Here is a 72089-nt window from a genome sequence, read left to right as displayed (position 1 = left end):
CTTGGGAGTGCAGAGGCAATGGTGGGGCAGACATCACCCTAGGCTTCTGTGCAGGACGAATGAGTTTGTGAGCAGCTTGCAAGCACAGTGCTAGAGCAGAGCAAAACTGGCCCCACCTCACCAAAAATGTAGACAGGTACTGGAAGTATTGTAAGCAAGGTTGAGGAGCTTTTCTTTAAGTTGCTTGTTTTTGTTTGTTTTGTTTTTGCCATGAAGACTTACCCTCCCTCACTTCTAGGAAAGTCCTGAGTAACATAGTGAGATTAAATGTATGAAGTGGCCATTAGTCTCATTTGCAAAGCTGTAATGCAGCACTATGAATACACTGTGAGACCCTAAAAGGTAAACCATGTGTTCTTGCACCTTCTGTGTCTTCCGTTTCCAGGAAAGCATCAAGAACTTTTTGCTCAATAGTTGGAGAGAATAATTGAACTAAGGAGGAAGGGGGAGAGGATGCTATATCATCTCTATGGGTAAATTGACAGGAAAATGTCTGTTTTAAGGATCCATGCCCAGATGTTGAGATTGAACCCTCTCACAACTTTCATCCAACTGCTCGACGAATCCACACAATTAAATTCTGGTATAATTCTTCTTCTTCTACCTACACGATACAATTTCATTGGCTCCTGTGATACTTAACGTTTTTGTGCCAGCATGGCAAGGCTGTCATACCCAGTCATTTAGTTAAATACCAATCTAAGTATTGTGAAGGTATTTTTTAAATGAAATTAGCATTTAAAATATTAGACTTTGAGTAAAGCAGATTAATCTCTGTAATGTGAATAGACCTCATCGGATCAGTTAAAGGCCTCAAGAGAAAAAAAAGACTAAGGTTCCCCAAGGAACATAGAATTCTGCCTCCAGACTGCATTTGGACTTGAGCTACAACATCAATTCTGACTTGGGTCTCCAGTCTGCCAGCCTACCTTTCACACACACACACACACACACACACACACACACACATCATCATCATCATCATCATCATCATCATCATCATCATCATCCTGTTTCTCTGCAGAAACCTGAGTAATATAGCTGCTAACTGCTCTCCTACCTCCAGGCCTCCTTCCCCACTTCTCCTATCTATTCTATCATCCATACAACCCAGAGTTATTTCTAAAACCCAATCTGATAGCACTATTGCCCATAAAGTACCTGCCAGTGGTCCTCTATCACCTCCACAGGTACACTAAACATCATTCCTTTTTCTGAAGCCCCTAAACAGGCCCTACATGAATCAAGTTCAACACTCATCACCTGAGATTGTAATATTGTTTACTTGAGTGCCCCTCTCCTTGGCACATGTCCATGTGGTATGAATGATCTCTGCCAACTGAGCCTTACAAGAATAACTGAGTGGGTTGACTTAAATATGTGCTAAGATTGTTCTTTAGCCAACGAGTACAGCACAAATGCCACGAGTGTTTGACAATATTAGATTGTTATCCTTAAGAAGAAAAAAGAAAATTAAGCTGAGACTAAAGTAATATTGGAGAAAATCCTGTAGTGTTAAATTTTAAAAAGATCCTGCTAAGATTCATTTTAATCAAGACTTAGCAAAAATGTGTTCAAGCTTGTGTATTTGTCCTATTTGTCAGTACTGATAAGTTTAGAATCTATTAGCTAGTAAATTAGCCTGGAAGCTCTGAGAAGCTCATCAAGACCCTGAGACTTGATGCTGTCTTGGCATTTATAGACAAAGTCCACGCCACAGTCATACTTCAAGCAGAGACAGGTTCACTCTGGTTCACTGTCTGGGAATGGATACACTCAAAGGGTGGAGACCCAACACACAGCCTTCCACTGGAGCCAGGCAGGGCTCAGCAGACAGAGCAGGACCCGAATGGCCCCAATTGGGGATAAAGAGAAAACAGAAAAGGTTAGGAATCAGCCAGCACAATATTGTCACTCCTCTCCAATACAATAAAACTCAAAATCTCTAGAGGCTTCTTACCCTAATCCTTTCTATAATTGTCACAGAGAAACTGCCTATTGTGACAAGCTAGTTATCTACTCATATACCTTTAACCTGTTATTGCTAAAGCTTCATAGTTCTCAGTCTGATTTTCAAGACTGTGCACTTTCTCTTCTCACCAGATTTTATCTCCTTATCCCAGAGCATATCTCTTCTTCAAGATCTACCACTTTTCCATGAAGCTCTTCCAACATTCCAGCCAGTGCTATTTTATCTTATTTTTGAAAATGTCACATTCATTTTACAATAGGCACATAATTACATACTGTGAAGCAATGTGGAAGAGATTAGTGTGTGCATGCAGATCTTAAATAACATCTAAATCATAAACTCTTTGAGGGTAAAGGCCTCAACTGAAAAGAAGACCCCTTTACGAACCAACCTAGCCCATTTCTGTCACTTACAGTGCTGTACCCTTAGGCAATTTACTTACCTGCTCTGAAACCTATTTTAGGTTTCATATTTCAATATCATGCATATCTCAACATCCCTGAGTTACTGACGATCAGTTTAGTTTTTAAAATATGCTAAAGTACTTTACTAATAAAAAAATACCATGTATTTCCTTGAGATACTGGTATTAACAGTACATACATGCATATATGTGTATATACACTTACATATGGATATATACTTACATACAATATATTAGTATTACTGTACAGCAAACTACCAAAAAGCTAATGTTATAACTAGTCACATGCTGTAATATTTTTTCAGCTTCATAGCATGAGAACGTTACCGTTAAAGTTAAGTCTCCGAAGATCAGAAGTGCATATTTTACCTGACAGAGATGATTCCTGATAAATGTTTGGTGAATAAAGGAATCCAAATGTAGAAGAACTTAGTTTATTACACTGCTCTGCAATGTTCTGAAGCCATAAACGCTATAGCCAAACTGGTAAATTCTAAACCAGCTTGAAAACCCTGTGAATAGCCGGGGCCTAATTATCTAAGAAACTAACATCATGTACCATTTAGCACAAAAGAAACCCAATATCACTGTTAGAAATAGAGAATTGAAATTGCTACTGCTCCCACTTCCTTGAGAAAACAATGACAGATTATGTGTTACATCAAAGAAAATTGTATCAATAGGCCAGGATGTCCTTTGGGAGGAAGGCTGACAAAGCATAGTGTCAACATGGCTTCATCTCCATACTCAGATTAAAGGTCAATCACATAGAAATTGTGTTCAATGTGGTTTATGGCAGTGGAACTGGATGCTGCCACAAATGACACATATAGCTTCTTCAACAATCTCATCACAATTCCCCCTTGTGCCATAATCCACATCAAGTATAAAGTTGAAAATGGCAGCAACATCGCCCTAGAGTCAACACAATCTGATCTCATTTAAGTCACTGCAACTAGAAATAAGACCCATTGCCCTAGACATATGCAGAAAGATGAATGAGCACAAGACAACCTCAAACAGTCCTGGAGAGCAAGCTGAGAGAAGGCAGAAGTCCTAATGTCTCCCAATAAAAAATGCAAGTTAAGTAAATATATGTTCAGTGCTGTTTGAAGAACATATACCAGTGCATTTTACTCCTCCGATCTCCACTCCTATCCTATGGGTTGCTTTAATGTTAGTATTCTCTTTGCTGTTAGTATTCTGCCTACAGGGTTGACTTGCAGTCTCCAAGCCCTACAGGGGTCAGGCAGATGTCCTGTTCCTTCAGGGGTTGAAACTAATGCCACATGATCCAAAGCCCTCATCATAAGTCACATATCACACTGTTAGACTATCTGGTGGCCAAAGGCCCTGGACCAACAAAGACACTCCTGTCAGGCAGAGCATTTCAGCAGCCTAGAGATCAATCTCCATAGCTGAAGGCAAAGGCCAGACCTCTTTGTGTAAGATAAAGTCTCTCCACACCTTGCCGTTCTGAAATGATCATGGAGACAGACCTGGCAAGCATGATGCCCAGACTGGAGCAGAGGAAGGGATGGTTCTAGAAGGGAGGGCACTGAGGAAATGGATGACTTCATACAATGCATTGTAATACATCAGAGACATTGGAAGACCTTAGAAGTATAATAAAGGCAGAGAATGCGAGAGGGGATATTCTGAAGGGGACAGTCTATTAAGAAAGACTGAAATATGATCTCTGTTGGATTATTTAGCAGTAAATAAACACATGGACTTACAGTCGTGCTCCTCTTAATGATGAGGATACATTCTGTGAAATGTGTCATTGGGCAACTTGGTCACTGTGCAAACTCTATGATGTGTACTTCCACAAACCTAGATGGTATAGTCTACTGTAATTGTGTGTGCTGTACTTTTATAGGACTAGCAGTACAGTAGGTCTGTTTACACCAGGATCACCACAAACATGTGAGGTGCTACAACATTATGCTACAACATTGTGCTACAACATTATGATGGCTACATCACTAGGCAATAGGAATTGTTCAGCTCATTATAATCTAATGGAACCACTGTTGTACATGTGATTTTGTGGTGCATGACTATAATAGCACATGCTACCAATTGGTCTTCAATACACAGTTATCCTATAAATGGAAGGTTAATTTTTGGTTATAGGACAGAATACATATGTTATCAACTTTTACAATGTAAAAGTAAAAAGCAAGATTTGGGTGAAAGGTAGAAGACAGGTAAAGGAAAGTGTGGGGGCACTAATATCTTTTCTTTAAAAACTAGAAAGTTGATAAATTATAATTATTGGAGCAAGAAATCGAGCTGCAAAAGTAATCAGCAGAACTAAAGAGCAATGTATTTATTCACAGGAAGTGAGGAAAAGAAATGGGGATAGATGTGAGCAGGAAGACAATGGAAATGTCTAAATTAGATAGAGTATCAGAAACATGGGCATAACCATAAATTTAAACACATAGAAATGATTGTTAGAAAACAAACACAGAAGTCTCAGCCTCTAGGTTGGTACAGGTACCATGTAATTTGACATTTAAATCAAGATACTTTGGAGTGAAATAATATTTTATACAGGGGATAAGATATAAATCAGGTCTGCTCAGGATGTGTAGTCATCCTTGTTAAAGGGAAATATTTTCAAGAACTCATTATTGAGTAGAATCCTAACAGGATTGTGAAAACCCACAGCATAGAGGGGCTGGGAATTTTCTTAGTATTTGATATTTTTAATGACATATATATGTATTATTTCAATAAATACACAAAGTACTTTAGAAACCAAAAGCAGGTTTAGGCTAAGGTGTCAAGGGTTTACTATAGCATCTCCCCCAGAAGCGTGACATTTTAACAGGATATTCAGTGAGACACAGGATCTTAAACAATAGCCCTGCTGTCTCCAAGTTAAACGTGGCCTGTGAGAGGTACACTCATCACAAAGTAAACATAGACACTGACAGATACATTTTACTCAAAAATAGCATAAAACATTCTTTTCATAGTGAAATATATATACAGTATATCCTATATAATAAAAGGCTAATATGCAAATTGTCCCCTCGACCAGGAGTTCAACCAGCAGGCAGGCCAGCCAACCTCCCATGTCCTCTCCCCTGGCCACGCTGGCCGGACGCTACCCATGTATGAATTCATGCACCGTGCCTCTAATATATATATATATATATTTTTTTTGAGTGGCCAGATTATTATGCATTCAGAGATCATAATAATCTGGCCACTCAGTGTATATATACATATACATATGAAAATTCATAATAATTTTTTAAATAAATCACTGGGTTTTGGGGAAAAACTCTGAGGCAACTACTGAAGGTAAGCACTTTCTCTTGTGCTTTTAGGTGCACTCTCATGGGGAAGTTTGGAAAGCCCTGAGTGAACAGATTAGAAGCATCTGTGGCAAAATGGCAGAAACCAATTGTAAGACAAGAGAAGAGGGCAGGTAAACATTTTATGGCTCTTAGATATCACCATGAGCTTCCCTATTATGCCTGCTCCTCAGTTCACAAAATGGTGCTGTCCGTCCCAATGTGAGCATGAATGAAGGTAACCCTTGCTGGAATGCTCCACTTGCTGAATTTCCCAAATGCTGCTGGACCCTCTATGAATGAAATGACTCCATCAGTCCACAAGTTACTATTGAAGCAACAGAATTTCTTTTGGCCAGTATGTGGGGAACCTGAATCATAAAGAAAATTTTTATTTGTAAAAGTGTCAAGAAAATTAAGACCCAACAGTTTAGTGTAAAAAGGATTTAGCATCCTGGGAAGAAGCCCCCCAGGTGTCAGGTTGGAAAGTAGGGCAGGCACCCAGGAGAACCAGGAGCCACCAGATTATAGGGGGCAGTTCTGTTGGTGCTTTCCTCCCCATCTGGGTAGTTCTCAGCTTCTTATCCCTCTCTGTGGTCCTCTCTGACCTTGCATACATCTCCAACCATCTCCCACTTCTGCTTCCCTATATGTTCAGCTTACTGTCCACAGGCTCTCTCCACGTGGTAGAGAATATGCTGGGAAGCAATCCTGGAACTATAATCTTTCAGTGTCATAACCTTAGCTAAGAATGCTGTTTAAAATTACTAGATCAAAGATTGCTCAACTTAGACAAAATACCCAACTTTGGACTGATCCCCAAGGTCAGGAGGGTTAAATTACTATGAGTGATCTCAATGTTTAGGGAAGTGGGGCTTGTCAGTGTTAGATAACAGTGACACTATTGTGAGCTAGCAGTCATTCCGATGTAAGCATATTTTTACATTTAGTTTTATGTTCTGTATTTCATGATATCCATACTCCTATGGATAGGTCAAACAGAAATCCCTTTCAGCTAGTTAGATCTAAAAAGAGAATCTACTACAGGAATACTCAACTTAGCTGGGAATTGAAGAAAATACTCACAGCAACTAAATTCACATGTTTCACCGAGATTAACTCACTCTCAATATGAATTCTGAATTCCTGGAGAAGAAACCCACTCTCAGTCCAGTCACCTACAAGGTTAATAGCCTGAAGAAGTCAGCAAGGAAGTAAAGCCAGAATGCCTAATAGCCATTCATCTTCTCTCAGGTATGTTCAGCGACTGACAGGAAGCTCATGATTTCACAAAGTAGTTCAACTCACTATTCGACAATCCTCTTGTCAGAAATTTCCAGCTTAGTGGTCAGGAACGAGAGCTTTAGAAGTAATTCTGAACTCCTATCTTGAATGATCTGAGGAGCTTAGATTGAACACTTTTTCTCTTTCACACTTCATCTGGTTCCACTGCTATAGTCATCAGTGTAGGTACCATGATCTTTGACAAGTTCTTTAATTTCTCTGAGACGCAGTTTCTTGACCTACAAAACAGAGTTAATAAGAGTAACTCTGTCACCAGGAGGTTGTTGTGATGAGCACATGAGATGCACTAATTTAAACACTCAAAGTTCAGTGCTGAACACAAAGTGTTTAAGAAATAGCTACCATTAGTATTTTAATTATTATTAACTAGAGGCCCAGTGCATGATTGAATCATGCACATGTAGGGTCTCCTACACGCTTTCGCTTTTCGCGGTGGAGCTGGGTGCCTGTCTGCTCCCATGCTTTTGATAGCCCCCCTCAGTGGCAGCGGATCCTTGCCTCTCAATGGCCGGATAGGCCACCCCGAGTCCGGCCCCCCAGCCTTCCACCGCCCAATTGTGGGCATAGTGGAGTGATGGTAATTTACATGTTACTCTATTATTAGATAGGATTCTGATAGGTTGAAGTAAAGTATACCTCTCTTGGGCTTCTACCTACTGAGCCATAGTCTACTCTCTGTAGAAACACAGACTAGGTCTGCTTCCTCTGCATAGTAGCCCTTGAAAGATTTAAACCCAGATGTCCTTTTTGTTTATAGAATGTCCCATAATATGGAAGTCAAGAGAACAGCCTTGGTGTAAGGGCTTGAGGTCTGATCTTCAATAAGATCAACTGTTATAGACCCTCATCTGGGTACTGAAAATAATCATATATGGTTCATGAGGTTATGGGAAGAGTAGAATGAGATAATACCAGCAATGTTCCAGTATTGGAGTAGGTCCTTAAGAAATAACAAATTCTTTTCTAATTTTGCCAGGAGAAAAAGAGCCATGACACAATGTTTGTGGCGGACGGTGATTGCTGGACATGTTATGAATCTAACAAAAACAGAGAGCATTAGGATTCTCTTATTATCTACAAAATTTACCCAGTCTATGTCCATTCCTTCGGGGCTCTGCTCTCAGTTGAGAACACTTTCATAATGGCTGATTAGTTTGATATGTTATTACTCCAATTAACACCATTGCATTTTAATTAGAATATATAATGATAGCTATTGCCAAGACAGGATATTGGAGGAGAAGGGGAGAAGCAGAAATAACCAAGTTCTTTCTGTGTAAATCTGGGGTTTGCAAATATTGTTTTACATAAGTACCACCTGACCCAGTAGGCAGAGCTAGAATCTTCTTCAGTGATTATGATGGAAACCCAAATTTGAACGTCAGTGTTGGAAGTAAGTGGTTCTCAAATTCAGTGGTCCATTGAAACACTTCCGCCCAAGCATCATCTGCAGAGATAGTGTCCATTGGTCGGGGTGAGATCTGAGCATAGATGTTTTTTAAATTCCCCAGGAGATTCTAATGTTCAGCCAAAGCTGAAAATCACTGATGGGTCTCTTTCTGCATCCAACTAGGTCAGGATGAATGATAGGTGGGCACAAAGAAGTACAATTCTCCCAACTAGCTGGACCCACCTGTAAAGTCAAACTCCCTTTTGAAAGAATGTTCCACCTCTCTGTTGTGAGTGGCATATGTACAGCCATTTTCTCTGTTCATTTCCAGGCCCAAGGCATTGCTGAGTTCTGCAAAATAGCTGCTATGCTTCTCTCCAGGTGGGTACAATCGTTTGAAATATAAATTTCAGAGTACAGTAAGTCAGAATGCATTATGTATGTATAAATTAGTGCGTCAAAATAAAAATGAGGCTTCAGAAAGCACTTACTCATAATGGTTGACTTTTGAAAAGGCCAAAATAGCTTAATTTAAGGGTACATTACCACTCTTGTGTCAAGATCTGCTTGTGTGGCTTCTATTGATGACAATGTGAGTTATGAGATCTTATTCAGTAGGCGTGGTAATCAAATACTACATTTAAAGGGGTATTTTAATAGTGATTCTCATATCAGCAACATTTTGTTTACAAGGATCATTCGCCTGAATTTAAATACTAAAGAACTAAAGTCAAACCATTTCAGATTTTTCTAAATTCAAATCAAGGATGTTTGCCCTTATTCTTCTTTGTACTTCTGAAATTTCCAGGAGAGCAAGGCAGAGGATTGATGGTCAATTTATTTTATAAGTTGTATGCACTGTGCTACCTGGACTCATTAGGATGCTAGAAGCAAAAGCTCAAGGTATCTTAAGTGTTGTGGGTGAGGTGGGAATGGAACTGTAGGTGTTTTCATGATAATAGGACAAGAGTCTCAGTGGGTAGTCAGGTCTCAAAAAAATAAAAAATAGATCATAGAAAGTTGAACAAGCAGGTTGCCAGAAGAGAAAGCATATGGTGCTGTTCTTGCTGAGCCAGGCAAGTCTGGAGATTGGATGGTTCCTCAGGATCCAGTGCCACTCTACAAATTGGTTATCTCTTCAGACCTCCTCCTGGTGATGTTCAGGTGCTAAGAAAATTCCTCAGGCTGGAAGAGCAAGCTCCCTCATACCACCTTCAGCAAAGGGGCACAGAGGGGACTGTCTACCCAAGAGATACATGTGAACTAGATAGAAAAGCCATGCCAGACCCAGGCTGCTCAGGACTCAGCTTTGCTTGTTCTCTTTCTCGTGAATCTCTGCTTTTTCTTCATGTCTGTTCTATTCTCCTCTCATTGCTGACCTGCCAACGCAACCCAAAATAAACTGGCCTGATTGGTTTGGCTAATGTTAGTATTGGTTATTGTGGTGAGATCCCCATACCATAATCCATGAATTACCTGCTACCCTGCAGATGGGGTCCTTGGTCCAATTCTGTGACTTTCTCTGAACAAAGAATGGACCAGCCCCACTTCCTGAAGCATGACTCTACCTGTGGATGAGGTAGAGTCATCTAGAAGGGGAAGTTGGGTATAGCAGGCACAGGTTGAAACCCCTTAAATCCATTAACATGTTTTTGCTAGTCCTGCTACTATTAATCAAAGATCATTGTATCCTGTATACGTCTTCAGATTCTTGTTGCACATGGCTCCTACTGTCTTGCTGGTCTTATTGTCTGTTTTCTTTTCTGAAGGTCTTCCATAATTTCTTTCCTGTCTCTCAGCTAGCTTTTTCCATATCAAACTCTTGATAAAGAGGGTCTTTTTGGCCCAATTTGCAATTATTGGTTCTATTTCATAAATGTCTCTTTTAAGGCCACTCCTTAGGCTACTAGTCAACCAATCAATTTTCCCTTTGGGTCAGGTGCCCTCTGCTGGTGCAATCAGTTGTGTCCAAAGTGGGGTGGGATGTTACATCTTTACATGTTTATACCTTAAGATGTTTTCCTTTAACTGGAATCCTGGAAGGAACACTCATAAAGGAACTATAATAATAGTTATTATTCATGGGCAACAAGATCTATCTAATTAAGGTTTTAAAAAATGTTTTAGTAGAGCCCTGGCCAGTGTGGTTCAGTTGATTGGACATTGCCCGGTGCACTGAAAGGTTGCTGGCTTGATTCCCAGTCAGGGCACTTGTCCAGGTTGCAGGTTGGATCCCCCAGGGGGCATGCAGGAGACAGCTGATTGATGTTATGCTCTCACCTCAATGTTTCTCTCTTCTCCCTTCCTCTCTCTCTAAAAAAAATCAATAAACTATTTTTTTAAATTCTCAGGTAGAACCAGTAAACTATGCTCAGATGATTTATCATCAGGATCAGAACAGCTTGGAAAAATATTCAATGAAAAAATCCAATCACTGAGAACTATTCTGGAAAATCACCATTGTTGCCAAATCTGCTGCTTGGTACCACTTCATAATAACTAGAAATTCTACCCTGGCTTCCCTAAAGGACCAGATGCTTCTGTCATTGGTCTTTCCTGGTGATTGGGTCTCACCTCTGGCATCTGCTGCTTCATGGAGCTCATCTCCACTTCCAAGTCTCACAAGAGTGCCTCTATTCAGCAGTAGTTAGTAAAACCTTAGCTACTAAGGATTTGGGGACATGTAAGTTTTAGTTTTCCAAGTCTCTGTGATTTAAGAATCAAATTAGGAAACAATTTCAAATGGGTACTCAAAGAGCCAATGCAGAGTCCACCCCACAAAGGAGTTCTGAGATTTCAACATTCCAGTATCTCTCATTCATTCTTTAGAGGGCACTGTGAGATGCCTTATTAGGTAAACAGTTGTCCTTATTTGGGTAACATTCAGAGAAGTACTCTCTTCCTGGTCTCCTTCTAACAAATGTGGGTTCTCTTCATTAGCCAAGTTAAACTTCTGGTTCAGTCACTTCTTTCTTCATGCCTTTGCTGAAATCTTTCTTCCATTCTTGGAAAACGACTATTCTTTACCACAAATATGTGTGCAACCCCAGATTTCAAGTAATATTATATTGTGATCATTCCTTTAATCCAAAACTCCTCAATCTTCCCCCTTAGTAAGTGATATTGGATGTATAAGAATTTGTTCTTTTTTCATATACATGTTACATTGTTCTTGTAGCCCCACTCTCACAATGAAATGATGCGTAGTTCTCATACAATAGGTATTTATCAAATAAATAATGGTGATTTCAAATGCAAGTAAGAGGAAGAGAGGAAAGTGCCTTTCGGAGTTTACAGGAAATTAGAACATTTCCATTGGCTGCGCATCAAATTTATCCAGTCCAAATGGAAATCTTTACTATGTTTTAGAAATTTGGGGTAACAGTTTAGCTATTTACAAATTGAAACACTCGACAAATATACAGTAAATTGGCCTGCCTTTTCAGTAGGTTCCTGAGAACATTTAGGAACTCTTCTGTGAAAGGGAAAGGGCTTTTTATGGAGATGAGAATGAGATGTGGGGCTGGCGGAGGATAGGAATATGAGAGCCTGGGTAGGTTTGGAAAATAGCCTCATTTAGGACAACACAACTGAATCATTAAACATGACAATACAACTGAGAAATATCAGTATGTTCAACCCTTTGTCAAACTTTCCGGGCTTCTCTGAGTGCAAAGGAAACAACATGCATATAGAGAAGTAAAAGTGGGTGAATTCAACTGAGGTAAGGACAATGAGCAAATGGAGTCTATCATCTATTAATATAATCTGCCCATAGCCCCTCCTCTAGAGACCTATACATACCAGGTGATCCGTGCATATTGATTACTTCCTGAACATAAAATTTGTTATTTCCATTCAGAAATCAGAAAATGTTCCCTACAAACTAGACGGAGCAGTAGGAAAGTCATCCACTATGATTCCATTCATGCATCCCTCATACATATGCATCCTCACTAAACTCTTCCTGCTGTTTCTGCTAAACCAAGTGCCCCACTCCCGCTCCACCTTCCCAAGCCAGGCGCACCTGCTACCCTGGGCGCTCGCTGCTGCTGCCCTGTCTTGCTGAGTAATACCATTGTCAACCTCCCTGCCTAGCGCGCGTGCCATTCTCCTCCACCGGAGGAAGGAATGTTTAATTATTTTTAATCAGTGGACATGGCATCTTGCTAGACAGCAACACTTGGGGGATCCAACACCATCTGCCTTCCACCAGGCGCCAGCTGCTCTGGTGGATGTCGGCAGAATACCTTAGGACATGGCTCTCCCCTGCCAGGAGCCTGCCAGCGGCTGCCACTCCGCACAGTCTCCCATGCAGAGCCGCCACTTGGGCTCCTTCCCTGCCATGGTTCACCCCCTCACCCCTGCCACCCCTCCCGGGGAGGCGCTTCACAGCTCCTGCTCCCAGAACATTTGCCAAACAACAGAGAGTCCCGCCCAGAATCATAGGGTGTCCAAACATAAAAGTCACCTTAACCCAATGGCCACAGATCCTTCATCCCCGTTTGTCAGCCTAATGGATCTGCTGACTTCAGTCCCACGGAGAACGGTCTACTGACTTCGCAGCAGGCCAACCCATGGAGCGCAAGGGTCGGCCAGCTAGGGAGTCTTTTTTTAAAGTAAGAAGAAGGAGGGAGAGAAATGCCCCCGGAGATGCGGGCGTGCGGTGCCCTTGAACGTGAGCTCCTGACCGTGTGTGCTCTGCGAGCTCCTGTCACAGACCTGTCCCTTCCACCTCTTACCCTTCAGGCCCTTTCTGAAGCTCTCCCAGCTGTGCCAACACTTCCGCTCCCGCAAAGCACGTTTCCTTTGCTGCCCTTGCTGAGCGGCACAGCGCGGCCCCTGTGGGAGCACCCGCCACCTCCTTCCCGAGGAGCCGCGGGACTCCCAGCCTAACTCCTATGCGGGGATCAAGCCCCCAGGTTCTTTCCACCCCCACCCCCGCCCCCGACTCTGCAAACAGCCCAATGAAGCTGCTGGAACCTCAGCCTTATTTTCCTGCAAAGTGAAAGAGATCCGCGCTGCCTACAGGCTGAGGGGCAGATAAAAGCCCGGCTGTGATGTTTCAGCGTCAGTTTCACCTCCAGCAGTAAAGCAAACTGTCCTGGTGCCCGAGGGAAATCGCGGCGCCTCACACTTTCATCCAGAGAGGGACAAAGGGGAGGTCAGGTGCTGCGGCTGACAGAAGTGGGACCTGTGAAATGTGATTAACCGGGGAAGGAGCCAGACAGAGCCGGGCTGGGGCCCCTCCTGCTCCTGTGTGTATCCCAGGGTCAGGAGCAGGAGGTGAGTTAACAAAAGCATTCAATAAATATTTTCCCATTTAACCACGTGTTAATACAGATTTTCGCAACCTCCACAGCACGGACCGAATCGATAGCATTAGCATGAATAATGAAGGAAGTAGCGTATTCTTAAATTCTCTGCATTTGTGAAAAGAAAAAGAAAAAAGGAAAAAAAGGCAGAGGTGTGTGTGCGTGGCGGTGCGGGGGGGCGGGGGGGGTGTGCGGGGAGGGAGCGGTGGGAGAGTTTCCAAAAAGACCATGTAGTCACGTTGTACCCCCATCCATCCAAAAGCACGCTAAACCTTCTGGGCCCATCACATAAGCTCGCTTAATGTTATTTCTCAGGCTAAATACAAACCACCGGTGCCCGTAGAATTAAAGCCATCAATAGCCGAGCGCTCCTGCATTTACAGGAAGACACAAATGAAATCCCTACTGATATGCCCATCAGAGTAGGAAGTTCTCTATCCCTTTGCAGACTCTCTGTAAGAGCTCTGTGTAGTAAATGAATTTGCAAGTACATTTGTCTCTCTGTCTAAATAAGTAATGTCAATTTCATTTTCAAGCAGTACCCTTGGATTGCATTCATGATTGCCTCCGGGTTTTGTCTCCGCCAAACCAGCCCTCCCTGGTCCCCCTGCTTGGACAACATGTCTCTAGTTAGAGATGGATGCTGAAAACTGATACTGTTTGAAATTGACTGGAGATGTACTAAATAATTACAAGAGAAACTTCAGTAAAAACAGAGTCAACTATCAAAAGATTAACACATTTCTTTGTTCTGTTCAAAAAAAAAAAATGGAGGGGAAGCAATTTTCAAGACTGGCAAGGATACTGTAAAAGGATCCTTCATAGGTGAATTATTTAATCCTTTGTGACTCAGGGAATCTCTGTGTGCAGCGCGAGAGGGGGAAGCAGAAAGGGAAGATGTACAATATTGAAAAGTAAAAATACAATGTGTGACACACTGAGAACGTGTAAGGTAGAAGGCCTGCCGGGTGGTGGATACCTGAATCAAATCCTGATTCCTCTCCTATGGGAAGAAACTGCTGATATTTTCTTGCATATTCCTGAAGGATTAACATAATCAGCTATCAAGTGCCTCTGCAGCTACTTCACAAAAATGTAGTTAAGGTGGCACTTATCTGGCAGTGGGAAACTCAGCTCTGAGAGAAGGCACTTCATATATTAAGGCTTTAAATAGTTTTTTAGGGGCCTCTTCGGTGAGCAAGAGCGGCTCTGGGTTAGGAAGGGGTCTGGTATCCACCAGTGTTATTCAGGCAGAGGCAGAGCAGTGGCAGCCGGACAGTCCCAAGCGTCTGAACAGGACTGAGAAGCAGTTTGCTTCCAAATAAGCTCCCACCTGCTTCCCTGAAGGACGGGGGTGGTTGAAATGCACAGAAACAGGCTTCCAGAAAAATACAGCTCAAATGGGATTACCTTAGAGAACAGCCAGGAGAGTCGCTAATATTGACCTCCACAATGGAGAAGTGCCTGTGTCCATGGGGAACCCTCCACAGACCCAGACTGGATTGCTCCGGATCGATACCCCCTTTTTCTGTATGACTCAACTCCAGCCACGGCGACTCTACGACTCTACGAGGGCTTTGCACTAGGCAGAGCTCTCTCAAGCAGGGGAATCAATTGGCTTCCGTTAGCAGAGGAGCTGAAAGGGCTCATCCCTATACGAAGGGTCTCTCAAAGGAGCTGATGGTCCACAGATGGGGCAGAAGCAGGACCGTCAGGGGGGCTAGGCTCAGCTGGACTGGTTTGGAGTGGAAAGAAGCATTCTCCAAGGAGCAGAGAGACTTGAACTAGCTTTAAAAGTTTGACTACTCTCACTCCTTCTACTCATTTTATGAGCAATATATATTCTGAGTGATCATCATACATATTCTGTAATTTTTCACTTAGAAAAATAGCTTTTGCATTTCATTCAGCTTCTAATTCCAAAATTAGTTCAACATCTAGCAGTGAAAGTAGAAATATATACCACACCTTTCAGAGACATACTTAGAGCTGGTATTGATTTATGCTATATCATGATTTTAGTCTTATAGGATAATCACCCTGTCAAGGCTATATTTATTGTTGTGACTATTAAATCACACAAATTCCTTGGCGATTACACAGAAGTAAAGCATCCACAAACTGCCACAGTGACAGAATTCAGTTTTCCTCCCTAAATAAATTCCATACAAAGGTAGCCATGTCCTACTTTTTCAATGGCATTTCACCTTTTGTTTTTTTTTCTTTTTGCATATCTTACAGGAGCATTAAACTCAGAGTTGCAGCCAGCACTTTGCCATAGATTTGAACTCTGGTTGAAAAGCCCCTTGAGGGAGAAGAAGCCCATTGGAGACAAGTGCTAATGGAAGCACAGCACACAAGCAAATGGTCCATCAAATGGGACAACTTAGTGTCCCAGAAGAATTTCCGGGGGTTGGATGGGGGGGTGGGGAGAGAGAGAGAAAGCAGAAATCATCCAACACCTTGATTTAGGTGGATTCCTATGAGAATGAGGATTCTCTCTGGTGCTCAGGGAGCTCATAGTAACACGGTGCAGACCCAACTTGCCTGAAAACAGCCATGGTGTCTTAGCAGTATGCAAGTGAGAAAATGAGGACTGTGTAGGGAAGGGGGTGCTTACATGGGATATGAAGATGTGCGTGAGGCCCATGCCAGATTCACACTGCATCCAAAAATTTATCTCACCGCATGGGGGATTCAAGCCTAGCAGGTGGCCCTACAGACCCTGCAGGTAATTGGCACCTGGAGTAGGTCTCCACTGAGGGGACAAGTCTCTGTTGCTTCCACTCAGCACCCTGCTCTACCACACTTACAAAGACCCAGGACCTACTAGTAAGCATTCCGGCTCCCAATAAGAAATTTCTAGGTTGAAGCTTGCTAACTCTCTCTGATCATTTAAAAAAGATTCTGCTTGTTTTGTATTTTTAATAAAGGGTCAAAAAGAATTTCAACCAAACTGGCTCGCCCTCCTTTGTGCCTTGCACATTGATTTTTGTCATTAATTTGGAGCAGGCTTTTAGCTTGATTGAAGCCCACGTCCATGACCAAAAGACTTTTTTATGTGCCTCTGATGTTCTTCATTTTTATGAACGCCAAATACCTTTCATCTACAACCATGCCTTCGCTGACGTCTCCTAGCCAATGAGGAAAGAGAGAATAACGAGGAACAGGAACAAAGCACCGGGGTTGCTCGGGACTCTAATTGTTATTGGTTCATTTTGGACTAGTGAACTGGATCAGGCTCAGTGATGCACTAAGTTTGACACCCGTAGAAATGGTAATAAGTGAGTTAAGAAATGTAGATGCCTCCGCCGTAACAACATATTAAAACAGTCCTAGAAATGAGAAGAAAAAAAAAGCAAGCAAACAAAAAAGCCTCATTGGCCCATCATGGGTTTTATAAAAGAGAAAATGAATAGCTGGTACCTCATGCATCCAACACCTAATTTAAAAGCTTCCTCTCTTTTTTTTTTTCTTTTAAAGAGAAACACAAAATACCTGAACTGTGGAATGCATGCTTTGGTTCTGCCTTCTGTAGCACTGATGGAAGTAGCAGACCGAGCTTTACGTGAAGAGGTGTGCATTTCCCTAAGTGTAGCCATCTTGACAGTAAACTGCTTGTCCCTGGACAGCACCCAGCAGGTCCTCAACCACCCCCTGCGCCTCCCCCATCTGCTCTGCCCAGACATTTCCTCCAGGTCACCTTCCCATTTCCACTTCCCACCTCATCAGGCTTTCCACTCACAATTTTACAGTGTGCCCTGACTCAAAGGGCTTTTTCCCCCCTCTTAATTATCTAATAGATGTATGACTGAGCTCTGAATAGAAAAGCTCTGAAACAGAGTTCCCCACCAGCATGCCTCATAGAGCTGGTGTCACTTTTTACAAGTATTTTCCTCACCTATGTGTCATTAGGAAACTGCTTAGAACCCATCTCCCTAGTGATGTACTCCTCCCGAAGGGCCCCGAACCCCCTTTAAATCGTTGACTTCAAAGACCATGGAAGATGTTTGTCAATTTCCCTTTCTTTCCTGCCTGCCCAATTCCAGATCAGTCTCTGAAATTGGATCCTTTCTTTTCTCCCCTAACCTCACTGTTTCCTGCTCTCTGGGGAGTGATAAGGTCCTTCCTCTACTTAATAACCCCCCCCCCCCCCTCCGTGGCGAAAAGCAGATTGTGACACACTGGCACGCTGTCTCTCTTATTCTCTCTCTCACCTAGTTTTACATTTTCGCCACCTGCTTTTCTTGGTACTCAAGTTTTCCAAGAATTCCATGAAACTTTCACTCAAGCTGTTCAAGTGTGTATTCCTTCCGTCTGCCAAACGGCCCTCTCTAGGTGGCTTTTCCCCAAGTCCCCTCGTACTTTTGCTAACAAAACTGCTGAACGGGAGCTAATTTATCACTCTGTTATCACTATATTAGAGCAGGAGAGAGCCAATCCCCAGAATGAATTATGGATCCATCCAGTGTCCCGTGCATCCTGTACGTCAAGGTAAGCAAATGCTGCGCTGTGTTAACTGTCAGCCTTGGAAACAGCTGACATTTGTTATTTTAATTAATAGTTTACTTTGCTGAAACAAGCTTCTGTGAGGCGCTATGACTTTTTATTAAATCTTCACTGCAGCATTGTTTTCCCCAGATTGGGAGACAAAAGCTCATTTTCAAAACTGCTTCATCCTGCAAGGTCACAGTCAGCAGCTTGTGTGCACATGTCAGGGAAACATCTGCTTCTGTGCCACAGATATAAGTAAAATTTGCTTTATTTTGAAATTTCGATGTGCTTTTACTCGGAGAAAAATGATGAGTCAGTCATTAAAGAGCCATTAAGTGATGTTGATTAGGAAAGACTTTCTCACCAGTCATTTGGTCTCACCACGGACGCTGGCATTTCCCTGGCCTCAGCATTCCGCTCAGACGTCGCAGGGAACTGTGGTCACTGTCACATCTGGATCTGGACCAACTTGTCTTTTCATTAATGCAGATCATTATTATGTAATTACTCAGCCTGCAATGTAGAGATCATTGATTTCTTTTGCCCAGTAGCAGTATTTTTAAGTCACTGATGACAAAGAGAACTTTCAGGACAATCCAAACTACAAATTAGCTCCAGTTCAGGAAAGGCAAACCGACTTAAAATGTTCCAGCACTAAATTTAGCCCCGAGATTTTTCTCTTTGCTTGGAATAAATTAAGCAAGGGAAGTTGGTTCCTTCATGTTGTTTTAATTACTTTTCTCAATGCATTTTGCTCATCCCATTTTCAAGACAATAACACGTTAGTGCTGTTTCCCCAAATGGACTTGCGTTCAGCCCCAACCTGCCTTCCAGTATCATGGCCGGCCTCTCAAGGGAATGAGTCACTCTTCTGAGAACGCCAGTAACTCCCTCGGAAAGAGATGTCCTCTTGTCTCATACTCTTGTGCTGTTTCTGGGTCTTGTTTCTTACGGCCCTCGGAATGGAACTTGGGCCTAGGACTCCCTGGGCTAAAATCAAGGACCAAACAGCCTGTATTCCTTCTGGGGGCTCTAGGGGAGGATTATTTCCTTGCCCGTTCCATCTTCTAGAAGCTGCTCCCTTCCTCCATTTTCAAAGCCAGCGAAGTGGGACCCCTCCATCATGCTGCCATTTCTCTGGTTCCCTGCAGCCCAAAAAGGTTCTCTGTAAAGATTTACAGGATCCCATGGAGCCCCCCTCTGTATTCCAGGATAATCTCAGCTCAGGGTCCTTAACCGTAATCACATCTGCAAAACCCTTTGCCAAGTAAGGCAACATACTCATAGGTTCCTAGGATTAGAGTGTACACATCTTTGCAGGCTATTCTTCTGTCCACCTAGGGTCTTTTTAGCCTCCACCTAATCTTTCTTCTTTCATAGTTGACATAACTCCCCCCTCCCCTCTACCCACAGCTGAGTGTCGGTCTCAGGGACCCAGAAGCCTCTTTATGTGCTTTGAAGGGACATTGGGAAACACTGAGGTCCTGTAATCTGGTTCCTGGTTGTGAAACTAGCCTCATGGGGACTTTACTCCAGTCCATGCACATCTCTCAGGCCTCAGTTTTCTTACCTCTAAAATGGAAATCTTTATCCTGAAGCACCAGACTTGCTCTAAAATATGAGGATTCTAGGAAGAGGGTGTGAGAGGCACCCTAATTACCCTAAAGGAGGAGAATTAGGGAGGGAAGCCAGCTGCTGATTGCTGACACTGACGCTGGCAGATGGATGTCAGCAATGTATTGCCCCCCCCTCACCCCCCCCCCCCCGCCACTCTCCCATCCGAGGTACAGACTGAGAGCTTTGTGCTCCAGTTTTCTCCATCCTGCTCTGAGTGGCCGACCTCCACTCACCCACTCCTGCAGTGTAGGCAGGTAAAGAGGCCCTCCTCCTGCAAGGCTGTTTGCAGTTTCCAGTGGTTATGAGACTTCTAAGAGTGAAATCCTGTTCGATAGGGCTCATGAGTGAAATTAAAGGACCTCTCCACAGACCCTTCTTGCAAGGGAATAACTCAGAGAAAAGAAGATAGAATAGAGTGTAGGGGAGTCAGCTAGTTAGCCAGTCTCTCTCTCTCTCTCTCTCTCTCTCTCTCTCTCTCTCTCTCTCTCTCTCTCTCTCTCCACTTTTGTTTAAAAGAAACAGCAATGAGAACATAACTAACTCCATGCAGGATTTTTGGATTCATTCCAAAACTCAGTACTACTCTTTCTTTGCTTTGAAACCAGGTGATTTCTCTAAGTTTTATTCCAAGCATACTTTTATCTTTGGGCCTTTTGAGGAAGTGCTTGGCCATGAGATTTGGTGAGGGCAATTCACAAGCATCGGTGTAACTGCACGTCGTTGGGTCTCCTGTGGGGAGGCAGGACCTGAAGCTCTCACAGGCCTTCCAGCAGGGCTTTCTCGCCCATGGAAAGCACCGCAGCATCTGTCTCTGCAGGTTATGTTCCCAGACCCCTGAGTGTGTGTGGATGCTGAGGAAGTAAGTTCCGGAAGAAAAAGAAAAGCCTGCTTCCCTCCCTGATCTATGAGAGGTTTTGCACATATTTTCTATGTCTTGGGGACTTGTAATTTTTAGTGTCAGGCTTCATTTCAGAAGGCATTGGGGTTGCCTCTGTGATGATTTATTTGTGTGGAACAGGGAGGTTATTGGTTTTTCCTCATTTATATGTAGGGCCCCTCACAGAAAAATATTTTTAGAAACATTTTTACTTCTCTTCATATTTTTTCCAGTTACAATGTATTTGCTCGCTTTGGGGGCCGGCTGCCTGTCTGTTTCCCCTTGGTGTGCAAAGTTAGACAGGAAATATTTAAACAATAGGAAGCTTCCGGGCTCCCTATCACAAGGTCATGTTCAAAGGTCTCATCCGATTGATAATGGAGGGGTCCGAGCCTCTTCCTGAGGTGGTGTGGCTTTCCCGGGTGCTGAGGCTGCAGCGTGAGGTGAAGGCCCTATTCCTTTCTGCAGTACCCTGCCTGCGCACACACTCCTGGGTGAACCGCACTGTTGACAGGTCTGATTTTCTCACTGCCACAGTCAGCTCTGTTATCCTGCCTCAGGCTTGAACCTGCAGCAGCTGAAGCTTGTATTTGCTCTGCCTGAGGCCTTAACCTGCTGCTCTTCCCTTCATCCATTATTTGTTCCTTCCAAGTGCCACCTGTCTGTCTCCTCTGGCACGGTAAGAAGGCATTTCCGCATCTCCGCGTTCCACCCCTAGCATTGAAAAAAGTCCCAGGTGGCCCTCTTTCACCTCGTGTGTGAGCTCGAATCTGCCCCAGCAGCTTGTTGAGTCAGGTTTTCTTCAGGCACATGAATTCCAAAGTCGATTTCCATTTGTTCTAAGAGAACAGACCCCACTGCAAGACGTCCGACAGGCACATGAGCACTCTCCACCCGCTTAAAAGAAAAATTAACAAACAGAAATGGTGATGTGTCCAGCACCAATGGCACCGAGCGCCACAGGCTGTAGTAGCATCTCTTTTTAAGTAGAGACTTGAAGCGCGTCTCTTATTGAGGCCAGCAGATGCCATCTCGCCGCCTCCTAAAAGCGCAGCTTGTTTTAACATGTGTCCTGTAATCTGGTAGCCCTAGCTTCGTGAGGATATGAAGCCCTTGAAACGTGGACAGTCCAAGTTTAGATGTGCCCTAATTGTGAAAAACAGCCCAGATTTTGAAGACTTGCTATGGAAAAAGATGGGTGTGAACTATCTAATTGATCATTTTTTACATTGATTACATGTGAAATGAAAACATTTTGGATATATTGAGTTAAATAGAATATGTTACCTAAAATTAATTTCACTAGTTTCTTTTTACTTTTTACAGCATGGATAACAGAGAATTTAAAATTATGTGGCTCCTACTACAATTCTATTGGACATAGCTGTTCTAGAACTTGGTCAAAGAATGACATGAGGTTTTTGTTTTTCTACCACCCTGATACACTGAAATTGAGGAATATATTATTCTTTAGTTTCTTTTCAAGATATTTGACATGACACTGCACCACTAGAAGCAGTTTATATAAAATTTAGACACGCTATTTCTAATGAACTTAGTTCATCCTTTTTTTGAATGGTTGCTTTCCATTTTTATAGACTGATTTTTTTTTCTTTATAAAGTCTGGTTTCTTACCTTTATACACTGCCTTTCCATCCAACAAGCTCAATCTACTTTGAGATAGTTTAACATTTATGAAGTGCTCCTAGTTTGTACAAGAACTTATAAAATAATATACTCCCTGCCCTCAAGGAGAACATACCTCTAATGAACAAAAACTGACAAAGTCAAACTTCCTCTGTTTATAGAATTTTAATAGACCAAGTTTTAAGTATTAAAAAGAAGAAAGGAGTGTGGTATAGATTACATTTTCATCATGTTTTGTGTATATTTGGGGGAGTGATTTTTATAACAAAGTTTAACCAAAAGGAATAGTGTGGCTTCACTGCTAAGGATTAAACCCCACTGACACAATTCACAGATTTGTGAAGCTCCAAAAGACATTTTCCAGGATTTGAAAAAGACTGATAGTGAGTATTTATATAGCACTATGTACTACTAAATGCTTTGCATATGAGAGTTCATATAATACCCAAATAAATTCTAGGATGCAGGAACAGTATTTATGCTTATGCCACAGATGGGGAAATTGAGGCATAGAGAGGTTGAGTAAATTGTCCAAGGTCACACAGCTAATGACTAGGTAAGGAATCCTAATCAAGTGTCCTGGCTGCAAAGGCTTGTTTTTAACCCTGTACCGCACAGTCATTGCCATGAAATAGACAATTCTCGATAACAACTCCATCCTGGTTTTGTCTGCTAACCTTTGAAGTCCACCTGAAATTTGAGGAGCTATCTCTCCAAATGTTGCTTTCTTCCCTTGATTTTATCCCATTACATCTCTTACCAAAAATTACTACTTAACAAAATTATTCACCTTCATTTCACCCTGTTTTCCTTTGTATTAGTACAAACTAACCATAAAATAACTAAATCACAAGACACAGTGGTACAAAGATGTGGCCTGGATGGTCCATCAAGCATCTACAATTTTCCATTGGTACTTTCCTTGCAGTTCTTCAGTGAACACAGGCCAAATCTTACGATCGTTCATGGTTTATACAGAAAAGCCATTAGCATATATGAAAAGAGAATGTGGCTTTTAATGATCTTAATGGAAACTAGAAATATATCATTTTCCTGATAAGTTGTCATTTTGGATTTTCATCTTTCTGGCACCAGAATATGAGCATGTAAATCTATGAACTACCGCCTGTCGTTCAAGAAACTGATGTGACGTTCCTGGATTTTGCAGGCTGTTCCCACACCTGATTTTTGTACTACACGCTGTTTGGAGTTCAATTTTCCCCTCTGGTTTTTTTGTTCTTAAAAGCCAATTTCCAATGTCAGTTCGTAATGATTCATGTAACTCTCAACACAAAAGCACATTATTTATAGATTAGACTCCCTGGTTGATCCGGGGATTCTTTCCAAACAAGTCTCTGAACTACCTTTTGAAATCTTTAATAGTGTTCCTAGAACCTTCTGAAATTATGCTTAATTAAGGTTTACATGTTAATATTGAACAATACAGTGAGGATGGCATAATAACCACCAAAAAGATAGAACCAAGGTAATTAGCAGTGATGATACTTGTTCACTGAATTGTATCATTGCACATATGTATCCTTGCCAATTTATAATTTTTTCAAGTTATTAATTATAGCTTCTGAAGTAGTATCTTTAAAATACCTCAGGAACCATCTCCTAACCGTCCTTAGATTTAATAAAAAGCTTGTGATTATTGCCTCAAATAGCAGCAGAGATGCCTCCCAACCTTAGAGAATTCAGTTAATCTCTGGTTTCTCTTTATCTATGAACAAGCAACTACTCTTTCTCACATTTTTCCGGAAGTTCATTACCAACAATATAACTTTACTTTGTTTACATATTCCTTACAACTGAAATGGAGCTTTTCTTTTTCTGCAGATTACTTTCTTTTTTTTTTTTTTAAGAAAACAATACCAATATCTTTTATGGTAAAAAAAATTTTTTTAACATAACAGATATTAAAATAGGAAAGTTGTTTTAAAATGGGCTAGCAAGTAGGGGGAAAAATCCATGGTATGTGAGAGACATAAAAATTACTTTACACATGTCCTTCAAAAAAGTTTAATACATAGTCAGGTCACATTACTGCACATCAAATTCTCTAGGTCTCCGGCTGCCAGTAGCAATTATCTGTAAGAGAACATGTTTTCCCCGGTGACTTGCTATCGGGAATTTTTGAGTATACCTAAGCATAGCCTTGAGCAAAACTCCTACGGGGCATATTTGGAATACAGGATTTCATTTGGATGCAATATCAAGGTTTCAGTGCAATATGTCTGTCTATATATTTTTACATCTGTTTTAACATATTGATGTGTTTATCTGTTGGCTTTAATTACATGATATAAGTATATATAAATGTAAATAGTACTCCTGAGTTTCCACTCAACTTTTTCCATGAGGTATACAAATATATTTCCCTGGATGCCTGGATGATTTTACATTATAATGATGTCTCTTGAATTTGTATGATTACTTTGCTAAAAAGGTGTTGAATATTTGCAGATTGCTGAGGCATCAGGTCTCATTCTATCTGATCAGGTCACGTTTCATTCGTTTCCAATGTTCCGTGGGTTCTCGGCTAGTAAAATCCTTTGTGTCTGTCCAAAATTTGTTCCAATTAACGATGATGTCACCTTTTAAATGCAGTTAAAATATGAGACTGACTTTTTCAGTAGTAAGTTGGTGTGCCATTTTGCAGAGCCACGGAGAACAGAAAAAAGTAAGTGTTTTCAATTGATAATCATTAGGATTCATAAAGCAAGTACAAATACTCTAAGGTTTGAAGTAACACTGCTGTCTGGGAGTCTCAGGCATTGATCGTGCATGCTATGGCTTTGATCAGCATGCTCCCATGATGAGATAGTAGTTCCCAGAAATATGTTTTTCTAACATGTAGATGAAAGTCAGATGTTTGGGTGTCTATTGGGTTAAGATTCAGAAAAGAATAAACGGTGTCAAAGGGGGATGTAAAGAGGCAGGGCAAAAAAAAAAAAAAAAGGCTTAGTCTAAAATTAAATTCAGTGATCAGCCTATCTCTTAGCAAGATTTTGAGTAGTGAGTAACAAGCCCTCCTCTAATATGAGGCATTGAGCTAGCCAAAATGTAATCATTGATTTTCATATCTGTATTCACCATGAGAATCTTAGCCATTCCCCTTGGAATCCCTGGATCACTCAGGCTCACTCGGGGTGGCCTAAAGAGACCACAATCCCACAAGAGCAGTGGTAGGGATGTTGCCTGTTGGGTTAGCAAGGCATCTCATTTGTGAGTGGATCACTGTTGGGTCCCTGACATTGGTGCGTGTGGACTTGCTTAGGTAGGCAGGCAGGGTGGACAGTGTGGCTCTAATATTTGGAGTTGGGCCACATATCCACCTAACTTAGGTGATGGGAAATTTAAAAAGGATCTAACCCTAACCAGTTTGGTGTAGTGGATAGAGCATCAGCCCAAGGACTGAAGGGCCATGGGTTCAATTCTGATCAAGGGCATGCACCTTGGTTGCAGGCTCAATCCGAGGCCCTGTTCGATTGCTGCATGCAGGAGGCAACCAATCAATATTTCTCTCTCACATCATCGTTTCTCTCTCTCTCTCTGTCTCTCCCTTTCCCTTTCACTCTCTCTAAAAATCAATGGAAAAATATCCTTGGGTGAGGATTAACAATAAATAAATAAATAAATAAATAAATAAATAAATAAATAGTCTACCTGATCAACTCTTCATCATGGGGACTTTCTCAGGAGATTTATGAAGGGTGAGACTCTGGCAGTTATGTTTATAGGTAACCTGGGTTTTATCAGGAATATAACATCTGAGGGCTTCAGGTGATTTCTTCTCTAAAAATAAAGTTTAGAGCCCAAATGTTTCCTGCAAGTCCACATAAGTTGGGGAAAGCTGGAGAACACCCGCTTTTACTCATACATTATGTTTAATGTTTGCTAGGGCCATATAAACCATTCAATATTTTTATTGAGCCATATGCACTTTTATTACTGCAAAAGACAACACTGTTATGGTCATGATAAACAAAATTATTTCCAGGCCTTCCCAGCCCGGGCAACCCGGTGGTACTGCATTTTCACTTCTGTGGCCACAAAATGTAAATGAAGTTGAAGTAGCAGAAATTTTCCTCTTTTCTACTTGTAGTCATTTTCGCAGAATCATGAATGCCTTTCTTCCTCCTTCCTGGATCTCTCCAAATAGATCCCATTTATCTGATTGGATTTCTGTCCCATCTTTCTACATATTACAGCTAATTAGTACCCCCTGATGAGAAACAGTCCACTGATGGAAAAAGCAGTTAGATAAGATCTGCATTAACAAATGTAGTTCATTTAATATCATTTGTGCTGCTGCATTATTAATAATACATAATTACCCTGCACAGGCTGGAAGAGAAGAATAAAACTGTTCTTTAATTTCTTGGCCTTTGCAGAGAAACAGTATATTAGAGAGAATAAAACAGTATTGGACTATTGGTTGCCATTCATCATCGAGCTTTATGTGTCACACAATTTTATTAACTTTGGGTCTAGCTAAAATTTCTATATTTCAACACAATCGCAGATTACCCTGGGACAACCGTTTGGTGGAATTTTGAATGTCCAAGTTCTTGTTTCAGAATGTTAAATTGGGACGCCCAACCAGTGGATCTCAGAAAGTTGAGATTTTCCAGTCTGTTATTGAGAGAATTTCACTGCAGTAGATAACAAACATCATTGTGATTAACCACTAAGGCTCATGAAATTTGATTTAACCCAATAGAGGGTCCTGACTTCATTCTCCTCATTCTCCAGAATCAGAGTGTGCTGATTAGAAAGGGCCCTGGCATAAGGCCTGTGTTAAAATAATAAAACAAGCCGTGGCGACAGCCTCCGAAGAAGCATGGCCAGCATTGATTGAATGCCAAGTTTTATGCTAAACCTTTTATATGTATTAATTCTCATAACAACTGTATGTTGGAGTTACTATTTTTATGGTGGAGGTCATTCAAATCTGGCAAGACCTCACACCATCTTGAAAGAAAAATCTCCAGAACAGAGGCCATGCATTTTAATTTTGTTTTATTTATTTACTTTTTTATCTGTTGCATCCTACTTTGTGAAATCAAACCTCTTGAACTCAGTTTGCCAGATGGGGCAGTGTAAACACATGTGGAGCCACTGTAAGTGCGTGTGTTTGCACAGGTGAGGCAGGCCAGAGATGCAGGCCTGGCTGCTGGCTCAGGAAACCGTGGATCCTCTTATCTCAGGAAGGAGGGAATCGGGAAATGGCAGACACAGGGCTGCACATTTGAGGCATGTTTATTTTCTCCAGTTAAAGCTGCCTGTAAACAATTCTATTTCATTCATCAGCCCACTCAATCATTCATTAAATATTTCCTGAACACCTACTACACCAGACATTTGAAAGGGGAACATTTCTCAAAAGATGAGTTTGAAATAATAAAGGGAAAATAAGGACACTTTTCTCATTATCAGAGAGCTCACATGCTTATTGCAGAAAATGGACACAAAAATAAATAATTTTAATTCAATTAGAAGCCCAGTGCGTGAAATTCTTACACTGGTGTGTGTGTGTGGGCGGGGGGGGGGGGGTGCCCCTCAGCCCAACCTGCACCCTCTCACAGTCCGGGACCCCTTGGGGGATGTTCAGGACCCCTCGCTCCTTACCGCCCACCTGCTCACTGCTCCTTGCCGCTCAGCTCGCTGCTCCTTAGCGCTGCTGCAGAGGCAAGAGAGGCTCCCGTCACTGCCGCTGCGCTTGCCAGCCGTGAGCCCAACTTCTGGCTAAGGGGCACTCCCCCTGTGGGAGTGCACTGACTACTAGGAAGCAGCTCCTGCATTGAGCATCTTCCCCCTGGTGGTCAGTGCGCATCATAATGACCGGTCATTCTGGTCATTCCGCCATAATGGTAGCTTAGACTTTTATTATATAGATGTGTTCTGGAACAATGTGGGCACAAGGAGGGAATGCTCAGCTTGGCTCACATGAGACAGAGGTCTGACAAAGAGACAATGAGCGAATTCTTGCAGAATGAATGCTAGACTGGAAAAACTTGTTTTCCCTCTTAGTAATAGTATTATTATCATTTAAAAAATAAGTTAAAAATACTATGCCAACTAATAGTTGAATGCATGGAAATTCTGTTGCTTATTATAACAAGGCATCTTTCTTCTGAGGATCATGGCTATCTATCAACATTTCAATATCCCTTTGAAATGCTTTTAAACAAGAAGCATACAGGAACAGTTAGTCTGTATGCCAATAATACTGACAAAGAGCGAAGAGAGATGTGTAGAATGTGGATTGGCAATAGGATTTACAACATAACTAGTAGAATATTTGTGTAAGACCTTTATGCATGGTGAATTTTTTCCCAGCAGATTCACAGATGTCTCACAATTTTGAAATACAAATTATTGTTTTGCCTCTCCAAAGATTTTATTGTCTACAAGATACAAGACAGAATAAAAGTCCTCTGGAAGTTGAGATAACATCTGTACCATTATAACAATTAGTTCAGGTCTTAGTGAATCAAAGTCATTTTATCCATCTGCGATTTCTTGTGACATTCACTTCCCCAGCTTCAAGGTGTGCACTCGGTTCTTCATTTCAGACTGCAGTCCCTGCTACAATCTCCCTCGGGCATTGCTAAGAGACAGCCATAGTTTGGTGAAGACTGCCAAGCAGTCACTAAAAAAATGCTTCCTCCTGGTCAGGAAGAGAGATGATACTCTCAGCCTTCCCTGAAGTTACTTAGGGCATGTGACTAAATGCTAACCAAAGAGATGTGAGCAGCATGATGTGCTTCCCTGCAAGGCCCAGCCCATAAAACCTCCCACAGGGCATGCTCTAGTCCCTTTCTTTGTCTTCTGCCTAGATGTAAAGCAGAGGCTCAATATGGAAGGAGCCTGGGCCCCAGTCACTGCAGAAACTAAACAAGTTCAGGAGAGCACCAAACCAAGAGCACCTATTTTCTTTAAATTTTTATTTATTTACTTAAATTTCTTTGTTGTTGAAAATATTACATATGTCCTCCTTTTTCTTCCGTTGACCCCCTCCATACTACTCCTGCCCCCTCCTCAGGCTTTCACTGTACTATTGTCTGTGTCCAGGGGTTGTGCTTATATAAATGAGAACTCACTTTCTATTGTGAAATTTTAACTTGCTGTTTGCTTTGGCAGTTGGCTTACCTTAAGACACATAAGCTCTTCACTGGAATTACCAACATAAGTAGGCTATGAGGGCTTGTAGGGCAGATTTCTAAGAACTTTGCAAGGAACACTTTTACCATAATGCAGATGGGAGGATAGAGTTGGTGACATTAATTCATTAATTCTAACTATCATCCAGTGGGAGTAGTGTGGCATAGATCACCACTCTCATGCAGGATAACTAGAGCTTTCTCAGTTTAAATGTCATTTTTTTATTGATTTATTGGGCTATTATAGAGAAAGAGAGAAAGATGAGAAACATTGATTTGTTGTTCCACTTATTTATGCCTTCAATTGTTGATTCTTATATGTGCCCTGACTGGGGATCAAATCTGCAGCCTTTACTTATCAGGATAACACTCTAACCAACTGAGCTACCCAGCCAGAACTTAAATGACACCTTTTTTTTTTTTTTTTTTTTGCCAGCCTTCCCTAATCCCACTGTTCAAGTTGTGTCTCTTCTTATATGCTTCCTTAGAATACTGTTGTTTTTCTCTATAGTACTTTATACACATAATTTAAAAAACTTTTTTATGTTGTTGTTGAATAACTGTGTTCTTCCCTATACTATAAACCTTCCTGAGGACTGGGATTACTTCATTCTTTATCACATATACCCCTTATAAAGAATTGTGTCTGATAAATTGTTGTTACTTATTAAATATCCATTCACTGGCTCATGCTCACCTTTTGGTTATTTATTCCAGCTTAGTCTTTCACTCTCCCAACAAACAAGAGATTTCTATTTTAGGAGATTACATTCAGTGACCTGTAAAGCCCTCTCTAGTTATAAGAGATTATGATATTAAGTCTTTGTTCCTGATTAACACCCACTCATAGACCCATGGAAAACAAATACATAAACTACCACCAACACAGATACACACTGATATTCTAGAAAAACATTATTCTGGACCTCACCCACAACCAACCTCCTATCACTGGACAGACACAGACAGGCATCCAAAGACACATTCAAAACAACAACAGATACCCCAAGACATGAACACACCTCCAAGGACACACCCCTCCACTACTGACATGTTTAGATAGATGCACAAATAATTCAAAACCTATAATTTGGTGCCATTTATTACCTCATCCAATAAAAGAAAAGTGCGAAAAATAACATTCTCACCTCTACCATCTATTATGCTTTTGGAGCTGCTTTCTTTAAATCAGTGTCCTCAGTGGGAAGAAGTACATGAGGCATGGAGGGGAACAAATGTCTCTCCCACAGTCTTCCATTATTCTGTCATTTACATTGCAAATGTCATCAAAAATGCAAATACATGTGACATCTCTAATTGTTTCTAGATCTTATGCTACAATAAACATTGGCTTGGTTAAATCATATTTCCAAGAATAAAAGAGCTAAAGGCTTTGTTGTTGCTATTCTCTATATATAGAAGTGCTTAGAGAATATTATAATAATACTGTTTTTAAAAGTTACCCATCCAAACTAATAATATTCAACCCTCAGTGATATAATATTTTTGGTTAAAGAATGTGATAGATAATGTCACAAGTGAATTGGCGATATGTGAGAATCATCCATAAATATTTAGCCCTATGCTGGGGAAGGAAGGAATAGGCAGATATAAAGGATATCAATAATAATAAATGAGTCACGTCGAGGTACCCTTCAGGAGACCTCAGGATAAACAATCAGTTCTGGTTTTCTCTTTTCATTTGGAAGTTTACAGACATGGCCTCTGCACTTCCAAGTAGAAATTCTTGCTCCCTTCATGTCTCTGATTAGCCCCTGATGCCCAGTCTACAGACAGAACACTAAGACAGTGTGGTCAATCACTTTCAGATGCTGAGTAGGCAGCTATTGGCAACATAAGGAGGACCAGCAGTGCCTGGTCTTTTGGCCCAGACATAGCCTCTTTCTTTTTCCAATGAGTCTCATTCATGCATATCATTAAGTTGCTAGGATGTAGGCCCAAGGCAGCCTGAACAGGACATGAATCATATTGTTGTTCTTTTCACCATCATTGCAAATTAACACACACACATCCACACTTTTTTATGTAGAAAGACCAGGCTACAATGAGCATCGAGGGTGGCATTCAAGCAGGTGGCATATGGGAGACAGATGGTGATCCTACCCCTTGGGTGGTTAGAGTTGGTCTATACAAATGACTCTACTTATTTGAGCATCAAGTTTTACAGCCACTTTCTCCCCATCTTTTGTGTTTCTCCATTACTGCTCAGCAACCTCATTTGCTTAGAATTGTGCCCTCCAGTGGACCTGGGAAATACATATTTGGAGCAATGGTAAGTTATCTGCAAGATGAAGTTATCTGCAAACACTCAAGGAAAAAACAGCTCTTCACTGACAGGGCTTTTATGAGAATCTGATGAAAGCTATAGATCCTCTCCAGGAAAAAGATGCACATATCCACACACAGCATCATTTTGCATTAAATTGAGAGTGTTCTTTTTACTCTTCCTCTCATAGATTCCGGAACACACATCACTGGAATCTCTGTCTACCTGCTGCAATAGTTAAGTTCACAACTACACTAGGTGGAAAGAGCATGGACCTTGAAGTTAGAGTCCCATATCTACAGCTTACTGACACCATGAAATTAAGTTGCTTAAACCTTCCAACACCTCATTCTTTCCTTCTATAAATAAAGATAACAATAATACCAACACATAGAGCTATTGTGAGTTCTATGAGAATGGCTTCTTCACCACTATATCCCTGGTACCACATGAGATATATAAGAGGCTCAATGAGTGATCCTGACTGAATGAATATATGTAAATCCCAAGTGTAGTGCATGACATTGATGAGGTGCTCACTTAATATTATTTTCCAGTTCTTTATTGCAGACACAGGAAATAAATGCTGAACCCAGATGTTTTGTGATTATAAAACTCATCATTCTCCTTGGTCAGCCACTCTAGGGCACATTGCCCCAGTGGTGATCTAGCAGCTAAAAAGAAGGTGTCAGAGGAATTCTTAAATGACATCATTGTTAATTGTGCCAAGATATTTAAAAAATACTTTCATATAATATTTTCATCTCCCATATACCCCATTATTTTGTGAATTCCCCTCATTAAATTCATGCCTACCCATTTTAGGGTCATCATTTCAAAACTGATTTATGTTTTGAGTCAATAGGCTGTAAGTAGACTTGAGAATCAAATTTATATGGGGAGAAAAAAGAATCCTGATTTTGTTAAGTTTTCATTAACAAATAGTCAGACATAAGCAACTTGATAAGAGTTTTACTCAAGGGAAGTACCTTCCAGAAAGAGAGTGAAGAGGGGAGCTTATCCCCTTCAGTCAGGGTTGAAGGGAATAAGAGACAGGAAGTAGAAGCTAGCCATGGGAAAGGCGTGACTGCAGGCTGACATTTGGGAGGCGAGTGGCATTACACTAGATTGTGGGGGAAGCTAAATTCAGGGAGAGGAGGGACGTTTGTCCCATTCTCAAAAACTGCCCCTGCCCACTAGGACAACTGCCGCATGGTAGAAAGAGAATGAATCTGAGTGGACACTCCTGGCTGCCTGGGCTCTCCTGTGGCCTGGGAACAACAAAACAAATAATGACTCTGATAAGGATTTGCTTTTTGCCAAACTGTATTCTCATTCCTTTACATATTAAATCATTCAATTTTTACAAGAAACCTATGATGGAGTTATTCCACTCTTTGTTTCACATATGGGAATACTTAAGCAGAGAGAGATTAAATAACTTGCCACATCCTATTTCCCAGTTTTCTACTAGCTACTACTTTACCAAACATGCACCCTGTGCTTACCAAGCACAATTATAAGCACTTTACATATATCAACTCACATAACCCTCACAAGGATCCTACCTAGAAGATAGGCATAATTTTAAACCCTATTTTATAGATGAGCAAATGAAGTAGCTCGTCTAAGGTCACACAGTTTGGTAAGTGGTCGTGTTGGACATCAGATCCAGAGTCTATGTTCTTAATCAAAAGTTTCTTCAGTTTTCCTAGTAGGGAATCTAGAACTTAGCAGAAAATCTCAGTGGGGATTGAGCAAAAGGTACACAGTGACCCTGTGGTCAAAGGGTACAGAGGGGACCTCTGAAACTGAGACCCAATGGGAGTCAGAGCTAAATCTTACAGAGTCCACAGAACCAGGATGGAACAAAGTGAGTCCACGTTGGCAAAGGAAGTAGCTGAGCTCTCAGGAAGATTCAACTCTGAAGGAGAATGGACATTGAGTTGCATCAGCCATAAACATCCATGTGGACAACAGCAGAGGGTGGGACTAGAACTACTACACCACAGCCGACAGCCCCAGGGCACACTTAATGAATTGAGCACCTGCCACCACCACCACAGTGGAGACCAGCACAAGGACTAGCATAAGGTTGCAGAGTCCACATGCCCAGCCAACCCCCACCCACCAGCAGCCCATGTCCACAAAGTCACTTAAGCTACGCAGGTGCCATCTGGAAGAAGATCTGGGAAGGAAATCAAATTCACAAAGTTTATCCCCTCTAGACTGAGTTCAAAACAAAACTATTTAAATTCATAAACTCTGAGATATGTTGGACTGGAAAGTTTAAAATAAAGCTATTTTTACCTGCAACACACTGGGGTGGGAGGCTCGTAAGGAAGATTAGATCAGCTATTAGAAATAACCTACATTTCTTTTGAACATCTGAGTGTTGTGTGAATACACGTGCGCTTACAACTCCAAAGGACTCCAAGAGCCTAGCTAATGAAACACCTGCAGTATATTTATTAACAATCAGGATGAGGAAATGGACAACATACTGATCAAATTTGTGCTTGATGCAAAGCTGAGAATTATAGTGAATGCATTAGGTGGCAGAATTAGGATCTGCAAAGCTAGCCACACTGGCTGGCCCAGTAAGACATGTCTAGCCAGAACAGATTCAATCTGGATAAAATTAATTAAACTAAGGCTCAGAGAGAAGTAATTGTATAAAAACACTGGCTGAATAAGTGTCAAAGTATTTTAACTTTTACTCTATAGAAGATGTATTAGATTATGAAGTCCAAAGGAAAAAGAGTAGTAACCATTCTTGAGTCCTTACTATGTGTCAGGCATATATACCAGCTTATTTAATCCTATGAAGTGTATTTCTATTCAATCACATAAAGAAATTGGGGTTCAAAGCTCAAGGCCACACAACTGGTAAGTAGCAGAACCACTGATCAAAGTCATGTCTGTCTGAATATGTTAAATTGCCTCCCCAACATATGGCAATCAACACAAGGGGAAACAATTCTAGCATTCAGAACCTTCCTCTGAAATTTAGCTTGTCTCTCAATATTGCAGATAGAGTGTGGCCAATTCCAGGGTGGGATGTGGAGATACAGGAAATCATATGCCATCAGCAAGACTTTTCCTTAATTCTAAGTTTTTATAATTCCATCTTTGGAAACTGGAGGAAGCATGTTCCCTGTATTAGATGGTTTTTCCCACAATAAAGTACAATTTCAAATCTTAGTGCCTCACAACAGCAAACCTTCCTTTTTAACTCATGAGCATTTGTGGCTGGGTATCAAGTCAGAGTCCAGTCAGCCTCACTTTGCTGTTCATTCTGGGACACAGGTTCAGGAAGCAGCCACTAGTGGGGTGTGTTGTTCACACACAAGGGCAGAAGTTCACAAGCACGTGTGAAGCCTCTGTCCAGATGTGAACATCTTCGTCTTGCTCACATTCTGCTCTCTGCTCCAGCAGGTTCTGTGCCTGCTCACTAGCCTACATTTGAACTGCATCAGATCTCAACCATTCATTCCCCTGCTAGGGAAGAGAATTCTCCATTGCCCCCTGGATGGTACTTCTTTATTGAGAGTCTGTTTCCTTTCACATTTTGCTTGTTCATTTTGTTTTGCTTTTGCTTTACCTTTGAAAGAAACTATCAGAGGCAATGGCAACCCCAGATCAATCCAAAATAAAGGGGTGAGTGGAATGAGGTCAATGGAAATACTCCAAATCTTCTCATAGCTTCCATGCGACGATGAAAGGGTGTAGCCAGTTATGTGATTGCACCTTTAGCCATGGAAGCTTATTATTTCTTTCTTTAAACTTTGGATACTTTCCTCACATATAAGCCTCAGGATACATTTACAAGCACTGTTGGAAACAAACAAACAAACAAAAGATTGAGAAAGCTGTTATCTATTTATTCCAGGGCAGATTTCCTTCATTTATTTATTTGTTTATTTATTTATTTGTTTGATTTATATAGCTGGGTCCAGCTCAAGCCCCTGGGCATGTTCACATCAATTAAAACCACAGATAGAAGCAGAATGCTGAATACAAACAAAATCAACAATTAATGGACTGTCCCCAACTGTAAAGCACTTCAGCAGAACCTTCAAATCATTTCTCCTCACTAACCCCCTTGGGCAGAAGGCTGGGTTAACAGATGGTTAAACAATTTTAAGAAAAGAGAATACAACATTAATACTATAGATGGAGAATGAAAGAAAGACAGTGTGTGAAATCCATTGCATAATTCATCAGTAGAACTATAGGTTAAATTGGTGAACTTGGGGCTGGAGTTGGGTATAGCAGTAATCTAGCAGAAGTGAGCTGACCCCACAGTTCTATTGAAGGGAGAAGAGGCTGAGAATGCCTGTGTAAGAATCAGATATTAAGTAAAACAATGTACATAGTAACACCCCATCATCTGGACTTAATGGGAATCTAGCCAAAGAAAGTAATCTGGTCTGGATTATTATGTCACTATAGATACAGTCAAGTTTTTGACTAAGCCACAAGTTGGCTTTCCTTAATCACAAGCTACTGCACCTGAGCACCCCTGTAGCTGTTATACACTAGAGTGATATCTTAAAATGACGAATAGGATAAGACAGACAATTTTGATCTTTGGTAGTGTGTATTAGTGAAAGTTTATAATATGAGATTAAGAAAAATCCAACTTTTGCCGAAACCGGTTTGGCTCAGTGGATAGAGCGTCAGCCTGCGGACTGAAAGGTCCCAGGTTCAATTCCGGTCAAGGGCATGTACCTTGGTTGCGGGCACATCCCCAGTAGGGGGTGTGCAAGAGGCAGCTGGTCGATGTTTCTGTCTCATCGATGTTTCTAACTCACTATCCCTCTCTCTTCCTCACTGTAATAAATCAGTAAAATATATTTTAAAAAAAGAAAAATCCAACTTTTGTTATTGGTGTTGAATGTTATATAGTAAATACAAAAATCTTAAGTAATGGGTCAATAAATTTTTACTTATTTGTCATGTAATCAACACCAAGATGAAAACATAGAACATTTCCAGTACCAATCAAAGCCTCCCTCATGCCCCTTCACAGTCAATATTCCACCCCTAGAGATAATTACTATTCTGATTTTTGTCACCATAAGTAAGTCTTGCCCATTCTTAAACTTCATATAAATCATACACAGTATGTATTTTTTTGTATCTGACTTCTTTTACTCAACATTATATTTGTGTTACTTATTCACATTGTCTCAGGTAGCAATAGTGCATATTTGCATTGCTATGTAATGTTCTATTATATTAATACTAGAGGCCCATTGCACGAAGATTCGTGCAATAGGCCTTCCTTCTCCTGGCTGCGAACACCGGTTTTTCTACAGCACCCAGGACCCAGGCCTTCGCTCCGGCCGCCGCCTTCCATCTTCGCTCCGGCTGGAACCTTCAGTCTTCTCCGGAGCGCCACTCCTGTAGCTCCCTCCACCCCGCCCTCCTCCTCATAGCAGGTGTCCCACCTGACCTGGCTGCTCCTTGCCTGCATATGCAAATTAACACATCATCTTTGTTGGGTTAATTTGCATACTCACTCTTGATTGGCTGGTGGGCATCGCAGATGTACGGTCAATTTGCATATTTATCTTTTTATTATAGAGGTACGGTCAATTTGCATATTTCTCTTTTATTCATGCACTAGGGGGGGTTTCCTCAGCCCAGCCTGTGCCCTCTCACAGTCTGGGAGCCCCACGATCAATTGCCCCAAAAAGGTAGGCCCCACTCACCCAGCCGGGGCTCCTCGATGGATCGCCCCCACAAAGGGAGGCCCAGGCTACCGACCGCAGCACCACTGGCCAGGTAGAATGGGCCTCCCTTTTTGGGACGATAATGGAGCCTACCTGATTGATCTATTGCCCAGCCGGCTGGTTGCCTGAGCCTCCCTCTGCAGGATGATCATGGGGCGATGGCCGGGCCCTTGACCAATCGCATCACACCCACCTTGGCTGGCCTGGCACCAGTGGGTGTCATAGCGTGGTCATCTGAAAGATCGTCCAGATGGTTGTTCTGCTGTTCGATCATTCGTTCGATTTGCATAGTATGCTTTTATTATTATAGACACTACAATTTCTTTATCCATTCAATTGTCCAATAGATTTTTGGGGTTGTTTCTTATTTTGATAATGATGATTTATAGAGCTGCTATGAACAGTATATATAGTACATTACAGTTCATGTACTATAATATAGTATCATTTGGGGGCATTTAAGAATAGAATTGTGAGAGAAAGAATCTGGCTGCCAACCTGAAGGCAGACTACAAGATAGTGTGTGAGTGAGAAAACAAAGGAAGAGTGTGTGGTCGCACGGAAAGTGTTTGTTGGTGAGTTGAGGGACAGCTATACTCCAGGAGACGGTGGGGGACTGCTGGACGGGGCTCCCCTGACCAGGCGAGCCCACACTGCTGCTGGGTTCCCTCCCGAGTGACCAGATCGGACTCGGAGACTGCACCATCTTGAAGGGGAAAGTGGATGTTATTGGACGCCTGAAAAGCCCAGGGAATCTACAACTACGGCACCCACCGAACAGCTGCGAACCCAAGAACATTGGTCCCCAAGTGGTGCAAGCACACGGATTCAGAGGAGCTCTACACTCCACCACAGAAAGGTTAGATTTCGCCTGGGATAAGGTGAGGTCTCTGGTCCTGGCAGGAGAGAGAAATTTGCACACAGGAGCTGGAGGACCAGGGGAAGTCTGCGCCTAGGAAAATCCATGGTTGTTGGGGCTGACGTGATCCGTAAATGTGGAAGGGGGACCGCACAGCTGCTAACAGAAGGGAACTCTAAAAAGCAACCCATTTTGAAATGGATGCAAAAGGACAGCCTAAAAATTTTAAAAGTGTCCTGGCTGCTTAGACCCAAGGAGAAAAAATGGCTGCACAGACTTGCACGCAGCCCTGGAGTTCGCACACTTACTCTGGCTCTTTTTTTATTTTTCCTCTTTAAATCCTTGCTTCTGATTACTAAGCCCAATACATAGGATCACTAAATTGGGGTCACTCTAAAAGACTGCAGGGGAAAGTTGTTTTTCTGGAACCTGGGGATCAGAGCGGGGAATTACCATCAGAGAACCAGCTCTGGGGCAACCCACTCCACCAAACCAGTATTAAGTGCCATAGGGAAAACAAATCTAAACACTAGCTAGAGAGGACCTATAGACCCAGAGGTCAATCCGGAAACACTGCCACACAGGGGTTGAATCACAAATTGACTCTTGTGTAAAAACAAATAAAGGAAAATAAGAAATAGAAACATACTACCTGCTTAAAAATCAGGGCTGGCTTACAACATTGAGGAGCAGTGGAATGCAGGGAACTTCAAAACTGTCCTGACTAGGAAACAGGCATACCAAACAGAACAGTAGAGGAAGTGAATGACCTTCACTACTAAATATTTTTATTTTTATTTTTTTCATCTTTTAGTTAAGAAACTAATTTTTTTCTTTTTTCCTCACTTGATTTTACTTTTTTAATTATTATATTTTTATTTTCAATTAGTATTATTACTACTACTATTTTACATTTTTATTTAAAAAGTGTCATTTTATTTTCTCTTTATTTTACTTTAGGATTAGTGTTCTACATTCTATTTTCATCTTTCCTTTAGCATCATTTTACTCTACCTCAACTTTACCTTTATGCCAACACTCTCTTCCTCACTTTCCTCCTTTTGTTGTCCTGTTTCTCTTACCCTATTCCTGCTTTAGATTTTCCCTATTCCTTCTTTTTACCCCCTGTTAAAATTTCACCCTACTTATATATCTAATTTCCAATCCCCTGCTCCAAGTCCATACACACCTCTCTCTTCTCTTTCTTCAATATCTAAATTTTTTTAAAATATATTTTATTGATTTTTTACAGAGAGGAAGGGAGAGGGATAGAGAGTTAGAAACATCGATGAGAGAGAAACATCGATGAGCTGCCTCCTGCACACCCTGCTCTGGGGATGTGCCCGCAACCAAGGTACATGCCCTTGACCGGAATCAAACCTGGGACCCTTCGGTCTGCAGGCCGACGCTCTATCCACTGAGCCAAACCGGTTAGGGCTATCTAAAATTTTTTTCTCTCTGTCCTTTTGTTGTTGTTTGCTCGATTGTTGATTATATTGACTTTTTATGCTTGTTTGTGAGATTGTTTTGCTTTTGGTTTTTTTATTTTGTGTTTGTTTGTTTTTTGCTTCTGTTTTCCCTCACCTTGCTTGATATTTGTTGTTGTTTGTAGTTTGCATTTATCTCCAGGTACTTGTTGCTGGCATTTGTTGGGATTAGTGGCTGTACTATTGGAGTTTTCTCCCCATATATATAGTTTTTTCCCCTCTTCTTTCTTATTCTCTCTCTTTTCTCTCTTACTTTTTTTTTCCTTTTCCCAATTTCATTTTTGCACTCCTTTTTCTTTTCTTTTTTTTTTTATCTTCCTCTTTCTCTCCTATCCTCTAATTCGCCTTTCTCTGGTGATCACCTTTATTTGGGGTTATTAATATCGTGAATATATTTGTGTTCAGTGCCTGTGCATTGTACCTTGTTGTGTTGTATTTTGTGCCTTTAAATCAACGCAGGAGAGAGAGAACTACATAACCAGACACCCGGAGAAGAGAGATCAGGGGGAGACAAAGAAACAGCCTGCATGTGAAAGAAAAGCAGACATCACCAGAAAAGGACATAAAAGAAATGGAGGCAAGCAACCTGTCAGAGAAAGAATTCAGAGAAATGGTCATAAGGTGGATGAAAAGAATGGAAGACAAATTCGACAATATGTGTAAGAACCAAGAAGAAATTAAGAAGAACCAAGAAGAAATGAAAAATGGCATTGTTGCTGTAAAGAACTCAATAAAAAGCATCAAGAGTAGACTAGAAAAAGCAGAGGACCACATCAGTGAGTTAGAAGACAAGGTAGGAAAAAATAACCAAATAGAGAAGCTTCTAGAAAAAATAATTAAAAAGTAGGAGGAGAGCCTAAGAGAACTTTGGGACAACATAAAACAAAACAACATTTGCATAATAGGGGTGCCAGAAGGAGAGGAAACAGCAGGGCATAGAAAACCTGTTTGAAGAAATAATGACAGAAAACTTCCCTGATATAGGGAAGAAAAAACCCACACAAATCCAAGAAGCTCACAGAGTCCCAAGCAAAATGAACCCCAAAAGACCAATGCCAAGGCACATTATAATTAAATTGGCAAACACTAACTACAAAGTAAGAATATTAAAAGCGGCCAGAGAGAGACAGAAAGTTACCTACAAAGGATCCCCCATCAGGCTAGCGACTGATTTCTCAACAGAAATACATCAGGCCAGAAGGGAACGGAATGAAATATACGAAGTCATGCAAAGGAAGGGTCTGATTCCAAGAATACTGTACCCAGCAAGGCTATCAATCAAAATTGAAGGTGAAATCAGGAGCTTCACAGACAAAAATGGACTAAGGGAGAATATTACTACCAAACCAGCAATGCAAGAAATGCTAAAGGGTCTGCTGTAAAAAAAAAATAAAAAAAAAATACAGAAATAGGAAGTGAAGAAGGAACACGGGGGTAAAGAATAAAAATGGTGACAAACAAGTACCTATAAATAATAACTTTAAATGTAAATTGATTAAATGCCTCAATCAAAAGACATAGGGTAACAGATTGGATAAGGAAACATGACCCATATATCTGCTGTCTATAAGAAACCCACCTCAGAAAAAACGACGCACACAGACTGAGGCTGAAGGGATGGAAAAAGGTTTTTCAGGCGAATAGAAATAAAAAAAAAGCTGGGGTAGCAATACTTATATCTGACAAATTACATCTCAAAATGATGGACATAAAAAGAGATAAGGAAGGCCACTTCATAATACTAAAGGGAGCAATCCAACCAGAAGGAATAACTCTGGTAAACATATATGCACCCAATACAGGAGCACTCAAATACATAAAAAAAAACTCCTGGAGGATATCAAGGGAGAGATTGACAGCAATACAATCACAGTAGGAGACTTTAATACCCCACTATCACCATTGGACAAATCCTCTAAACAAAAAATCAGCAAAGAAACATCAATCCTAAATGACTCACTAGACCAGATGGAATTAATTGACATCTTCAGAACTTTTTACTCCAAAGCCACAGAATATACATTCTTCTCAAATGCACATGGGTCATTTTCAAAGATAAAACATATATTGGGTCACTGGCAAAGTCTCTTCAAATTCAAGAAGATAGAAATCATATAAAGCATCTTCTCAGATCACAGTGGCATAAAACTGGAAATCAACTACAATGAAAACAATCCACACACAAAAAAAAATCAAACACATGGAGACTAAATAGCATACTATTAAACAATGACTGGGTTACTAGAAAGATCAAAGAAAAAATAAAAAACATCATGGCAACAAACAACAATAAAAACACAACAATCCAAAATCTATGGGACACAGTGAAAACAGTCTTGAGAGGGAAGTTCATAGCTCTACAAGCCTACTGCAAAAAAACAAGAAACAATGGTAATAAATTACCTAACCATACAACTCAAAGAGTTAGAAAGAGAGTAACAAGAAAAGCCCAGTGTAAGCAGAAGGAAGGAAATAATAAAGATCAGAGCAGAGATAAATGACATAGAGACCAAAAGACAATATAAAAGATCAACAAAACTAAGAGCTGGTTCTTTGAAAGGATAAACAAGATTGATGAACCTCTAGCCAGGCTCACCAAGAAGCAAAGAGAGAGGACCCAAATAAACAAAATGAGAAATGAAAGAGGAGAAATAACAGACCCCACTGAAATACAAAGGATTGTTAAAAAATGCTATGAACAATTCTATTCCAACAAACTGGACAACCTGGAGGAAACGGACATATTCCTAGAAAAATACAACCTTCCAAAACTCAATCAAGAAGAATCTAAACACCTCAATAGGCCAATAATTATGGAAGAAACTGAAGCAGTCATCAAAAAGCTTCCATCAAACAAAAGCCCGGGGCCAGACGGGTTCACAGGGGAGTCTTACGAAAAATTCAAGGAAGAACTAAAACCTATCCTCCTCAGACTATTCCATAAAAGTCAAGAGGAAGGAACACTTCCAAGCTCATTCTATGAAGCCAGCATCACCCTAATACCAAAACCAGATAAAGACAACACAATGAAAGAGAATTACAGGCCAATATCCATCATGAACATAGATGACAAAATCCTCAACAAAGTTCTAGCAAATCGGATCCAGCAGTACATCAGAAAGATCATACACCATGACCAAGTAGGATTTATCCCCGGAATGCAAGGATGGTACAATATCTGCAAATCAATAAACATGATACATCACATAAACAAATTGAGATAAAAATCACATAGTCATAACAATTGATGCAGAAAAAGCATTTGACAAAATCCAACACCTTTTCTTGATAAAAATTCTCACCAAGGTGGGAATAGAAGGATCATATCTCAACATAATAAATGCCATATATGATAAACCAACGGCCAACATCATACTCAATGGGCAAAAACTTAAACCATTTCCCCTAAGAACAGGAACAAGACAGGGATGCCCACTATCACCACCCCTGTTCGACATAAGTACTGGAAGTATTAGCCATTGTAATTAGACAAGAAGAAGAAATAAAAGTCATCCAAATTGGAAAAGAAGTAAAGCTGTCCTTATTTGCAAATGACATGATATTGTACATAAAATACCTGAGAGACTCCATCAAAAAACTATTAGACTTAATAAATGAATTCGGCAATGTAGCCAGATACAAAATTAATGCCAAGAAATCTATGGCATTTCTATACACCAATAGTGAACTTACAGAAAGAGAGACTAAAACAGCAATCCCATTTATCATCACAACCAAAAAAATTAAGATACCTAGGAAAAAACTTAAACCAAGGAGGTAAAAGACCTATACGTGGAAAACTACAGGACACTGAAAAAAGAGATAGAGGAAGACGTAAACAGATGGAAGAACATACCATGTTCATGGATTGGTAGAATCTACATCATTAAAATGTCCATACTACCCAAAGCAATCTATAGATTCAATGCAATCCCCATTAAAATACCAACGGCATATTTCACAGACCTAGAAAGTACTCTCCAAAAATTCATCTGGAATAAAAAAAGACCCCGAATAGCCACAGCAATCCTGAGAAAGAACAAAGTAGGTGGGATCTCAATACCAGATTTCAAGCTGTATTACCAAGCCACTGTTCTCAAGACAGCCTGGTACTGGCACAAGAACAGACATATAGACCAATGGAATAGAATAGAGAACCCAGATATCGACCCAAATCACTATGCTCAATTAATATTTGACAAAGGAGGCATGAACATGCAATGGAGTCAAGACAGTCTCTTCAACAAATGGTGTTGAAAAAATTGGACAGATACATGCAAAAAAATGAAACTAGACCATCAACTTACACCATACAGAAAAATAAACTCAAAATGGATAAAGGACTTACACATAAGATGGGAAACCATATAAATATTAGAAGAATCCACAGGCAGAGAAATCTCAGACATATGCCGAAGGAACTTCTTCACTGATACCGCTCCTCAGGCAATAGAAACTAAAGAGAAAATAAACAAATGGGACTACATCAAAATAAAAAGCTTTTGCACAGCAAAAGAAACCATCAACAAAACAACAAGAAAGCCCACTATATGGGAGAACATATTTGCAAATGTTATCACTGATAAAGGTTTAATCTCCTACATCTACAGGCAACTTATACAACTTAATAAAAGGAAGATAAATGATCCAATAAAAAAAATGGGCAACGGACCTAAATAGAATCTTTTCGAAAGAAGACAGAAGGAAGGCCAAGAGACATATGAAAACATGCTCAAAGTCACTAATTATCCAAGAGATGCAAATCACAACAACAATGCCGTACCATCTCACACCTGTAAGAATGGCAATCATCAACAAATCAACAAACAACAAGTGCTGGTGAGGATGCGAAGAAAAAGGAACCCTTCTTCACTGCTGGTGAGAATGCAGACTGGTGCAGCCACTATGGAGAATGGTATGGAGTTTCCTCAAAAAACTAAAAATAGAACTCCCATTTTACCCAGTAATCCCACTTCTAGGAATATATCCCAAGAAACTAGAAAAATCAATCAGAAAGATATATGCAACCCTATGTTCATAGCAGCACAATTCACCATAGCTAAGATTTGGAAACAGCCTAAATGCCCATCAGCAGATGAGTGGATTAGAACACTATGGTACATCTACACAATGGAATACTATGCTGCTATAAAAAAGAAGGAATTCTTACCATTTGCAGCAGCATGGATGGACCTGGAGAGCATTATGTTAAGTGAAATAAGCCAGGCAATGAAAGAAAAATACCACATGATCTCACTCATTTATGGAAAATAAAGAACATTATAACCTGATGAACAAAAAGATAGAGACAGAGTCAGTAAAGCACCGAACAGACTGTCATATTACAGCAGGAAGGCTGGGGAGTGTTGGGAGGGAAGGAAATAGATCAACCAAAGGACTTGTATGCATGCATATAAGCACACTAATGGACACAAGACACTGGGGCGGGGTGGGATGAGGGCATGAAAAAGGGGATAGGGGAAGCTGGGGGAAGTTCATTGGGGGAAATAAAAGGAGATATATGTACTACTATATGTAATACTTTAAACATTATATATATATAATATAAACATTATATTATATATAAACATTACATATATATATATATATATATATCCCCTACCTAATAAAAGAGTAATATGCAAATTGATCCTAACTCTGCTACACCCACAAGCCACGCCCACAAGCCACGCTCACAAGCCAATCAGGACCAGATATGCAAATAAACCCAACCAAGATGGCTACAGCCACAGAGAGCAAGGTTTCCGAAGCAATGGAGGAAGCCAAGCTTTCCCCCTGCCGTTGCAGGCCTAAGCCTCCACTCAAGCTACAAAGTTTCAATTATAGAAGGTAAACAAATCCAAACAGAAATGGCGGCAGCCACGGAGCTGGAGAGAGCAGGCCAGGGTTGCCCCCGGCAATGGAGAAAGCCAAGCTTTCCACCTGCCCTGGCTGGCCTAAGCCTCCACTCTAGGCTACAAAGTTTCAATTATAGAAGGTGAATTAACCCCAACAGAAATGGCTGCTGGCCATGGAGCGAACAGGAGGCTTGGCTCTGCTCCAGGCTACAAAGTTTCAATTGTAGAAGGTAAATAAATCCAAGACACCAGGGCCTCCGCTTGGGTCGCCAGGGGGCGTGGCTGGCCTGCAAACCACCACAGGCCCCTTGCTCAGGCCGCCCCACGTCCGAAGGGCACCCCCATCCTGATCCGGGACACCCTTCAGGGCAAACCAGCTAGCCCCCACCCCTGCACCAGGACTCTATCCTATCTAATGAAAGAGTAATATGCAGATTGACCATCACTCCAATATACAATATGGCTGCCCCCATGTGGTCAAAGATCCTGCCCCCATGTGGACACAAGATGGCCACCACAAGATGGCCAGCAGGGGAGGGCAGTTGGGAGGCACCAGGCCTGCAAGGGAGGGCAGTTGAGAGGGACCAGGCCTGCCAGGGAGGGCAGTTGGAGGTGATCAAACCTGCAGGGGAGGGCAGTTAGGGGTGACCAGGCCGGTAGAGGAGAGAAGTTGGGGGCAAACAGGCTGGCAGGGGAGCAGTTAGGCATCAATCAGGCTGGCAGTGGAGTGGTTAGGGGGTGATCAGGCTGGCAGGCAGAAGCGGTTAGGGGGAATCAGGAAGGCAGTCAGGCAAGCAGTTGGGAGCCAGCAGTCCTGGATTGTGAGAGGAATGTCCGACTGCCCGTTTAGGCCCGATCCTGGTGGGATCGGGCCTAAACGGGCCATCGGACATCCCTCAAGGGGTCCCAGATTGGAGAGGGTACAGGCTGGGTTGAGGGACACCCCCCTCCGTGCATGAATTTCATGCACCGGGCACTAGTATACACACACACACACACACACACACACACACACACACACACACACATCCTACCTAATAATAGACAAATATGCAAATTGACCATACCTCCGACACACCTACAAGCCATGCGCACAAGCCACGCCCACCATCCAATCAGAGCGAGTATGAAAATTAACCCAACCAAGATGGCTACAGCCACAGAGAGCAAGGTTTCCTAGGTAACAGAGCAAGCCAAGCTTTCTGCCTGCCCTTGCCAAGCCTAAGCCTCCACTCAAGCTACAAAGTTTCAATTATAGAAGGTAAACAAATTCAAACAGAAATGGCGGAAGAATGGAGTTTGAGAGAGCAGGCCAGGGTTGCCCTCGGCAACAGGGGAAGCAAAGCTTTCCACACACCCTGGCCAGGCCCACCCGCTTAAGGCTACAAAGTTTCAATTATAACCCCAACACAAATGGCTGCCAGCTGCGGAGGGAGCCCCAGGCTTGGTTCTGCTCCAGGCTACAAAGTTTCAATTGTAGAAGGAAAATAAATTCCAGATACCAGAGCCTCCACTTGGGTTGCCAGGGGTCGTAGCCAGCCTGCAAACCACCACAGGCCCTTTGCTCAGGCCTCCCCACGCCCCAAGGGAACCCCACCCTGATCAGGGACACCCTTCAGGGCAAACCAGCTGGCCCCCACCCCTGTACCAGGCCTCTATCCTATCTAATAAAAGAGTAATATGCAGATTGATCATCACTGCAACACACAATATAGCTGCCCCCATGTGGACACAAGATGGCCACCACAAGATGGCCAGCAGGAGAGGGCAGTTGGGAGGTACCCGGCCTGCAAGGGAGGGCAGTTGAGAGGGATTAGACCTGCAAGGGAGGGCAGTTGGAGGTGATCAACCCTGCAGGAGAGGGCAGTTAGGAGTGACCAGGCCGGCAGAGGAGGGAAGTTGGGGGCAAACAGGCTGGCAGCAGAGTGGTTAGGGGGTGATCAGGCTGGCATGGGAGTGGTTAGGGGGTGATCAGGCTGGCAGGCAGAAGCGGTTAGGGGCAATCAGGAAGGCAGGCAGGCAAGCAGTTGGGAGCCAGCAGTCCTGGATTGTGAGAGGGATGTCTGACTGCCAGTTTAGGCCCGATCGTGGGACATCGGACATCCCTCGAGGGGTCCTAGATTGAAGAGCGTACAAGCTGGGCTGAGGGACAACCCCCCTTCGTGCACGAATTTCATGCACCGGGGCTCTAGTACATATATAAAAAGAATAGAATTGTTGAGTCATAAGATGGGTATATAGTTAGCTTCAATATATATTGCCAAACTTTTTTCTCACATTGTAAATGACCAATTTACAGTCCCATTAAAATATAGCCCAGCCCTGACCGGTTTGTCTCGGTGGATGGAGCGTTGGCTGTGGAATGAAGGGTCCCAGGTTCGATTCTGGTCAAGGGCATGTACCTTGGTTGCAGGTACATATCCAGTGGGGAGTGTGCAGAAGGCAGCTGATCGATGTTTCTCTCTCATCAATGTTTCTGACTCTCTATCCCTCTCCCTTCTTCTCTGTAAAAAATCAATAAAATATATTTAAAAATATATATAGCCCAGCCTGTGTGACTCAGTGGTTGAGTGTCCACCTATGAACTGGTAGGTCATGGTTCAATTTTGTTCAAGGCACATGCCTGTGTTGAGGGCTCCATCCCCAGTAGGGGGCATGCAGGAAGTAGTCAATCAGTGATTCTCTCTCATCATTGATGTTTCTACCTCTCTCTCCCTCTCCCTACTTCTCTGAAATCAATAAAAAAAACTTATTTACAAAAATGAATGTTCCAGTTGCCCCATATCCTTGTTATCACTTGCTATTGTCAGTTTTTTTTAACTGTAGCAATTATGGTATACAGTGGCATTTCATTGTGGTTTAGATTTGCACTTTGCAGATGATATTGCCCGACTTTCTATAGCCCTATTGCCTTTTTGATGTTCTCATTTGTGAAATGCTTATTTTGTGTTTTCACACAGCCCTTCTTTAGGTTGTCTGTACCATTTTTTTTTTAAATGGAATATGTAAGATTTTACTTGTATCATGGATACAAGTTCTAGTTGAGTACATATATTGTCAATTCTTTTTGAGGCTTGTAATTTTACTCTCTTAATGGTGTGTTTTTTTTTCTTTTTTAAAATAATATATCTTTATTTATTTCAGAGATGAAGGGAGAAGGAGAGGGAGATAGAAACATCAATGAGAGTAAATCATTAATTGGCTGCTGCCTACAAAACCCACACTGGGGATCAAGCCCGCAACCTGGGCATGTGCCCTTACCGGAAATCTAACCATGACCTCCTGGTTCATAGGTCAATACTCAACCACTGAGACATGCTGGCTGGGCTTAATGGTGTGTGTGTTTTTTATTAAAGAAATTTACAATATTATTGAAGTCCAATTTACCAATCTTTTATTTTTATAGTGAGTATATTTTTGTGTCCGCTTTAAAAAATAATTGCCTGTCCCAAGGTTGTGAGATTCTACTGTGTTTTCTTCTGGAAACTTTATTACTTTACCTGTTACATTTAGGTTTATCCATCTCACACACAAAAATTTTTGTGTGTGTCCATTTAGATATCCCATTACAACTTTACTGAAAAGACTATCCTTCCTCTACTGAATTGCAGTGATATCTTTGTTATAGATTCGGTGACTATACATGTGTAGGTATGTTTCAGAATTCTTGACTCAGTCTCATAGGTCTATTTGTCCACCTTTGCATGAACATCACATTCTAAGCATTGCTATTGTTAGTATAACTTGAGCTCCACTAATTTAAAATCTATTTATGATTATCTTTCTCCTATTTTTTGTGCTTTGGTTAGTTTCTCTTTTTGTCTCTGGATCTGAGTCTTGCTTAAATCTATTTCTAAGGTTTAACTATGTATCTTCTACTAGAGGCCCAGTGCACAAAATTCGTGCATGGGGGGTGGTGTCCCTCAACCTGGTCTGCACCCTCTCCAATCTGGGACCCCTCGGGGGATGTCCAACTGCTGGTTTAGGCCTGATCCCTGTGGCAGTCTGACATCCCTCTCACAATCTGAGACCTCTGGCTCCTAACCACTCACCTGCCTGCCTGCCTGATCACCCTTAACTGCCTCTGCCAGCCTGATCACCACCTAACCACTCCCCTGCTGGCCTGATGGCCCCCAACTGCCCTCCCTTGCTGGTCTGATGGCCCCCAACTGCCCTCCCCTGCCAGCCTAATCGCCCCTAATTACCTCTGCCTCAGCCCCCACCACCGTGGCTTTGTCTGTAAGGAAGTCGGACAACCAGAAGATGGCCGGTCACACAGTCTAATTAGCATATTACTCTTTTATTAGTATAGATGGCTTTATTACTCTCTTCTTGCCATGTAAGGGGGTCCCTCATGCTACATATTACAGATTAACATGGGGTTTATTTAAGGAAAGCTCAGAAACAGATAAGTAGCAGAATGCACACTGCTCCCTGAGTTGTATTATCTAATAACATAGGCTGGGTGTGGGTGTTGTAAAAGTACGATGGCCATAGTTTCAGCAAAGAAGGGACAGCCTCGGTCAGCGAGCTGGACTTGCTCCTAGGAGCACAGCAAAAGAGAACAAGTTTGCCTGCCCTATCCTGTGGCACGTGTTTACAGGTTAGCTGTACAACATCTAGTTCCTCTAAGAAAGGTAGGAAAGGAATTCTAGTCTCAGAAATATTGCTAAGGAGTCTATGGACCAAATATCACGGTCTTCATTCCGAGGTCCCTGGGAACAAAGAGCTTTGATCTGCAAGACCATTGGCATCAACCAAAGACTTTTCTCTCAGCAAGCTGAGCCAGCTCTCTGCTAAGATACCCAAAGGAGGAAGAAAATGTGTCTAGGACCATCCAGATTTGTCTGTCCAATCCCACTATTTTTTATTAAATTGTGTTATTGCACCAACATTTCTTGAGTGCTTCCTATGCTATTGACACTCCACCAAGCCTTCCAGATAAAGTTACACAATATGGTCACTGCCATGAAGGAGTTCACATTCTCATCACCAAGCACAGTACAGAGAGATGTAAGTGTGGTGATAAGCAAGTACCACCAGGCCTCTCCCATCTTTCAGTGTATAACTCAAAATTCCATTATTCTAGGAGTTCAGATGTATTTATGGCTTGTACCTTTGTAAAAATAACAGAAGTGAGTAATTTTTAAATTACTTGTTGCATCATATTTATGTCTGCTAATTTTAAAAGCAGATGTATCTATCATTGCAAAATTTAGAAACACTTTAAATATCCAGTAGGAACTGAATAATTAAATAAATCACAGTAAATTAATGAGATGGAATATTGCTAATATAACACTAAACGTGATCATTAAAAAGACCAAGTAGCAAAACAGAAAAGTGTTCCAAATTGTGTTTGCAAAATATGAAGATTTATGGACAAAACATGATGAAAATGCAAAACATGCTGAAGTGGTAAAATTTTGGTAAAATATAATTATTTTCTCTTAATATTATTGTTTTTATAATAAATCTAGGAGAAAAAATAGAAGTCAGTCTTTTTCTTATTTCTTTCTTTTCCCTGTATCTTTCCACTATTATTGATATATACATAAATAAGCATTTTTCTTTACTTGAGTGAATATGTGTATAGGGATGGAGGTTCTCCTTCATTGAAAAGCGTTCCTATCGATATGGACACAGGAGCAATCCAGGTCAGGAGGAGTAGCAAAGGAATTCACCCTGGAGTTTTGGACTTGGGCACTGAAAATTCTTTTTGCTTTTGTGCTTTCCATCCCAAAGAGTGCAGTAGGTCATTCCACTATCTCTTTTGAATATACCTATGACAGAGGCGAATGCCAAAGCACATCAGCTACCCGGGAGTGAGGGCCTCCCAGCCACGCCAGAACTCTGGCCTCCTCAGCTCCTGAACCCAGAAGCTGGATTCTATGGTTGTGCTGTGAGCAGAGAAGAGTGGGGAGCTGCTGCCTGGTATTCCCCTCATGGGGAGGGAAGACCACTATGGTAAGCGCCCTGGTCTCTCTCTGCACACCTCACTCCTCTGCACTCTCTGCATGTCTCACTCCTCCCCATAAGAGGTGCTTATAAGCAAGGTGCAAGGTGCAAGGTGCAAGGTGCAAGACCTGGGCATGAGTAGCCCTGCCCTCCCCACTCCTTCTTACTGTGCATTTATAAGAGCAGGTTTTGTGTCTATGGGGTCAGTCTTGTCCAGCTTAGTGCTGTTATGGAGATAAATGAGTCCAAATCTATTATTCAGGAGGAGGCAACACAGCCCATGGTTATATGTCACATTTTTTTCAATATCAGCCTTTCCAGTAATAGCTGATATTTAGGTTCCCAATATCTTTTATTCTTTTGTCTTATTTTTGGAAATGCTCAGAATCCATGCAAGGAAGAAGAATGCCGTTTACAGGACTCGCTCGAACTCCGTTGCCTATTAGTTTCTCCGGGAAGCTGACTCTGAGACAGAGATTAGTAACCAAGATGTTTATTAAGGAATTCTGTTGGGATATCATCGGTGGTGGGAGGGAGGAAGCAGGATAGGGCAGAGGGAAAATCTAGGCAGTCAACCAACTATATTAAGGTCTAAAGGACGCAGCCAACTATATAAGAAACTCTGGCCTTCAGAGCTGGGGTAAGGGGCTGGGGGCATTTATTCCTTCCCCTAGTTATCAGATGTTATGAAAGGGAGGGGGGGGGGCGCTACCTTGAAGTCAAATGAGTGAAACCATGGGCAGAGTCTGAGCCAGAGGAGTGAAGTGCACAAAAGTGGGGAAAGCACAGGGTACATCCACTGACACTACAGCCTACATTTCACACAAGGCAAGCCTCTGAGTACATTAGGCACCAATTCAGAGCAAAGGGCATGATGATCTTCAAAAGAACAAAATGGAATACCCTGGCTCTGATGCCCTGGGTTATCAGGGTCCAAGCAGCTTTCTTCCAAGGCGGGAATCCCACCATCATCTCCATGAAGATTTCTCTTGCATATTATTACAGGAAATATTTTCTTCTTTGGTTCACCTAAATTGTTTTCTAAATAAACATGAGCAAGTTCAAGAGGTGCTGAGCATGAAGTTTTGGAGGTTCCCAGTAATGCGAGGACTTGACATGATTCAACCTCTGCACCAGCAGATTCAGCAGGAAGCTGGCTGGTCACAGAGAGAGAACCCTAGAAGAATTCTCTGCAGAAAGAACCGAAGGAAAATCAGAGGGGGTTCGGCTCACTGTTAACATGGTGCAGCAGCCCGGAATCTGAGGGACCATCATTAACTCTGTTAACTGAGCACAAAGTTGAAAAAGGCAAAGGAAAGAAACTGGAACACCTGAAAGAATGTGCCAAACTGCCTAAATTTTTTAGCCAAATGGTTGACCAGAGAATTTGAAAGTTGAATTTTATTTTTCAAAAGCATTTAGCTAAATGACTACTAGATTATAATTCATTGAGTTTAGGGTAAATATGCTTAAATATTTTAAGTTTAAGGTCATAATTAGATAATTGCATATATGGTAGAGATCCAGAGAGAATTAAGGCTAGTTATCAGAATTGAATCAAAACAAAATGAAACAAAATTTAGCAAAGTCGTGCTCCTCCTCCAAATATAATTTCTAAAAACACATTTTCAGAAACTCCAGTTTTAGAAAATCCAATCCATTCTCACCTCCACACTTTTGGGGGTTCTTATAGATTTGGGCTCACTGTCTCCTCCTTGCTTAGGTTGTTTTATTTTTAAATAATACTTGTATATATATATATCTGAACCTCCATTCTAATCATGTTCATTTACTAACACATAATATGTTTCAATATTCTTATCTGAACCAAAGAAATGCCATGGGATGGTGTAGATTTCCATACATTTTAGCACAACTACCTTTAAAAATTAAATCCTCCTATTTTACCAAACCTATAAAGCAGAAAGCAAATTTCTCAGTTGAAAGTGGGGCTCAAGGTGGTGAGGAGTGGGGTGCAATAAGAATGTGCTCACTCAGGGTCCCCTTTTCCTCCAGAAAAGCTTTTGGGTACCTCAGAATCCTCAGATTAATGTTTAGAAGCCACAATGTGGCAGAGAGAGGCCTAAACTAAGAATTAGAAAAATTTGGTTATAGCCATTGTTCTATCACTAAGAAACTGACCTTAACCTGTCCATTTAGCAACTCTCAGCCTCAGCCTACACCATGTGATATAACAAAAGTCGAGTACACTATTTGGAAGTCTCCATTCTACTAAACAAATCTGAGAACTGAATTTTATTCACTGAGATAAATTATGCCTCCATTATTAAAAAGTTATACATGAAAATTTGGGCATGTCAGAAATATTCTGTCCTCTGATTTATTCTTAGCTTTATTAATAAAGTCTCTTTATTCTCTAATATCAATTGAAACTGCATAGTTTTTATTCACAATAGCCAACTTATGGAAACAGCCTATGTATCCATCAAGGCACAAGTGAATAAATAAAAATATATATAAAATATAAACATATATAATGAAATATTATTCAGCCATAACCAAGAAGGAAATTCTGTCATTTGCAACAACATAGATTAACCTTGGAGGCATTATGCTCAGTAAAATCTAAAATAAATATCTGAATATATAAAAGTTAAACTCACATAGGAATGTAGTTGCAAGGTTACAAGGGCTAGGGAGGAAGAAAATAGGGAGAGGTTGGTAAAAGGGTACAAACATTCACCTTATTAACATGAATAAGATCTGAAGATCTAATGTATAACATGGTGTCTATATTTGATAACACTGTACTGGGTAATTGAAATTTGCTTAGAGAGTAGGATTTAAATGTTATCATTAAAAATAAAGGTAAATATATGAGGTGATGGATGTGTTAATGAACTGGGTAGAGGGAATCATTTCCTAATATATATGATATCAAATCATCACATTATACACTTTAAATAGATTACATTTTTGTCCATTCAACCTCAATAAAGTGGAGGGATGGAGAATCTCACTAATTAAAATCTCATTATTGAATTTTTTTCCGGCTCTCTTAAACTTCCTTTCCTTTCAAAATGTTGCTGTGTAATTATGCTTCTCTGTTCTCCTTTCCTTTCAAAAGGCCAGTTCTCCTGATGTGCAGGAAACCGATCTGAGGAGGCCCAGCCACCTCACTCGTGGTTATCAATTTAAGGTAAATTGGCCTGGATACTTGCCCCCCCCCTGGATTCAATCACTTCCACTTCAGCAGCCAATTTCCTCTTGAGGTTCAGAATTAGGACCATTCCCTTTCTCTACCTTCTAAGATAATAAATTATCAGAAACTGTGCCCTCTTTAGTCACATGGTTAGCGAAGCCAAAACCCATAATCTCCTCGGGCTTCAAGTGTCTCAGTGACCACCCCTTATCAGTTTAATGTGAATGAAAATTGGACAATTTCTATCTCCTGAATTCTCATCAGGACAAACCCATTAAAAGCAATAGCATATAGAGTGGGGCTTGCAAGAGTCACTAAGCTGCTGTCCCCTTGCCCTCACAGATGTGCTAAGGAGGTTGTCCTGCGATGGTCCTCAAACAAAACAACCTCCTTTATTTAGAGCCTCTTATGTAATCCCTACTCTGCCAAGCATTTTTTCTATTAAATACAAATGGATGAGAACAAATAAATCTGTGACATTTAGGAGAGATCCACAGGGGTAATGACTCCCAGAGTTTTCATCATGTCTTATTTCTCATCACCTCCTTAGAGTTCCAAATAGAATATCCATTTGGATGTCCCATGTCATTTCAAATATACCACGTACAAAATCAATATTTTCTTGCCACCAAAAATAGTTCACTTTCCCAAACTCCCATTTATGTCACCCTTTTTCTTCCAACCTCCCATGCTAGAAAATTTGAAGTAACCTAAGGTTTTCCTTTCATCCATTACCTTCTAGTTAAAACTCATTTATTTAGTACTCGGTTGCAGGGGGGGGGGGGGGGGAGGGGAGGGATCAACCCACTCTAAATGATTCCTTAATTAATTTTAATATTAAAAATGTGCAAAGTGGAGTGAAAGCTAAGGAAGGTTATTTTGACAGCTTATTTCATTTCTCATGAGTTCCAATGCAATCTGAGGGTTCAAGAATTGTAATTACAGAGATTTCATGATAAAATGCTTTCTCAGAGATGCATGTTTGAGTGCCCATTTGTTAATTGGTTTTCCTTTCTATGCTAAATACATTGATTTTGCTATATTTTAAATGTAGGCAGGTATAGATTCAAGAGAACAGTAGACAATATGAAAGTTTTGACCCCCATTTCTTATAAATTTTTATCACTAATTACTTTCTCTAAGTTTATATTCCTAGCATCCTGGGCCAAACCAGAGGCACTGCCTGGCATCTGGTCTGGGGGCTACTAAAGGATACGTACAGCACAGGGGCCGGCATGCCAGCCAACCTTCAAGGTGCTCACGTGCATCTGCCAGAGCCTCCTGCTATATCTTTCCAAAGGAAGGCTGAATTTTAAACCTCACACTAGGAGAGATACACACAATAAGCTAAAAATCAACCCAGGAGTGGCAGGTAAAGAGGACAGCAGAAAAAGAAATCACACCATGGATCCAGGCCTTTTCCTTGCTGCCTGGAGTCACAGGGGAAAGCTTTTGGAAGGGCAAAGCCTCTTTTGGTTGCTCAGCCCAAATTCCAATGCAGATACATGCCCTCCGTGGGAGGCAATGCAGAGTTACTGGAGTAAAGTGAGGTTTCCAAGGCTTGAGTAAATGTGAACTTGCTTTTGTGAGAATGATCGGAGTGAGATCACTTGAATCAGCAGAGACCTGGTGGACTCTAATTGCTGGCCTCAGACTAAGATCAGAACTGGCAGGATTACTTTTGAGGTCCAAAGGGAAGGTGTTTTTAGGACCTGTCACACACAGCCAGACCCCACACTGTTGGCAGGTTGTGGTTTAATTCCAGAGCTGTGCCTGTGCACCCAACATACATTTCTTTAAAACAAATCTCCATTGATAAGGGCCTTGGTATATTTAATTTATTTTAGTATTATCTGTAGGGGGTTTTTTGTGTGTTTTTGTGTGTTTTTGGAGGGCTGGGAATGGGGATCAATTTGGGGGCTTGCTGTTTTTCTCAGTTGTTGTTATTTAGAGGCATAATAGCAAACTGCAGTATTTGTTCTTCAGAATCTTGGAAATGACCTCATCTCTGAGATCTAGGGTATTTGTCCTTTTCTCAGCAGTGACCACATTCCTCTGAGATAGCAAACCATGCCATTAGAAGAACTGACTATTTCTTTGTACATTAAATTTCTTTTTATTAGAGTAAGGGTCAATGTGGACATTAGGTTAGGTTAAGGCTCTGTGAGAATAACTTGAGAAAATGTATGATCTAATAAAAGAGGCCAAAATGTAGATGGAGAAGATCAATCTTTGGTTCTGCCATCTGGTTTTTGTTTTGTTTTGTTTTGTGTTCTTGGCTTTTTTTGGGGGGAGAAGTGTGGGGTGGTCTACCAGATGAAAGTGGTAATAGATGCTGTGGGTGGGCTGCGCAGATTTCCTTTACTGAGTTCGTACATCCATCCCAAGTTGCTGTGCTGGTTGCCTACCCATGATTCACAGCTATCCCCCTTTTAGAGACATCACCTTAGCAGACAAGGAGATTATACTCCCGTCACCACCTCCACCACCACCACCATGGGACAGTGCACAGGTAAGGACAGGCTTTGAGCAGGGTTGGAGAGACTGGTCTCCTTGCTCAAGGCTGAACAACTCTGCAGTGATTTGTGCTCCAGAACCCCAGAAGATCAGGTGGCCAAGGCCAGACTTGCTTTCCCCTTTCTCTTACCTTCACTCTCTCCCAGGATTTTTTTGAGAGCACACTCAAGTCAAGAGCACAGGATCTATGTCACAGTCCCCGCTTCTTGGAAACTCAAACTGAGAAAAGTGCTGTTTTCTATCTTGCCATAGGTTTAATAATCTCTACAATGTAGGCAAGTTGTTTCATGATGATGAAAAAACTAAATCAAATTATTCACTATGCAAGAGCTTCTTGATATGCCAAATCACTGCTTTGGGTCTGGTAGGAAATCACTGTAAGAGGCAGTTCCAGCCCACAGAGCAATAACATTTGGTTGGGAAAATACATCTTGGTATAAACAAATCAAACAGTAAAATTTAAATAGTTGAAGATGACATCAGCTATGTCAAGACAGTACATGGTTAATCACCAAATGAATTGCGAAGACAATTGCTACAGAACTGTTCCCACCAAAAGTCAGACAAATTGGGTTTCATTTTGCTCCAACTTCTCACTGACTATGGAAATGGGCACATGTTACTTGATCCATCTGGGCCTAGGTTTTATCAGTAAAATAAAGGTTAAAGACTAGATAATCCCATAGGTTCTTCTCAGCTCTGAATTGCCTTGAACTTGTGAGTGTGCTGCCTGGGGCTGAGGTGGCTTCAGGGAGGAAGTCCCTGTTGAGATGGCTGTTTTGCAAGAAGGAAGGCATGAAATTCAGATAAAGGAAGACCATGTGCATGAGAGCAGAAGTGGGAAAGTAAATCCATGTGGATGGTTGGCAGTGGAGCATATTGGTGGAGCATCTTGGGACATGGTACTATAGGTGGGAGCCAGATGGTAAAAGTGTTTGAGGGCAAGGCTAAGAAATATAGCCTTTATCCTATAGAATGAAATGCAACCTCATTGGCATGGCAATGATGGCACTAAAGTCCTTTCTTGTTCCAGACCCTACCTACCTTTTCTATAACCCTCAGGGTACCTGCATATACTCTACAAAATCACAATAAACTATCTGCAGTTTCTGGAAAATACCAAGACCTATCATATGCCAAGGCCTTTGCACATATCATCTATTTGCCAAGAACACAGCCTCCCTCATTAGTTCCTTATTAATCCATCTAATTTCTCAAGACCCCATGTAACTATTATGTGCTATATGAATCCTTTCTTCCAGCAGAGCTGGTCACTGCCTCATCAGTACTTCCTATGCATCTTATCTGTATCTAAAATACCACTTACCACATTGCATTGTAAGTAACAATTGATTCACATCTTTTCTCCACTCATTAGGAATTCATGAGTTCCTTGAGGACAAAAGTTGGGTCCTCTTTATTTTATCCAGTCTACCACTTTACTCCACTTTCCCCTCTACCCCACACATGTACCAGCTCTAGTACAGTCCCTGACAAATAGTAGGGAGCTTAGTAAATCTTGTTAGAATGAGTGCATGGGACCTGGGCACTTTTGCTTTTGTAGGCAATTTTCTTCATTAATTTTTAAATTATATTTTATAAATGTATTGATATAAAGAAGAATATATAATATTATATGATAAAATATATAATACTATATGTTAAAAACATAATGAACTTTGACCTAAAGTGTGTTTTTTTTCTGATTTTAAAATAAAACATGTTCATGTGTACCTAAAAGCATTGTGAATCCCTCACATTGTGCCTATTGAGCCTAGTAGATAAATCAGCCCTGGAATGAATAGCTAAATGTATTAATCAATGAAACTCCTCTTACAAGTATTTATTTTTACTCATATAGATGCTTTAGTTTTATTTCATCTGTTTTAAGTAAGATATAAAATGTTTGATTATATATTCCTTCAGCTTTTTTTTCCCACTGTAGTTACTTATTAATCATAAGTAACATCATAGGAAATTTAATAGAAATGTTCCTATGAAACACTACTCAGTTCATTTTGAATAGCAATTTAAAATGACTGGTCAAAATTACCACTAGGAGGGCACCCTACCGTTCTTTGAATAGAACAAGAGAAACGCATTAAAAATCAAAAGGAAAAATTAATTTCAAAGTATAACATAAGGAATGATGATTTCAAACAGCACTGTATATTATTAGTTCATAACTACTATCTACAAAATGTTACAAAAATTAGATTTCAGATGGTAAATGAGGTTTTTCTCACTGAAAATAAGAGTTTTAATAAATGTTAAGCATGAAGTATTTGGGGATGATAAAGATTTGGTAATTAAGCATTGAACATGAAGTGATCCATTTGACACCAAAGAATTAAAGACACAAAAAATTGCTCAGCTAAATGCAACTGCCAAGAGGGTTGAACTCACTATTTTTGTGCTCTAAAGAGTGATAATTCATCTAATAGCAAGTCTTTCTTCACCACTTAAGAGTTGTTAGAAACACTGCATATTAGGAAGAAAAGGGATTTGGGGATGCAGATTCTTAGAAATGAGGCAGATTCTTAGTGACCCATTTCCTTGTCTGTATAGAAATAAGGTCTCCAGCAATATTGTAGCTGTTACTATCCTAATATATAAAAACCCAGGGTCCCTAACAATCGACCGAAGGCTTGACCGAACACTGGAAGTCAGTCCTGCAGTCAGTGCCGGGCTGCCGCCCATGCGGGTGCGGCGACCCAGCAATGACTGCCAAGGGGGCTGCGGATCAGGCCCGGAGAGAGGCCTGAAGAGAGAGGCAGGATCTGATCCGCAGCCTCTGTGGCAGCTATGGATCACCTGTTACCTCTCTCTTTCTCCCAGGGCTTCATCAGCAGCCGCACCTCTTTTTCTCTCCAGGCCTCCGTGGGGGCTGCTGATCAGCCTTGCCTCTCTGATCAGGCCCGGAGATAGGCACGGAGATGCCGACTGGCATAGAGACCGACCAATCAGAACCAAATCTGAGTGAACTGTTAGGAGCCAATGGCTGCCTAGGAGGCAGAGCTTTTGATGCTGACTGGCAGAGAAACTGACCAATCAGAACCAAATTGGCCAGCAGGGGAAGGCAGTTGGGGGGCGAGATCAGGCTGGCAGGGGAGAGCAGTTAGGGGCAAGATCAGGCCAGCAGGGGAAGGACAGTGAGGGGTAAACAGGCAGGCAGGCAGAGAAGTTAGAGGTGATCAGGCAGGCAGGCAGAGGCAGTTAGGGGCGATCAGGCAGGCAAGCAGGTGAGCGGTTAGGAGCCAGCGGTCCCAGATGGCAAGAGGGATGTCTGATTGGAGAGGGTGCAGGCTGGGCTTAGGGAACCCCCACTCTGTGCATGAATTTCATGCACTGGGCCACTAGTTTAACTATAAAGATGGGAACCTCACTTTCTAACAAAGCAGTCTATTCTGCTGCTGTATAATTTTCATTTTTTAAAAATTCTGCTCATGTGAAGCAGAAAATATACTCCTTTCCCCACCAAAAAGTCCACAAAGATTAACACTTTAGTTACCTGATGTTTAGGAGGTATAACAGGTAACACAGGATTGATTGGGTTTCCACATTAGCAAATTATACCCTTAGGCACTAAAGTATAGTTTGTTTTTTGGGTGTTTTGTTGTTGTTGTTTACCAGAATCAGCTTCCATGGCATCTTTCAGGTAGTATGAAATAGTGGAAAGAGTGGTTTTCAATCAGAGAAATCCAAGTTTGGATCCTAGCTCATATACACTTATTAACATCACTATGACCTTAAGAAAGTGGCTTCAACTCTGGAAGTCTCATTTTTCTCTCTCCAAAACCTCAGGATTAGAGATAATGTCTGTAAAGCACCCAGCACAGTTCTTGCTAAAAAATAAGTACTCAAGATACGCCTGCTCCTTAACTGTACTGAACTTATTTTGACATTTTAATGATTTGGTGGTGATAATTATGAGCATTATTTATTGCAGAGCACTTTGAAACAGGTCATAATTATTACCATCTTAAAAGTGTCCAAAAAACTGTTTTCTCTGGTTCTATGGTTGCCTTTCGATTTCTTTGTCATTCCTTCTTGCTGTCAGTTCCCTGTGTGTCAGCTTCTCACCACCATTGTTCAGTCTCTCCTCTGTCCGCTCTGGTGTTGTAAATAAAAAAATGAACCAAACCAGACTTGTTAGCATTGTGTTTAAAATAAGGGTCCATAGGTTCTGCATAGAAAGTCTGAGATCTCCTTAAAGAATTCAGCATTCCCACTTCAGAGTCTATGTTGTAGTGTCTTTGGCAGCTATTTTAACAAACACTGAGAATCTTTTGCCTTAACTCCTGGGCCATGACTGCCTTAGAGAGAGTTAGAGAGTTGAAATGATCAGATAGCTGACCTTTAGATAAGTACAGAAACTAGATGGATGGGAAGGTATATGAGTGGGGAGAGGTGAGGGGGAGAGAGAGAGAGAGAGAGAGAGAGAGAGAGAGAGAGAGAGAAATTTTTTTAAGATATAAACTAACATTATCCAATTATTGCAATGAGATATGGCTTAGTTTATCTGCATTCCCAAGATGGTAGAACCATCTGTAAAATGGGGCAAAAAATATGTAATCTCTACTATTTCACAACTATGAAGCAGCATGGAATAGATTTGACAGCTGTGAAAAAGCAGACATGAAAGCACCATATACATTCAATGTATTAATGCCATTATATATTTTGTGCCCTATCTTTAAAAACCGCAGATGATGAATCCATTTGCAGTTGTACCTAGTAGCATAAAAAGTTAAATGTCTGTTTTCAGTTATACAGATCCTTCTTTTCTTGAGATCCTTTCATTATGCTTTCTTCTAACCCCCTTCTGAGCAGCCAGCATTCTGTTCACAGACCTTATTTGTGAGCCTGGATCCTACATTGTGCTGTGTTGGGCCTCAGTTTTATCCTACATTGTGTTGTGATTTATTACTGTGGTACTCAATGTTTTTTCCGCAATGTCATGCCATGCCATGCCTGACTGTTTTCCTAGTGGGTAAAAATAAGATACCTTTACTTATTTTTTATTTTATTAAGTCTTAACAGCATTTCACCCAACGATTCTACTAAGCAAAAAAATATATATCAGCCCAGCTGGTGTGGCTCAGTGGTTGAGCATCAACCTATGAACCAGGAGGTCATGGTTTGATTCCCAGTCAGAGGGTATGCACAGGTTGTGGGCTCAATTGCCAGTAGGGGGCATGCAGGAGGCAGCCAATCAATGATTCTCTCTCATCATTGATGTTTCTATCTCCTCCCTTCCTCTCCTTAATCAATAAAAAAGTATTTTTTAAATTAAAGTTATCCTCTGATTAGATTTTCTCTTCTTTTTTTAATGGTATATAGGTAATACATGAGTGCAAAGACCTTAATAAAGAAAGAAAGCATAGATTTCCATGATATTATTAAAATACTCAAGTTTAATGAAGTGCAAATATTCCTGCGCTTAGAAAAACACACATTTGTTCCAAGCTGGGCATAGTACTGATGTATTGCTGTGTGACAAATTACCCCAAAACTTAGCAGCTTAAAACAACAAACATGTATAATCCCAGATTTTTTTGTGGGTCAGGAATCTAGGTGCAGCTTAACTGAGTGCCTCTGGATCAGGTTTCAGTCAAGATGTTGGCTGGGCTGCAATCATGTCAAGATTCAGCTGGGGCTGGAGAATCTCTTCCAAGCCTGCTCATGTGGCTGTGGCAGCTCTTAGAAGATCTGCTTCCACATCAATTCGCTCACATGGTTTCTCATCACGTGGGCCTCTCCACAGACTGCCTGGGTTTTCTTTGGACACAGCATCTGGTAATGAGAGAAAGAGACAAAGAAACAGAGAAAGAGAGAGAGGAGTGGGGGGCGGGGATGGGAGGGATGCCCCAGAGATTGGTGGAGACTAAAGCCACAGTCTATTTGTAACTCAGTCTCAGAATTGTCATCCCACCACTTTTGCCATATTCTGTTTGTTGGAAGGGAATCACTAAGTGAGCCCACGTTCAAGGGGGCAGAGATTAAATAAGAGGGTGAACACCAGGAGGCAGGGATTATTGAGGGTACAGGCTGCCTACTGCAGGGGGATAAAATATCTAGGCTTGTCATTCCTCAGTTTATCTTTACATTGAAAATTTGGACATAACATACCATTTTTTAATGTTTCTTTTTTAATTTTAACTGAGCTAATTATTTTCTATAGAATTGTGATCTGGGTGCCTATTTATTACAGAAATATCCTGGTAAAGTTCATACCAAAAACACTCAAGCAAACGCAGTCTTTTGTTAAATATGGTGGCACATAACCCTCGTGACACTAGATAATTCTAGTGGAATTATCTGTATGTATGTCTGCCTCTATCTGAGAGAACACGGCCCCATGAACTCCCTCAGGACAGTGAGGGAAAAGGGTGCCAACATTTTACTGAGCTCCTGTGAAGGGCCAGGCCCTGTGCTACACCATGCACATACTAGTAGATTATTTTAATCTACACCTTAACTTGCCAAGAAAGCCCTCTTGTCTTCAATTTACAGAGGAAGAAACTGAAGTCAAGTGATGAGCTCATGGCCACACAGGTGAAAACTAGCAAAGGACTTGGGATTAAAACCCAGGTTAGAGGGATCCAAAGTCTATCATGTCCATTGATACACCACATTTCACCCTGCCTTATCTCATTGTAACAGGGCCTTATAAATTGTGAACTGAGGGTTTCCCAAAAATTCATATGTTGACATTAAACCCTCCAATACTTCAGAATTGGAATGTTTGAAAATAGGATATCTAAAGTGATGATTAATGTAATGATGGATCTGATTTGCTAGAATTTTGTTGAGGATTTTGGCATCTATGTTCATGAGGGATATTGGCCTGTAATTCTCTTTGTGTTGTCTTTATTTGGTTTTGGTATTAGAGTGATGCTGGCTTCATAGACTGAGTTTTGAAGTGTTCCTTCCTCTTGAATATTTTGAATAGTCTGAGGAGGATAGGTTTTAGTTCTTTGAATGTGTGGTAAAACTTCCCTGTGAAGTCATCTGGCCTCAGGCTTTTGTTTGCTGGAAGCTTTTCGATGACTGCTTCAATTTCCTCCATAATTATCGGCCTATTCAGATTTTTAGATTCTTCCTGATTGAGTTTTGGAAGGTTGTATTTTTCTAGGAATATGTCCATTTCCTCCAGGTTATCTGTTTTGTTAGAATAGAGTTGTTCATAGTATTTTTTAACAATCCTTTGTATTTCTGTGGGGTCTGTTGTTATTTCATCTCTTTCGTTTTTTATTTTATTTATTTGGATCCTCTCTCTTTGCTTCTTGGTGAGTCTGGGTAGAAAAAAAATAACAGCTCTTGGTTTCATTGATCTTTTGTATTAGTTTTTTGGTCTCTATGTCATTTATTTTTTCTCTAATCTTTATTATCTCCTTCCTTCTGCTCACTCTGGGCTTTTCCTGTTGCTCTCTTTCTAATTCTTTAAGTTGTAAAGTTAGATGATTTATTACCATTTTTTCTTGTTTTTTAAGGTATGCCTGTAGAGGTATAAACTTCCCTCTCAGGACTGCTTTCACTATGTCCCATAGATTTTGGATTGTTGTGGTTTCATTGTCATTCATTTCCAGGATGTTTTTAATTTCTTCTTTGATCTCTTTGGTAACCCAATCTTTCTTTAATAGCATGCTATTGAACTTCCAAGTGTTTGAATTTTTTATTGTTTTTATTGTAATTTATTTATAATATTATGCCATTGTGGTCTGAGAAGATGCTTGATATGATTTCAATCTTCTTGAATTTAGAGAGACTTTGCCTGTGACCTAATATGTGTTCTATCTTTGAAAATGTCCCATGTGCACTTGAGAAGAACATATATCCTATGGCTTTGGGGTGAAATGTTCTGAAGATGTCCATTGCACCAAAAATATTAAGATACCTAGGAATAAACTTAACTAAGGAGGTAAAAGACCTATACACAGAAAACTACAGGACACTGAAAAAAGAGATAGAGGAAGATGTAAACAGATGGAAGAACACACTGTGTTCATGGATTGGTAGAATCAACATCACTAAAATGTCCATAATACCCAAAGCAATCTATAGATTCAATGCACTCCCCGTTAAAATACCAATGGCATATTTCAGAGACCTAGAATGAACTCTCCAAAAATTTATCTGGAATAAAAAATGAGCCCGAATAGCTGCAGCAATCCTGAGAAAGAAGACCAAAGTAGGAGAGATCTCAATACCAAATATCAAGCAGTATTACAAAGCCACTATTCTCAAAACTGCCTGGTACTGGCACAAGAACAGACATATAGACAAATGGAATAGAAGAGAGAACCCAGAAATCAACCCAAACCACAATGCTCAATTAATATTTGACAAAGGAGGCAAAAGCATACAATAGAATCAAGACAGTCTCTTCGATAAATGGTGTTGGGAAATTGGAGAGATACATGCAAAAAAAAAAAAATGAAACTAGACCGCCAACTTACACCATACACAAAAATAAACTCAAAATGGATAAATGACTTAAACATAAGATGGGGAACCATAAAAATATTAGAGGAATCCACAGGCAGCAAAATCTCAGACATATGCCAAAGCAATATCTTCACCGATACAGCTCCTAGGGCAATGGAAACTAAGGAGAAAATAAACAAATGCGACTACATAAAAAAAAGCTTCTGTACAGCAAAAGAAACCATCAAGAAGACAACAAGAAAGCCCACTGCATGGGAGAATGTATTTGCCAATGTTATCACTGATAAGGATTTAATCTCCAACATTTACAGGGAACTCATACAACTTAGCAAAAGAAAGATAAACAACCCGATCAAAAAATGGGCAATGGACCTAAATAGATACTTTTCAAAAGAGGACATAAAGAAGGCAAAGAGACATAGGAAAACATGCTGAAAGTCACTAATAATCCAAGACATGCAAATCAAAACGACAATGAGGTACCATATCACACCTGTCAGAATGGCTATCATCAATAAATCAACAAATGACAAGTGCTGGCGAGGTTGCAGAGAAAAAAGAACCCTTCTTCACTGCTGGTGTGAATGCAGACTGCTGCAGCCACTGTGGAGAACAGTATAGTTTCCTCAAAAAACTAAAAATGGAACTGCCATTTGACCCAGTGATCCCACTTCTAGGAATATACCCCAAGAAACTAGAAACACCAATCAGAAAGAATATATGTTCATAGCAGCACAATTTACCATAGCTAAGATTTGGAAACAGCCTAAGTGCCCATCAGCAGATGAGTGGATTAGAAAACTGTGGTACATCTACACAATGGAATACTATGCTGCAGTAAAAAAGAAGAAATTCTTGCCATTTGCAACAGCATGGATGGAACTGGAAAGCATTATGCTAAGCAAAATAAGCCAGTCAGAGAAAGATAAATATCATACGATCTCACTCATTTGTGGAATATAATGAACAATATAAACTGGTTAACAAAAACAGATCCAGAGACAGAGAAGCATCCATCAGACCGTCAAACCTCAGAGGTAAGGTAGGGAAGGGTGGGGGTAAAGGGGAGAGATCAATCAAAGGATTTGTATGCATGTATATAAGCCTAACCAATGGACACAGACACCAGGGGGTGAGGGCATGAGTGGGGAGGTGGGGAGAGACAATGGGGGGATAAGGTCACATAAGTAATACCTTAATCAAGAAAGAAGAAAGAAAGAAAGAAAGAAAGAAGAAAGAAAGAAAGAAAGAAAGAAAGAAAGAAAGAAAGAAAGAAAGAAAGAAAGAAAGAAAGAAAGGAAGGAAGGAAGGAAGGAAGGAAGGAAGGAAGGAAGGAAGGAAGGAAGGAAGGAAGGAAGGAAGGAAGGAAGGAAGAAAGAAAGAGGGGAAGAGGGAAAGAAAGAGGGGAAGAGGGAAAGAAAGAGGGGAAGAGGGAAAGAAAGAGGGAAAGAAAGAGATGATTAAGTTAAAATGAGGCCATTATGGGTGGGCCCTAATTCAATATGACTGGTTTCCTTGTAAGAAAGAAAATTTGGACACACAAAGAAAACACTAGGGATATGCATACACACCAAGAGCCTGGAGAGAAAGCAGCCGTTTACAAGCCAGGGAAAGAGACCTCAGTATAAACTAAATCTTCCACTGCCTCAATCTTAGACTTCTCACCTCCAAAACTATGAGAAAATAAATGTCGGTTTTTAACCACCCAGCCTGTGATATTTTGTTACGACAGCCCTAGAAAACTAATATAATAATATTACATGTACACACACATACACTCATGCACATACAGTATAAGGTGTCCCAAAACAATGCATACACACTGGGTTAAATCTGAAAAAAAAGAAACATCAGGCTCTCTGCTCCTCCTGTTCGTCAGACAGCCACAACCCTGAGATAGGATGATGAAGGTTGGAGTGATCAGATTTGGCCGCATTGGGTGCCTGGTCACCAGGGCTGCTTTTAATTCTGGCAGTGCATATTATTGCCATCAATGACCCCTTCATTGACCTCAACATGGTCTACATGGTCCAGTATGATTCTACTCATGGCAAGTTCAAAGACACAGTCAAGGCTGAGAACGGGAAGCTTGTCCTCAATGGAAAGTCCATTTCCATCTTCCAGGATCGAGATCCTGCCACATCAAATGGGGTGATGCTGGTGCTGAGTATGTTGTGGAGTCCATCGGTATCTTCACTACCAGGGAGAAGGCTGGGGCTCATTTGAAGGATGGAGCCAAGAGGGTCATTATCTTTGCCCCTTCTGCAGATGCCCCCATGTTTGTGATGGGTGCGAACCACAATAAGAATGACAGCTCCCTCAAGATTCTCAGCAATGCCTCCTGTATCACCAACTTCTCAGCCCTTTTGGCCAAGGTCATCCATGACAACTTTGGCATTGTGGAGGGGCTCATGACCACAGTCCATGCTATCACTGCCACCCAGAAGACAGTGGATGGCCCCTTTAGGAAGCTGTGGTGTGATGGCCTAGACTCTAGAGGCTGCCCAGGATATCCTAGCTTCCACTGGTGCTGCCAAGGCTGTGGGCAAGGTCACCCCTGAGATGAATGGGAAGCTCACTGGCATGGCCTTCGGTGTCCCCACCCCAGTGTGTCGGTTTTGGACCTGACCTGCTGCCTGGAAAAGCTGCCAAATATGATGACATCAAGAAGATAGTGAAACAGGCATCAGAGGGCCCCCTCAAGAGCATCCTGGGTTATACTGAGGATCAGGTTGTCTCCTACAACTTTAACAGTGACACCCACTCCTCCATCTTCGATGCTGGGGCTGGCATTGCCCTCAATGACCACTTTGTCAAGCTCATTTCCTGGTATGACAATGAATTTGGCTACAGCAACAGGGTGGTGGACCTTATGGTCCACATGGTCTCCAAGGAGTAAGAGCCCCCTAGACCACCAGCCCCAGCAGGAGGAAGAGAGGCCCTCAGCTGCTGGGGAGTCCTTGCCCCAAATCGATCCCCCAACACAATGAGAATCTCCTGACCTCCACAGTTTCTATCCCAGAACCCGTGAAGAAGGGGAAGGACTTAGGGAGCCCTACCTTGTTGTGTACCATCAATAAAGTTCAGGGGGGAGGAGGGGAAGAAACATCAATTGCGCTTTCAGCTGTTAAACTGTACATACATTTTTTGGGATGCCCTGTATATGGTAACATATAAAAGCATATATACAAAATAAATATATATGTATATGTCATAAACCCTTAAAATAAAATAAAATTTTATACTAAATACTAAATAATATGTTCCATGTTTGGTGTTTGCATTAAGTTAGCTATCTAGGTACTATGCTTGATTTCTTCGACTATCATTTTCCATGAACTTCTGAGGATTTCTGGTGGGTGACAGGAAAGAAGGTAGGGTATTAACAAAGAGAAATAGACTCATACTCAGACAAACTGGCTTTAAGTTGGGTCTCTGTTATGTATTTTCAGCTATATGACCTTGGGCAATATGCTTAGGCTTTCTTAGCCTGTGCCTCCTTATTTTTCCACTTCAGCTAACATTCCTTGAGTATCCACTCCAGGCCAGACTGTGCTTTTGCATAAATCATCTCAATTGGTAAAATGTGGTAACAATGCCACCTAGCAGGGTTGCTGTGATGATCAAGCAGAAAATATACACACGAGAGGGCTTTGTAAACTGCACAGGCTGATACAAATATCAGGGTGTGTCATTTTTCTGTTTTTCACATCAGTGCTTCCAAATGATAAAACTGTAATTCTGACCTTAGAAACAATGGCTCATTTGGTTTTCTTCTCTAGCTAAATGACCCAAAGGTAATCTAAGAGTTATGTTAATCTTCCCAAACCCAGTTTTAAACCTACCACTCCCCTGCTGAATAAATAAATAAGCTTCTAAAACTTGAATAATATCCAAAATATGTATATGGTGTATGAATGGAAGGTCTCAGCCTCAACCTATCTTTCCAACTTTATTTCCCCGATGTGTATTCTGCATCAGATTTTCAACAAAGCAAAATGACTAGACACTTCCTGAACTTTGTTTCTTTATGTTTGATGCGAAGGATTCTCTCCACTGGTCCTTGCAGTTGCTGAGACATGTAGTGGATTTAGCACACAGCATGGAATGTAGTAGATCCTCAATAAATGGTAGCTGCTATTATTTTATCCACCGTGGCTACCATATAATTTACTTATCATGTTAATTGCTAATTGGTGGGCTTTCCATTCTAGCTCTGTGTGACCAAGGAGCAAGGACATATTTTGTTGTATCCTATGGACCTAGAACAGTGTGCAAAATAAAGTAGCGGCTCAATATTTGCCTTTCTAATTTCTGTACCCTCAGAGAACCTAATACAGCACTGTACAGCTAGGAGGTATTGAGTAAAAGTTTATTATTAAATCACTTTTAGTCTTTTAAATCATATATCTAGTATTTTCAAGGTGCTTCATTGTTCTATGATCCACTTCTATCTTTTCACATTTCTGGTAGAATATATTTCAAACAAATATTGTGTGTGTTATTATTATGTAATAAAAGCCTAATATGCTAAGTGTCTGGTCGGCCAGTCAGCCGTTCAACCAACCAAAGTGTAATATGCTAATGATATGCTAAGGCCGCTCAACCGCTTGCTATGACGTGCACTGACCCCCAGGGGGCAGATGCTCCAACCAGTAGGTTAGCTTGCTGCTGGGGTCTGGCTGATTGGGACTGAGCAAGAGGGGCCGGACATGCCCTGGAGCCCACCCCAGCTGGCCAACCTCCCGCATCCCTCCCTTGCCCTGATCGTGCACTGGTGTGGTCCCTCGGCCTGGCCTGCACCCTCTTGCAGTCCAGGACCCCTCGGGAGATATTGGAGAGCTAGTTTTGGCCCAATCCCACAGGCCAGGCTGAGGGACCCCACTGGTGTACAAATTCGTGCACCAGGCCTCTAGTATATATGAACATGTTAAATTTAAGGAAAAGTTTTCTTCTTAAGTTTTATAAAAGTCATCAAAATTCCTCTAGCTTCATGTTTTTCAGGGTTGTTTTTTTTTTATTTTTTTTACTTAAGGCATTGACATACATAGTGAGCATTTATCATTGGTAAAACAATATATCTAAAAACATATTAGGGAGGCAAAATCAATTCAACTGAGCAAATAATTAATGAACTTCTACATTGTGAAATATTTTACAGCTTTTACAAAGAAGCAAAAAGCACTTCTGCTCTAAAATTGCTTATAACCTCTAGGTAAGGGAAACATATGGACAACTCACTATAAAATAAAACAAGTAGAAGAACCAGAAGAACTATACAAAGTAGTATGAGGTGAATCTTTAAATTGTGCACATCTGAAAAGAGGCATTCACCTTTCTGAGCCCTTCAGCCAAACCCCTGCCCTAGGTAAATAGGTTAACATTCAATTAACCAGAAAGTCCATTACTCAGAATGCTTTGCTCCTCAAACTTGTCCAGGAACAAAGGGTTTGGTGTTCTTTCATTTTTGTGTGCATCTGTGCTGTGTTTGAGTAGTATGAGAGGCAACATAAGTAATAACCCTGAAGCTAGACTTTAAAGCTGATCACAGTTATTTAGCAACGTGAGCCCCATTCCCCCAGCCCCTCCCCCTCCAACTTGATGGATTTAGACAGGGGCTGCTCTGAGTTCCTTTGTGAGAACTTATGCTCAGGATGACTGATTGACAAGTGGAGCTTTTTCCTTTTCTGGGAGAAAAGAAATTTCCAGGGTCGTGCTCCTTGTATTTGCAAAGAGCTCTAAAAGCTCCAGAGAGAGAGAAAAGAGTCAAAATTGACTTCTTGCTGATGATCACAAACTTCATGACAGGGAAAAAGGAGGGGAGAAAAAAAAGGGAGATTGAGGCTGTGATGCAGAATGTCAGGATAACTACCAAGGAAGATGACTGCGAAACAGGCCTCTGGATAAATAGGAAGCTAGCTACTCAACAAAAAAATACAGGCATTTGATAGAAGGTGCAGAGGTTGAAGAACTTCAACCCCAATCAAGAAGGGGTCTGCAGCAGCAGCCTGCCAAGAGAGAAGTGTGACATCTACTATGTGGATGGCTTTTCCTAAGAAAGACGCAATGCTCACTGTCTTTCTGTGGACTTGCTATTCATGTAATATTGTATTACATATGTTCTGGTACATGTTGTTCCAGGAAAAAACAAGCTATATTTCTATTATCCATATTCATGTGACCATAAACTCTATCTGTATTCTAATACTCATCTTGATTTATTCATAAGGGCCTGCAAAAT

The 72089-nt window shown here is 41.1% G+C and overlaps 1 pseudogene across 1 annotated transcript; it reads left to right on the top strand.

Annotated features, from left to right (window-relative positions):
- Positions 1-67749: 67749 nt before the first annotated feature.
- Positions 67750-68747, top strand: LOC307102489 (glyceraldehyde-3-phosphate dehydrogenase-like; annotated as a pseudogene). Its single transcript has one exon. The product of its transcript is annotated as a glyceraldehyde-3-phosphate dehydrogenase-like (transcript).
- Positions 68748-72089: the final 3342 nt, after the last annotated feature.

Source organism: Cnephaeus nilssonii (assembly GCF_951640355.1).
Source record: "Cnephaeus nilssonii genome assembly, chromosome: 7".
In the NCBI taxonomy this organism is placed as follows: domain Eukaryota; kingdom Metazoa; phylum Chordata; class Mammalia; order Chiroptera; family Vespertilionidae; genus Cnephaeus; species Cnephaeus nilssonii.
The sequence above is the reverse complement of the archived record's forward strand: the minus strand, read 5'-3'. Positions and strand labels throughout refer to the sequence as shown.